At 43.6% G+C, this 72,089-nt stretch overlaps 2 long non-coding RNA genes across 3 annotated transcripts in view; one reads left to right on the top strand and one right to left on the bottom strand.

Annotated features, from left to right (window-relative positions):
• LOC147002858 (uncharacterized) overlaps positions 1-2,805 on the bottom strand; it is a 3,287-nt gene extending 482 nt beyond the window's left edge. Inside the window, exons 1-2 of the long non-coding RNA XR_015048061.1 lie at positions 2,762-2,805; positions 1,034-1,161 (exon numbers count right to left, since the gene is read on the bottom strand). This is a non-coding gene — a long non-coding RNA (uncharacterized LOC147002858). The remainder of the gene's footprint in view (positions 1-1,033; positions 1,162-2,761) is intronic.
• Positions 2,806-29,809: 27,004 nt separating this feature from the next.
• On the top strand, positions 29,810-58,888 carry LOC110299322 (uncharacterized). Of its 2 annotated transcripts, XR_002378445.2 has the most exons (4): positions 29,810-29,939; positions 32,742-32,944; positions 55,027-55,182; positions 58,753-58,888. It is a non-coding gene; the product is annotated as an uncharacterized LOC110299322 (long non-coding RNA). The 2 variants fall into 2 exon arrangements; XR_002378446.2 differs by lacking the exons at positions 55,027-55,182; positions 58,753-58,888 and adding an exon at positions 40,608-40,938.
• Positions 58,889-72,089: the final 13,201 nt, after the last annotated feature.

Below are 72,089 nucleotides of genomic sequence, written 5' to 3'. Positions count from 1 at the left end.
TAGACTATATCATCTCCTCCCTCCTTTACTCTCTCACATATAGAGTGCTCACTACTCAGCTGAGTCTGCCAGCTCGGTGTTCCGTGCTGCTCAGCTTGCAAGCTACAGACATCCTAGCTAGATAGAGCTAGAGAAAGTACCCAAGGAGCTGAAGGGGTCTGCAACCCTATAGGTGGAACAACAATATGAACTAACCAGTACCCCCAGAGCTCATGTCTCTAGCTGCATATGTAGCAGAGGATGGCCTAGTCGGCCATCAGTGGAAAGAGAGGTCCCTTGGTCTTGCAAACTTTACATGCCTCAGTACAGGGGAACGCCAGGGCTAAGATGTGGGAATGGGTGGGTAGGGGAGCAAGGCAGGGGAGGGTATAGGGAACTTTCAGGATAGCATTTGAAATGTAAATAAAGAAAATATCTAATAAAATAAAATAAATAACATTTTAAAAAAGAAAAAATTCTTCAGCCCGTTTGTATTTTGGGAACCTAGCAATGTGTTAATGTCAACTCAAAACTCCAAACCAGAAAGATTGAACCCAGAGAGAAGATGCTCTACTCTTAATTCAGCCTCCAGCAAAAAAGTATATATTTTTTTCAAATTGACACAACTGTGCTAAAACTAGAAATTGTTTCTTACAGAGCAAGAGAGTCAGTGCAGACTATGAGGGAACAAATCTTTTCTTGGTAATATAACTTTGATTCTTCTGTGAATAAGCAATGCCCCCTCCCAAGGACTATTCACCATTCTCTGACCTAGGTTTCTTTACTAGAGGCACCATGCCTGCTAGTTTCTAATATTTCAGGAAAAACAATTTAGGCTTCTTAGTTCACTGGCCGATGCTGAGCACCAACAGCACCGAACCTAACATGGGGATACCATTGCCACCATGAAAAAAACAAGCAAAAATAAATAATAAATACATAAATAAATAAATAGTTCTGATTAGATAGAATACCAGCAGAAAAGACTGGCATATGCAGAAATAAAGCTATCTCCAGATCCCCCAGATCATGAATTAATACCCTGGCATAGTACCTGCTTCTCTGAAGAAAATGGTAGGTATTTTGATTTTTGCTTTCAGCTGTCTCCTCTATTGCTCCCCTTTTTCTTGTCTCTAACACTTCGGGAATATTCGCAGAGAGTCAGAATTTGATAAATGTTTCCTGGATAAAGAAGAATAAAGCTGAGGCATCTCTAACGTTGTGCCACTGTTGCATTTCACAGAAATGCTGAGAGGCCGTTGTGATGTTGAATAGACCGCTAAGCTGTGATGTTAAAGTCCTTCTTAGCTGGGGGCTCACCTGCTCATCCTTTGAGTCTCAGAGACACAAGCATGGAGGCCTACAACCATCAAATCAAAGCTTTGAGATTCTCTTGCAGAAAGGCAGTTGCTGGTATAGATTACCAAATGGAGACTTGGGATTTGGTATATCCCCAATCAACTGCCAAATGCTTTCATAGATATAGAATAAAAATAAAGATTTATCAGATGTTTTTTTTAATTCTTTAGGATCAGTAAGGGAAAAAAATCCTATATCTGTTAGGAATGTGTGTGTGTGTGTGTGTGTGAGAGAGAGAGAGAGAGAGAGAGAGAGAGAGAGAGAGAGAGAGAGAGAGAGAGAAATTTATCATGATTTCCCCTCTGTCTTCTCTCAGGTCCTTCCGCACCTCCTTGCCCATCCCCTCACATTCTTTCTATCTCTCATTAGAAAACAAAAAGGCCAAAAAAAAAAAAACCAAAAAACCAATTCAACAACAAAAAAGGCTATTGTTTTCCTGTTTTGTTCCTACTCTAGCTCTTTGAAATTTATTTTTAAATAAAAAAAATTCAAATATTCTTAATCTTCAAACTCTTATAGTCTAGAAATTGGATATAGAAAATAAAAATAGATGGTTATATACTAGATTAAAGGTGATGTTTAATTCAGAAAAAAAATATGATGAAATCGATGCAGACTTAGGGGGCCAGTATTTGAACACATACTTGAGGAAGCTAGGAAAACAAGCCAGGAAGGCATGTGAGAGAAGAGCATCAAATCAGAAGAAACAAGAGTGCACAGGTCCTGAGGCAGAATCATGGCTGGAGTGAAGTACAACAGGGAGACATAAGAGTTTCAGAATAAGTAAAACACAAGTGAAGGTTCATGGTCACTCTTTTTGTGTACTAACTTGGCTGAGCTAAGGGCTGCCAACGTGTGCCATGAGCACTCTTTCTGGTATGTCTACAACAGTCTTTGATGCAAAGGTTAGCATTTAGGATACATAAACAAAAGAAATGTCCTCGCAGATGGCATCATCTAATCTGTGAAGGATCCCAGAGGAACAGAAGTTGAAGGATGGTAACTTCCTACTTTACTCAAGATGGGACAGCCCTCTCCAGCCCTGAGATACCTGGTTTAGACTGAAGCCTAGTTTTTCTAGTTCCCCCAGCTGCAGATAGCATATTGTGGGACTTTTTGTCTCCACCATTAGCTAAGCCAGTGCCTCACATAAATCTCCCGATCTGCCGAGGCTCTCTGTGTGTATGTCTGTATGCCTGTACATAGATGTATATCTACATGAACTAGTATAGATACATATAATAAAGAGATAGGGGTACATACCAGCTATATCTCCCATGGCTGTATCTCAGGAGAACATTGACTAATATGGAGTCCAACAACTGCCAAGAGCAAAGTCATTCTAGAGTTTAGAGGCTCATTATGAGGATTGCATTTTTTTACTCTGAAGGGACAGGGTTTAGAGCATGGTGATGATTGTTACCTGATATGCCAGTGACTCCGTGGCACACCCGTGACAACTCCTCATGCCCCAGACATGACTGTCCCTGAGATGATGAGGTGGGAGCAGAGGGGTGAATGCAATCAGTTCGCCAGTTACTCTTAGAGTTGGTACATAGGTCTGTGAGGTCAAGGACTCTTTGTGTTTTTCTCCATGATGCTAGAAACAAATTCCTACTGAGATAAGATTTTTCATCCAGAAATTTGATGGAAACGTTGCCCAGCAAGTTTTGGCATGGGATGTAGGCTTGAAGACCCAAGTTTCATTACCAGTATCCATGTGAAAAATCTCGGTGTGGCAACAGTTCATGCTTATAATCCCAGCTCTGGGACATACTCAGAAGGATCCTGAAGACTTTGTGGTCAGCCAGTCTAACTGAATTAGTGAGTTCTAGTTCTGGTGAGTTATTCTGACTCATACAAATAAGGTGAAGATGCACATGGCCAAAAAGAGATGCATACATATGAAGACACATACACAGGTACCACTTGGATATGCTGAGTTTAAGATTGCTACTAGTCAGACTTTGTTGCAGTGACAAACAGTGGGAGATGCCTTTCCAAAGGAAGAGAGGTTCCTTCTGCTTATATAGCCTCAGTAATTTCAGTTCATCATCATCTTGCTTCCTGGCTTCTTGGCCTCTGTTGAGTCAGAGATCACAGTGGAGGAGAACTTCTAACTTCATGAGATCTGAAAGCAGCAAGAGGTTACAGAAAGTGCCAGAAACAATATAGACCCTTCAAAGGCTCAACACCAGAAACCCACTTTCTCCAACCAAATGGCACGTTCCCCAGATCCACTACCTCCTCACAGCAGTCTATTCAATTTTTAAATCTATTGTTGATTAGGTTTGAGCTCTCATAATCTAGTTGACCTTGGAAATATCCTCAAAGACATACTCAGAGATATGCTTTACCAACCTGCACAATGTCTGTCACATCGAGTTCACAATGAAGACTAATTAGGATAATAAACCAAACACCTACATCAACAGTAAACTGAGTTGAGTATACCTGAGCTCAGCAGTCATTTTGAACACACTAGACATCCATGCCTTCCTTTTCAGTTTACCTTGCCCTTTGTTATGGTAATAAACCTTGCTTTCGGTGCTAATGAAGACAAGATCTATATCTCTCCCCCAGACTCTTGCCACTCTACTTTCATGTATGCAATGGTGACATTGCTCAATGATAACAAATTATTTGGACATATACTCTGGCTCTTTCTGCTCAGTCTTGCAAGATGTTCCCCATGGTAGGTGTAAAATCTCTGTTGAGGATGTATTGGTGGGGCCTAGGTGCTCCTCCCCAGTCAGTTACTCTCTGTGTTTCGACCATCTGTAGTTTTCTGTGACAGTCTCTGTCTGCTACACAGAAAAGCTTTGATGAGGAACAAGAGCTATTATCTGTACATATAAGGATAAGTATTTAGAATGCAATTAGAAATTATGCTGGTATGGTAAGTGCTGGTAGTAGGTTCTCCTCTAAGACTCAGTTGATTAGGTTTCCAGCACCATTGATGACTTTTTTCCTGCTAAGTGGGCCTTAGTTTAATTAGAGAGCTGTTGGTTACCATCAAGAAAAGAAGGCCACTATTCCACCTTTAGGAATATCTTGCCATGCTGGTCGTTGTGATTCAAGGGCCCCAGAGTGTGAACACAGGAGAGCTGGCCCCACCCCTTGCCTGTGCAAAGCAGGAGAACTCACCCTGGTGGTTCTGGTGAACAGGTGGGCTGACCAACTCAGCTTCCACCCAGGCCCCGATCCAGGGTTCTGAGTGACCCACCACAACACCCATACCATCTTTGAACTACTGGAGCGTGTGAAAGAGCTGGTCCCATAGATCCAAAGCTTCAGGGTCTCCATGACACAGAGCAACAACAGGCTCTGAGGGGTGATGATCCAGTATTGGTAGTGTAGCAGAAGCCAGAGACTTCAATGACTCGATGCAACGAACATTTGTAGATAAAGCTGCTTGGGCAAAAAGGTATACTGTGGGACACACTGAGACACACCATAGCTTCCATGATGAGATTTTTTTTATTTCTATTTTTGTTTCCTTTGGGGGAGGGAGTTGCAAGGGCAGAGGGCAGATATGAAGGGACAGGGAGGTGAATAGAACTGGGGTGCATGATGTGAAATTCACAAAGAATTAATTTAAAAATAACATTCAGAGACCCTTTTGCCCATTATTTACCTACCCTCCCCCCAGAGTAAGTACACACACAAGCATAAAAGAAATTATTATGGAAAAATGCAATTAAACACATGACACACACATCAATGACCACTAAGAGAAATTCGGAGCAAAACAATAACAAGACAGTGTTTGCATCAGAGTAGCAAAATGAAGACCTACAATACTCAGGGTTGGTATCTATGTAGGGAAACAGACACTTTTGCAGTCCCCATTGTACAAGACCTGACAGCAGCCAATGTCATAAAAGCACCCATATACTTTAATGTAATAGTCTCAACTTAGGGTTTCCATAGGAATAAAAGAAACATTGCCAAAACATGAATGCACTATTGCAATGTTATTTTGTTTAAAGTGCCAAGTGTCTGCTCACAAATATCTTGACACACCTTGAATATCAGTCAACAGGACAGAGGTTAAATTCTTCCTGTAATGCCAAAATGTGAAATGCTATGCAGCTGTTTTAAAGAGGTTAAGTGGATCTCACGTACCTGTACAGGTATGGGGTGCTGTATCGGAAAGCAAGTTGCACAGTAAAATACAGAATCTGAACTATGTTTATCAATAAAAAATTCCACAAACATGTGCATGATTTGTGTATATTAAGGAGTAGGAAAAAAGTTGGAGCATTATACAAAACCCATAAGTAGTATGATTTTTCTCTGGATTTCAAGTGTGATAAAGAAAAATTATAACTCTCTTCAATGATTTTGAATTGTTTTTCTGGGTGCAGGAAAGGCAGTATAATAAGTAACAAGGAAGAAGATGATAAGCCAAAGATGGTGTTTAAGCCCTAAGAAATTAGGTGGTGATAGTGGAAATTGCTCGTGGGATCCGGCTGTGTATCTGAATAAAGGATATTCAGCAGGAAGCAGGAGAAGGAAATGCCACCCTTTGGTCTGGGGTTTGGGAACTTCCTACCCCTTCCTTGATCCTATGGCTGCAAGCCCAGCCATGTCAGGAGGAATCAAGGTGGCCTACCAACACTGGAGGAGGCAAGCAGCTCATTAAAAGGCGGCCTCTGGTAATTGATTTCCAAGAGAGGCAGATGCCTTTCTGCAGGCATCCACACAGCACCCAGACTGCCTCTGCAGCCCAGGATTGCCACAGAGCTGTTCGTTGATGCCTTTCTCTCCCTTTCGCCAGGATGAAGATGGCAGGATTCAAGGCTTGCATTTATTGTACCCATGAGATGCTGAGATGTTCAGAGACATCTGAGTGTGCACCACCAAGCTGGGAGCACTGATCTGAGGTCAAGTGACTTTGGAGAACTTACAGCAAGACTTTCCCTCGTGACAGAAAACTCTAGAACCCACTTCAGTACTGTACATGAGGAATCCATAGTAGAATGGCTTTAAAAACTCTTATGACAATATGAATGCATAGAAAAACATCATTTTCAAAACAGACCCATTCAAGAAACTGAGCCAGGTCAGAAATACCAACCTATATAAGCAATTACATCAGATGTCTTTATTTTTGTCTTTATGTTGTTCCCTTTTGTTTTGTTTTTTTAGAAGAAGTTTCATTACATAGCCCAGGCTAGCCTGGAACTCAGGTTTGCCTCATAGATACACACAATTATCTGTGTGTCTACTACCGCCTGGGTGCTGGGATTATATAGTGTGAACCATGATGCCCAAGTTTTTTTTTTTTTTTTTTTTTTGTTTTTTGTTTTTTGTTTTTTGTTTTTTCGAGACAGGGTTTCTCTGTATAGTCCTGGCTGTCCTGGAACTCACTTTGTAGACCAGGCTGGCCACGAACTCAGAAATCCGCCTGCCTCTGCCTCCCGAGTGCTGGGATTAAAGGCGTGCGCCACCACGCCCGGCGATGCCCAAGTTTTAATTGAACTTAGTTCACACTGGGATTCTGACCCCCTCAAGAACTATGCTTCTACCCAGTCCTTGCTAAGCCTAATGTCATTTTCCTTTGGAATTTCATTTGCCACCTCTTTGACTTCCATGAAGAAATTATCTACAGAGAAAGGGCCACTATATGCTTCAGTTTCCTTGTATGTTTAATGGAAATTTAATAGTCTCCACCTCTTGAGATTTAAATTCAAAGAAAATGTATCTCATCTTATATACAGTGCACCAGCTCAAGTCCTTAATGGAGTGATACAATCGTCAAGGTAGAATTGGTTTGCTCTGTCAGAGCAGTGGGACACCTGCACCATACAGAATGGATGGGCCATTGTCAGGCATCAATGGGAGGAAAGGGCCTTGGTCCTATGAAGACTGGATAGATGCCCCATTGTAGAGATGGGAGTTAGTGGGTGGGTAGAGGAACACCCTTATAGAAGCAGGGGGAGGGAGGATAGGAAAGGGGGTTTCTGGGAGGGGGAAAAACAGGGAAAGGGGATAACATTTGAAATGCAAATAAAGAAAATATCCAAAAAAAAGAAAGAATGGGTGAGCCAGGACCTTTGCTGCTGTCTTCATTCTCACACAGCCGTGGGAGCTAAAAGCTAGGGTTGTCTTCATTTTATCTGTGTGTCCTTAGAGCTGAAAATAGAACAAAGCAGAGAAATTGGGACTGCTCTTACCTACCATGTGACCCCTTGGAACAAACAGGTTACTTGCAAATGTTCTCACACTGACATTCCAGAAATGCCCTCTTAAAACACTCCAGATATTCCCCATAGACATATGAAATCGGAATCCTAAGAGGGACTGAGGAGAGAGAGAGAGAGAGAGAGAGAGAGAGAGAGAGAGAGAGAGAGAGATAAAGAGGCTGTCACCCATTCCATAAGTACGCCTCACCCATATTTCAGTGACTGCAATAAAACACATTGGTTCCCAGAGTTAGGCTTTGCTGGTGTCTGTACTTTGGCCAGTTGTGGACATCCTTTCCTAAGTGAGTAGACATGTTTGTGGCATCTCCCTGGGAAAAGTCTATCACAGCACATAGCAAGCACTTTACTACTGAGACAGCTCCCTAGCCCCCAAAATATGGGAGGGCTTTTTTTTTGCCAATTTTTCTGAGTAATTTCTATATGGTTCTCCCAGTTTGTGAACTCAGGAGTTATTCTAAACCAGGGCTGGGTTATTCACTGACTTCCCGGAGTCCCTCTCTAAGGAGACAGATCCCCCTTACCTAACTGTTCCTTTCATCTGACACTGGCTCCCATAAGCTGAGCTCAAATCTCTGTAACAAAAATGTTTGTGAAGTCCATTCCTTATTTTTAATTAACCTTATTTAGCCTCCAAACTTTCCAGATGCTTGGAAAACCTCCTTTATCTTCCAGCTTCAAAATTCTGTCTCCACAGAAGCCTCAGCCTGCCTCATCTATTAAATGACCTACAGTTATGAACAATGGAGAGATAAATCTGTTTCATTCAACGAAACAGTTACCCGATGAGCCTGAGTCATCAAAGCCTCAGAAAATTTGACACATTCATTAATTTTGTTCAAATTTATTTGTTAACCACAGAAATTGGGAACTATACAGGCTCAGAAGCCTGTGCCTTTTACATGAAGATAGATTTGCTCAAATGAGCGTTCTCTTCCACACGGGGATTTTCAAAGTAATTTTACTAGGGGACGTGAGAGAAGAGCTTGGATGTACACTATTCCAACGACGCCTTATTTACAGAGCACCTGCGATGGGAAAGGTATCCCCAGGGTCACAGGTTCTGATGAAACAGATTCAGGGTGTGTTGTTGCAGTGGCTTTTGTCTGAGAAAGGAAATAAACAGGAAAAGCTGTGCCACAGAGCACAAAAAATTTATTTGGGGTTCAAGGTTTTAGAGGGTTCAGTCCATCAATTGTGGTGAGGGTTTGACAACACAGCAGCTAACATCATGGTGTCCAGAAGGAAGAGAAGGGAAACGCCTATGTGAACTGTCTTTCTCTCTCTTTTTTTTTTTCTTCCAAGCTTCCTACCTTTTGGATGTTAAACTCACATTCAGGACATGTCTTATCTCCCTCAATTAACCCTTTCTGGAAACATCCTCACAGTCAACCAGGGTATGCATACAAATACCTTAGGTGCCTTTTAGTCCAATCAAGTTGAAAGTCAAGATGAGCCATCATAGGTAAGCAGGTTGTTTTATTACTCTGGTGACATGATTTGCTCAGGACTGGTCACATGGCGCTAGTTGATCCAATGAAATTCAATCCCAGGGCCATACTGAAATGTTAAAATGGAACCTTCCTTTCTAACATTGCTGAGCTGTGGAGATGCCATCCTGAAACCCCCAAAGCCACCTATAGAGTTGACTATTCTGCAAATAAAAGCAATAACATACAAAAGAAAGCCCAGAGGAAGAGTCTGGGCCTCTGGATATCTGTGCCTTAAAAATCACAATCGTGTATGTAAAGAATTTGTGTTTCAAGTGCACAGAATTTGCTTTCTCTATAACTGGTGTTCAGTGGTTGTATCCAGGTGGAAGCTACCAAAAGGGGTTCCTGGCATGCAGGCACAGAAGCAGGTACAGACTTGGACTAGAACTGTGTCTGTGAATATAATAGGCAGGGCAAGAACTGCCACTCTGCAGCCCGGTCAGCAGGTAGCCTCTGACCGCAACTCTCTTACCTGCCATACACCAGAAAAAGAATAGCTCAGAAACTGTAGTCTGGTTGTCTTCCAGAGGCATTGCTCTCAGCGAGAATTGTGTCTTTTTCTTTTACTACCTTCAGACTCTATGTACTAAGTAGATATCTAATGTGTACTTCCTGGGTCATATGCTATCATGTTCTTGAGCAACAAGCTAAATTGAGTCGCAAAAGATAGCCACCCGGTGGTTATGAAAACCTCACTTTGATGTGAGGGAAATGTCAAGTATACCTCCAATTTGATCCATAAAAGCTGAGAATCAACTGTGCTCCCAAAAGCACCTTTCTCCAGGGCCTCAAATGATGGCAGCAGTAATCCTCCAAGATGCAGTTTCCATGCGTGACTTTCCCCCATAAGTGCAAGTCTCTTACACTTTCATCAGAATCACCACTGCTACTGAAAGGCAGGTTCCAAGACTCCCCCATCCTCAGCATGTGGTACACATGTGCATATATCGGATCCTATGCTGATCAGCCTGATACATGCATTTCATTGCCTGCTAAGCCTAGGATCTGGTTTTGATAAATCTCAATGACATGTGTGTTTTATTGCTTGGTAATCCCAGGATTGGAAATTTATGAGCCTCACTGTCTAATTTCCATTCATTGTCCTACAGCCTCTGTTTGACTCATGCACATGACAGGAAGGAAGCTTATATTAAGAGAGAAGGCTGCTTCTCTAGCTCAAATGTCTGAGCCTCATATTCTGCTTTCTTAATTCAGATGTTCTGCAGCCAGCGTGGTTCCATTCATATAAGTGAGCAGGATGCCATATTCTTCCCTTTGATATTTACATATGAAAAAATTTTTTAAAAACTTATTTTCTATCCTGTCCTCTGCACACTGTTAATCTGCGAGCTTCATTTGGGTTTGGGGTTCATAGCATAAATTTGGCATGGCGTGACAGAGCATCTGTGTTTTACAGTGAGCACTACAAAACACAGCAATATATAGTAATTAAGTACTTACTAAACATATATAAACGTATGTTTACATGCATAATTAATGGATGGATAAATGAATCAATAAATAAGTGTAGATGAATACTTAGCAGTAGAATTTGCAAGGAGAACCCAACTGTACAGTCCAGAATCTCATGGGAGAAGCCTCTCTGCTTGCCCTGGCCTCTGTCATGCTTGCTTCTGAATAGCTGTGTGAATGAATGGTCCTGTTATAAAAAACATAATCTAAAACCTCTGTTCCCTGCATTGGCAGGTCATGAGGCAGTGAGATAGTTTTCTTGGTCCTGCACTGACCTGGTGCTCTCTGTCAGGGACATGATTCACCATGCTAGAGCTACATTCTCTCTACCATCAGCTTTCTACTTTGAGTTTCATCAATGGATGTTGGAGCTGAACCCAAGAATAGAGATTACTCTGAATACCAATAGTGTCAATGTGGATCCAGCTGACATGTTGCTCCAAGAGCAAGAAGACAACACTTAGTGACACTGTGCAGCCTGTGTCCTGATGTTAGTCTTCACCAAAGAAACTTTCAGGGTAAGATAGGTCCAAGCTAGAATGAAGCGCCAGCATTGAACCCACCATGAGTTACAGAATAAATTGCTCATGGTATAGCAGAAAATGTCTTAAATCCAAAATTGGCCCTGGCTGCTTTGTGACTGGGTTGAAGACAAAATACCACTGAGGCTCTAATGTGATCCTGACTCCCTAGAAGTTATGAAACAGCTTCAGCTCAGACCTAGTAGAACGCACACACTCAGAGTTAAGGTGGTCCCATCCTATGGGGGATCACTACTAACTTCCTAACCATGAATATCAGGATGCTACCTTTACTGGTCTCAGTATCAGACAAGCAGCCATTGGTGTGGTAAGAGTGATTCCACCTTCTTAGAGTGCAGTATGTAGAGTGGGTCACAATTAAGTCTTCATTTGCTGAAGTTGAATAAGACCTGAACATGGATGACTTCAAGGTGCAACCTATATAACTAGTCTCTGCCCAGATTGTTTGCTGGCTAGTTGTACCCAGGATACCATTAAGGCCATAACATGGTCCTGATTCCCTTGAAGTGGTCAGGGTTGAATGGGAAAGGGTCCAACCCATATACACCTGAACCTGCGGTGTGCCTAAGGCACTTGATGGCTAAGAATCACCCAGTGAGTGTTGGTATAGTAAAGCCTTTTCTCTGGCCTGCCGTCAGCACTGGGATCTTTGTGAGTGAAGATTGCTCATATATAGGATTTGCCTGGTGAGACACATGTATAGTTCAGGATATATTTAATGTACTGAACGGCAAACAAACCCTTGATGTTAGGTTGTATCAAGATTGTTTGATGGTTAGGTGTGTCCTGTACTCCTGAGGCTTCAGTTTGGGATCTTGGCTCATATAGATGAAGTTATCTGGGCTGAGATGAAGACCTACTCACCAAAAGAGCCTGTGGTGATCTGAATAGGTATGGTCCCCATAGATTCATGTGTTTGAATACTTGGGCTTTTAGGAGGTGTGGCCTTGTTAGAGAAAGTGTGCCACTGTGGAGGTAGGGCTTTGAGGTCATGTAGCGGGTTGGTCTGATGTTGTTTGTATTCTAATGTTAATTTTGGTTCCTCAAGAAGGGTTGCCTCGAGGAGCAGATCCTCACATTCTCAGGTGATATCACGTGAACTTTCTTCCCATTTTAATTGGTCAATAAAGGCTAGAGCCTGTGATTGGGCAATGGAGAGGGAAGGTGAGACTGGAGGCTGGAGAGTGGGAGACAGGTAGGGGAGAGAAAGAACATGCAGGGGGAGAGAGAAGACAGAAGAAGGGGAGGAGAAGCCTCAATGGACCAGCACCTCATGGCTTGGAGAAACTGCAAGTAGCAAGGGGTCTCATAACTGGGGGATACATTAGTATAATGCCAGATCTGCCCAATCTAGGCACATAGTTTATAATTATAATAACTGAATTGTGTTTTTTATACAGGCTTATTAGGTTTGGAAATTCCAACAACAGGTCATCTATGCTCAAACTATGCCCAGTGTGACACACAGTCTCCTACTGAAAATGTAGAAATGCCAGTTACTTCAGCACATGTCTGCCTGCAGGCTGACATACTTCTTGCCATGATGATAATGGGCTAAACCTCAGAAAATGTAAGCCAGCCCCAATTAAATGTTTTTCTTTATAAAAGTTGCCTTGGTCGTGGTGTCTCTACATAGAAATAGAAACTCAAACTAAAATAGAACTCTTGGAGTAAGGTCATCCCAGGTTACTTTATGGTCATAGAGTAGTCCTAATGTAATTCAGTGTCTCCCACATACCCTTTGAGTCAAAAGAGCCCAGTTTCTTTGCTCTTCTGTAATGGGGATTTTCTTGGCTCCTTTGTGATTATAATTCAAACAAAAACTAACTTAGTCCCCTGCTAAAGGACTCCCTTAAGTAAGTCCACTCATGAACTAGGGAGAAAACCTCAGAAATCTCCAGGGTGTTGATGTTGGATTTTCAGCCCTCAGAATTGTGATAAGAAGCTACTGGTCTAGGGTTGTTTGTTGTTCAAATCTGGGTGGGCTCATTGTTACAACCCAAAAGTGAAAATCATTGGAAAGACTTCTTGAGTTCTAATCTAAGAGCACTGAAAGAAAGGTCCACACTGGAGCAGCTGTCCAAGCAAAGACAACAGGACTCTTTGTCCCCCACTGAAGGGACTCTGACCAGCTAGGGCATGGTGAGCATGGCTCTGGTAGACCCTGCCCTTCTCCTCCATTTCCTAAATAAAACCATTAGATTCCATTCCAATAGACCAAAGTCTATTCCTTTATTTGGCCACTTCCTCTTCCTGAGGCTCACTTCCAAGGTCCAACTATCAAAGTATTAAAGTCCAGCAAGTCAAAGCCCCCTTCAGCTCACCTAATTAACCTAATTAACATGCCCAATTAAAATTAAACGCCTCATCCTGACACAGAGTTTCCTTTTGTACTGTAGAGCAAGTGGGTCATGCCACCAGACAGACATAAGAACTGGCAAGGTTGAGTGAGCTCAGACCCCAAAACTCTTAGAGATTTGGGACCAGCATGAGTAGAGCTGCTCCCTGCCTCTTTCTGTACCTGCTCTGGAACACAGAGCCATGACACCCCACTGACAGGACCAAGGGCACTTAAAATCACATCTGGGGTCCTTCCCTATGCAAATAGAGCATCACTAACATCTCAAACTCAATCAATGAGAAACATCTACCCCCCCCCCCGCCAAATCCCACCCCAGTCCTCAAGGTTTATATATAGTCCCTGTCCACATGGAATAAGGCGCACAAGTTACTTCACCTAGGATCTTCTGAGGTTGTTTGACTTTACCTGAGGTGTAATACTAGGGGAAAAGTTCTCTCTCCTGAAGAATTCACCACTGGATCTTTGACTGACCTGGCTGGCTAGGATTATGCCACTACCATCTCCTCTACCACTGGCACTGTGTCTACCATTGTAGCTGACAAGAGGCCTGGATCCCAGGTGCCTGCCCTGCACAGGCTGCCCAAACCTCCTCGATTCTCTTCTAAGAGCTGTAATGCTCCAGGAAGGACCCACGGAATCTATTCATCCCTGGCCCTCCTCAGGATGGTTTGGCGCAGAGGCATTTGTGCACCCAGAGGGAAGCAGTGAACAGCAGATGACTCTTATACCTTTATAAACTGTCACTTTCCTATGTGTTACATATGTCTCCTATCCAGAGGCAGTCCTTTGTTCTGTTCCCCTCCAGGACAAATATCCCTGCCCCATCTCCCTTCTTCCCTTCCCTTTCTTCCTCATCGTCTATCGCCTTGTCTTCATCTTTTATTCACTGTCTGCTGTCCCTCTGGGGCAAATAAATCTTTGTGCTGAAAACTTGGTCTTGGAGGCCTTGACTCAACCCATTTCCTAACACCCACTGCCACCATGGGGCTGAATGACTATCAATATGCTTCAGTATTTCTTTCAGGAATGGAAGATCCTATAGATTCAGGATGTAAGAGGCCAGAGAGAAACCACTGTCTTTTGAAAGTATCTCATGGTTTCATGTGTGTGTTTCAGTGTGTGATCTCTAGCATAGATATACCCACAATACGCATGTGTTGGGAGAATGATCCCAGGGGCATTTGGGGAGAAGCCCAGCTTCTCATCCTCATTAAGGACTGCTGTCATTACTGCAAGGGCTTCTTGGAGTGAATTTGTCCCTGCTGCCATGTAAAAACACAGTGCTTATCTCTCACTGCTGATCTGTGTTTTACCACATGAGAAGGCAGTACCAAGATATTGAAGAAACCAGACGCTAGCATCTTTTACGTTATAATCCTATCTACAGAACTGAGAAATAACTTTTGTTGTTACTTATACTGATATGTGTTTCTATTGAAACACACAGCCTTCTATAATTTCAAAAGTTTAATCTAAAAATTTAATGTAGGGTAGAGAGCAAAATAGTTACCATCTTTGTTTCCTACTTTTTTCTAAGTGGAAGTTCCTTCGTTTTCCTAGCTGAGCTGATATTAAGTTGATATACTATCATCTTATAATTTTAGTACTGTAGGTATTGACTTTAAGAAGCTAGTTGTATAGACTATTGCCATTGCTTTTAGTTGGTCACCAGAACTTAATGGTAAGACCCTATTGCTGAAAACACTAAGCGTTTTGACCACAGAAAATGGAGAAATGAATTTGGTACTGAGAAGGTGGTTTTTCCTTACCGGCTAGCTTTTAGAATAGAGATATACATGACGAAGGTTCATGGGGGAAGACAACAGACAAAGAGTCCTGTTGTCTTTGCTTGGACAGCTGCTCCAGTGTGGACCTTTCCTTCAGTGCTCTTTGACTAGAACTCAAGAAGTCTTTCCAATGATTTTCACTTTTGGGTTGTAACAATGAGCCCACCCGGGTTTGAACAACAAACAACCCTAGACCAGTAGCTTCTTATCACAATTCTGAGGGCTGAAAATCCAACATCAACACCCTGGAGATTTCTGAGGTTTTCTCCCTAGTTCATGAGTTGAGAACATGGGGGTTCATCTCTTCCCTAGCTGTTGTATACCAGGGAGCTATAAATGGTCAGTGTGCCGAGATATACCTATGGGTACAATAGTGACATGAATGTTTATGGGAGTGGCTTAGTTAATATGCTATTGGTGTGAAGAGATACCATGATCAAGGAAACAGATTGAAGAAAGAGCTTAAGGGAAGTATACAGTTTCACAGGGTAAGGTCATGATCATCATGGCCAGAATTTTGGCCATGGACTGGCGGGCATGCTGCTGGAGCAGTGTATGGGGGCACACATCATGAAGTAATAAGCATGAGGCAGAGAGAAACCTCAATATCCACTTCTACTGACACACCTCCTAATGCTTCACAAACAGGTTCCCCAGCTGGGGCCCAGGTATTCAAACAAATGAGCCTATGGGTGCCATTCTCATTGAAACCACCAAAGTGATCAACTATTTCTGATCGGAAGGAAATAAGGCCAAATCCACATGAGGAAAAAACATGTTTCATACTACAGATCTGGAAAAGAACCTGTGGCTAACAAACTCACAGTCCACTCCCTTCCTCCTCTGCCTCTCATACCTTCATCAACAACTCTCTAAACAGGGTGCTAATCTGGTTTTGCACTTGAAGTAGATCATTCAAAAGTCCTTCGATTTATAAACTCCTCTATCCCTGTGATTTCCAACGAGGTGACATCTCCTGCATACTTGGCACAATCCTTTCTATTTTTCAGAAGACACCAACTAAAGGCAAATATCTGAACCATGAATAGAAGTCTGTGAAGAAAGATCTGTGCAGGACACTTGGAGACAGCAGATGGAAAAAGATGTGTGCTACTCAGCACCCTTGCTCTTGTGAGAAACCATATAATGCTAGGCTGCAAAAAGTTCAAGCTGAAGATTTAACACCCTCTCTGATAAATATAGGAAAGGGTCCAAATTAAGCATTTCAGCATAAACCATGGTAACAAGTGATCATTATTTAAAAAAGTTAAAAATGAAATACACATTGCCAGAACATGTGATGTAGAACAAAGTATAATGTAAGACTACAAGGCTTCAGAACTGTATTATGAATGTCATGTAAAGGTAGATAGATGTCCATAGAGATCAGAGTACAATTCCAGCTTCTTCCAGCTAAGGTCTGGTGAGAGCTTAAGGAACACAGCAATTTTGACTGGAGAGTGTACATGCTAACAAACACCACTAGAGTAGGGAGTCAGTGTTTTCCTTATACATTTGTATAAAAATTATTACCGTTCACTTTGCTATGTCAACTTGTTAACCCAGTGGGTTCGTTGATGTTTCTAATAATGTCAATTTGAGGGCAAAGGCCAAGAGGAAGAGGTTCTGGAACCTGTAATGTCAGGATTCAAGTCACACAACTTCTGTGATCCAAGGATCCTGTATATGTGAACAGCAAATGACTCTTGTGGTCATGGTGGTGTTTGGTCCCATTCTGGTAGGCATCACTGTGAGTTCATGGGGTTTCAAACGAGTCTGTGTGCATGCTAGCCTATTGTCTTGCAGGATGTGTAAGGTCAGGTTAAGGCATAACAAGTGGTATGGTACAGATATGGATCATATCAGGCAGGCCCTTCTTCAGTTAGGAGCAGTCTCTACCTCTTATGAGACCTTGATGAGTAGAAGACAAATTCTGGGCACATTTCTTTTTTAAGTCTCTGTGTGGCTCAAACTCCAAGAATGCCCTGATTCAGATCTGACTCACCCAGTATAAGACTGTACCATGGATTCAATAAAGATTATGTAGATCAGTCTTGAAATTCATGTAGGCAATTTCAATTACAGACCAATACTGCTGGTAGATGTGGTTGTTCCAAACTTCTTTGAGGTCTTGGTAATGATTAACACACACTTTGAGGTCAGCCTGTTCTTGATTTCTTGAAGACTAGCTATAGCACCTTGCCATATTATGGCCCATCATGTCAAAAAAAAAAAAAAAGTTTACCCAGATTGTTTTTGTGTGTGTGGCCCAGATACCATGAAGATTATTCTGTTATTTTATGAAGAGCTGTGTGGCCAACACACCATTGAACCTAAATTTGAGCCAAGTTTAACTGTTGTGGAAGAACCCTCAGCTTGCTTTGCTATCTGTTTGCTGTCTGTCATCAGCATAGGAAGCCTCATTTTTGAGTTCAAGCTTTTGGGTGAATGGGGTCAAGCCTAGGGGTTTGACTGAATTCAAGATATGGCCAGGTGCAGTTTAATCAACTTAATATTAAGGCCTGACAATGTTGTTTGGTTATTAAAATGAGACCTTGTCCTGTTTAAGGCCATGGTATGGTCTATGATCCTGGCTCCCTTGTAGTTAAGATTTTCCTGGGTCATATGAAGAGAGGCTATTGCCAAAACACCCACAACTTTAAGCTTAGCCCAAGCTATTTGGTCATCATGGAGCTTTCAGGATACCACTGATGTCACTTTACTGACTTTGCCCATCGGTCATCTATCAGGGTACTACTAGATCCAACCTTCCTGGAATACTGTGTGTGGCCTAGGTCACACATGAGGCCAATTTGATGTCTAGATCTGTGGTAATCAAGAAAAGACCAGGGCGCAAAATATTCCTGGGTGCAGCCCCCACACCCTTGATTCCAAAGTATGTCCATGTTATTTGATAGTAAAGTGTAACCCAGGTTATATGATGAAGTCTTAAATTCCCTGGTTTGAGAATGATTCTGGGTTGCTGAAAGAAGGTGTAGCCCCAAATCTTGAAGATAAGTAGGATTTCATATATCAGATCACTAACTCTTATCAGTACAGTGGGTTCATGCTTGTTCGAGAATTTGGTGTTGACAAACTCACACTTGAGGTCAATTTGTCCTGTATCACTTCAAATACAGATATAAGTGGAGGATATGACCCACACATCCTTTGTGGTGGTTTGAATAGGTATGGCCTAAACTCATGTGTTTGAATCTTTGGCCCATAGGGAGTGACACTAATAAGAGGTGTGGCCTTGTTGAAGTAGGTATGGCCTTGTTAGAGGAAGTGTGTTACTGAGGGGGCAGGCTTTGAGGTCTCCTATGCTCAAGCTATGTCTAGTGTAGCACACAGTCTCCTTCTGATGCCTACAGATCAAGATGTGTAGAACACTTAGCTTTGTCTTCAGCACCATGATGGGCTGTGTGCTGCCATACTTTCCACCATGGCAATAATGGACTAAACATCTGAAACTGTAAACCAGCCCCAATTAAATGTTGTCCTTTATAAGAGTTGCCATGATTAGATTGTCAGTTCACAGCAATAAAACCCTAGCTAAGACACTGTTCATGCCAAACTTCACTCAGATTGTGTGATTTTTATTTGTGACCCAGACACCATGAAGGCCAGGGTTTGGGCCTTACTGCTCTGAGAATGTGGTCTATATTGAGTGATGAGAGAGGCTGTAGCTTAAACACACATGAAGTTTGTACCCAGCTTCTTGGAGGTCAAAGAGCCACCAGCTTACAAATAACTTGGCAGTCAGTCATCAGATAGGAAGCTTTTCATGTGGTTGCATGATTTTTGCTGAATAGAGTATAGCTTGGGGAAAATATCTATTGAAGTCAAGATAAGCTCTGTTGCAAACCACTCTTTATATTTAAATATGTCTTTTTCAATTGTTCATAAGTGAGTAATGATTGTTCATGTGAGCTCTTGGCTCTATTAGGACCATGGTGTAGTCCCATCTCTCTTGTAGTGAGTAGTGTTCTGGGACATGACATACTAAAAGAGGGTTCAATCTACAGACTCTTTGAATTAATCTGGCCACAGACTACTTGCTAGTCAGGGCCAGATTAATTAACCAGTCAGCCATTGATATCCCACTACAGCCTTTACTCTGATGTGACTCATCAGACCGCCACCCCTGGGAATTAAAGGTGTCTAAACTTCCTGGAGTAGTGGATTAGGCCTATGTCACCTTTGATATCTTGTGCTCCATGATCTTAGGAAGTCCAGATAAGACATAGAGGATTTCTGGGTGTGGCCCACAAAACCCTAATTCCAAGTTGTACTCATGTTATTTGATGTTCATATGTGTCCTAGACTATCTAAAAGCTACAATGTTTCTTGACAAACCTGATGTGAGAATGTTGCCCATGTTGTAAGAATAGAGGGTGTAGACCAGAAACCTTTGTGATTATGAAGGGGGATGTATCATATTGCCAACTTTTTGTTATTATAGCTTGTTAGAAGGTTTGGTGATAGTATACTCATGTTTGAGGTAAACTTGTCCTGTATCTCCTCAAGTTGACCTGTACAGCCCCACACATCCCTCATTTTTAACTTTCCAGATTATTTGATGGTCAGGTATGGTCTAGATAATATAAAGGCTTAGGTGCAGTATGGTTCCCCTTGGTTAGGATATATCCTTGGTAGGATGAAAAGAGAAAAGAACCCATGCTTCTTTAAGTGTAAATAGGTTCAGGTTACTTGGTGGTCAAGAGATGCCAGATTATTATGGTCTATGATCTGATGTCAAACATCAGTGCATAAATGGTTGTGGGTGAATCCAAGTTTCATATTGAAAAGACGGTGGCCTGAGTCACAAAGGTTTTGTCTAAGAAAATAAATTGAAGATAATGCCTGGCATCAAACCAGGCCATGGTCATGAATATGTCCATTTTTGGGTGGGTCATTAAGGTGAGTTTGGTCCCTTTAAGGCCTGGCTCATTTGTAGTGGAATTATTTTCTGGTTTGGATGGAGAAAGGATGTGGACCACAAAGCCTTGAAGAAAATATGGTCCCTGGCTACTTGGAGGTCAAGGAATTTTCAGATTTCCTTTGAGATCAGTTTGTAGCCTTGCGCATCTATTAAATAATCAGAGTGCTGTCAGTGTCATCTGCTTATAGAATGGAGTGTGCCAATGTCAGGTTAAAAACAAGACCAACTTGGGGTTAGTCCAAGATCCTTGGTAAACAGTGTAGCCTGAGATACATTTAAAACTTCTTTGACCTAAAGAAATCAATCAAGGTCAAGATAAAGACTTGTCTCAGACTATTAAAGGTGAAGCAAAGCACTCTTCTTATCATGGTGTGTCTCTTTCCCTTGGTTACTTAGGTGAGAGCTTGGTCCATCATGGTGATGGGGTCATCCTGGCTCACATGCCTTGAGGATGTTCCCTGGGATAAATGGCGTGTGTGAGCCACACATTTGGTACTCAGGATGTCCACATATATCACTCATCAATCCAGGAATCCATATGAGTCTAAGACTTTCAATGAATGTACTATCATGGGTCACCATTGAGGGCTTGACGGACTGTAAAATATTAAGCAGTATCAAGGCCTAGGGTCAGAACATCTCTAGGTACACTTCCCTGATATGTTAAGGAATGTCTATGTGACTACATAAGTAAAGGAGCCCTTGATTCCATTAAGACCATGGTGTTTGTGGCCCCCTTGTGGTATGAAGATGCCTGGGTTGGATGAAGAGATAGGGTCCTGCCCCTGAGTGCTTAATGTTAAAGGCTTCCGAGTTTAATTCTTTCTCTAGGGGCTTCAGGTCACCACTAGTACCAGTTTATTGTCAGGTAAATTTCTTGTTTAGGTTCATCAGCACTCATACATTGCTTGGTCCATGGCTACTTGTAGGTCAAAATTCTCTTATCTGGTTGGACCAAATTCCATTTAATTTTACTGCTTAAGACATTCTTAGGGTCAGCATTTAGTTTGGCCCCATATCTCTCCTTGGTTTGTCAGGGGCTTCTTTGGTTTTTGGTTTTGGGCCAAGCTTCAGAAAGGTCGGTGGTAGCTCCATTAAACAATTCCACTTTTGGTTTTGCCTGGTGTCTTCTATGATGAGTACTTGCGGGGCCATGGGTGTGTGGGAAGAGGAGGTGTAGGAGAGTGCCTGTGTCCCAACAGAGTTCCTGTGCTCTAGGCAGAAGGATGCAGGAGGACTGCCAGACACTCTCAATGTGGCCCTGGGTAGGCATCTGGCTGTGTTAGTGTTAGGCCACTGACCCCACACGGCAGGTAGTGGACAAGGGGCATGTACCCCAGGTACCAGATTCTCAGTCTCCGGCATCCCATGCTGGATACGGTGGAGAAGCTGAGAACAGAATAGGGGCTCCAGGGTGGCACTGAGCCCCAGAGATAAGGGAAGAGAGCAGAGGGAGAGGGGGCACTACGTGGTTCTCACGCAGGCAAGTCTCCTTAGTCCAGTCCGTGGCTGTAAAGTAGGAAGTCCTCCTGGCAGGAGGTTAGACATGGCTCATTAAGAGAAAGCCTATCTCATCATTCAAGCATGGCAGGCCTTGATGAACAGAGACAGTCTATGGTTTTAGAGCTTTGTTGTAGAAAGGCAGGGGGAAGACAGAAGGTAGAAAGAGAGAGGGAAGAGAGCGAGAGGCCAGCCATGGCCCTGAGGAGAGAAAGGGGGAGGGAGGGGGCAGGAAAGGCTAGAGAGCAAGAGAGGTAAAAGCTTAGAGAGGTGGGAAGGGAAAGAGAGAGAGGAGAGCTAGAGAGTAAGAAAGCTTAAAAGAGTGAGGAGGGGCCAAGCAGCCCCTCTTATAGTGAGCTGCTATCTTGCTGTTGCTAGGTAACTGTGAGGAGTAGTCTAGAATGCCAGGAGCTTGGACATTGTCTACATGACTGCTAGCCTAGCCACATGCCTCTCTCGTGGGGGCTGTGGGGGTGGTGACACGAGCCAGGGGTCCAGGAGACATGATTGAACGCCTTCCATCCCATGTAGGTGGAAATTACCATCCATCGAGTACCACTGGGGTTCAAGACCTCAGCTCGACTGGAGACCTGGCTGTCTGTGGTCTCCATAGCCCATTGCCCCACAAGTACTGGCTCTGATTCTTCAAAATCAGTGTATGGCCTGAATCTGCTTTTCTTCTTGGTTGTAGCCAGGTTCTTCAGAATAAGGATTAAGCCCAGGCCTATAGGTTTTCCTGCTTTTTCCTGGGCCTTTTTGCTTTTAGGGATTGCTTCCAGGCACTTCTCTTCTTGTTGTTAGCCAGGGTAACTTCAGGCTAAGGGCAAGCCTGGTCATTCTCCTTTTCTTGCTTGAGCCTGGGCCTCACTCCTTTGAAAAATTGGTCAAGTCCCAATGATCTTCTTGGTTTGGCCCCAGGCTTTGCAGGTTAAGGGTTAGGTCCAGGCATTCTTTCTTTAGCCTGGGCTCCTTTCATTGGAGGGATTGTCCTGGGCCTACTTCCCTTATTTGTTTAGACCTTAGCTTCTACAATTTGAGGGTTGGGCCCAGCTCCACTTCTATTCTTGGATTGGACCTCGGCTTCATCATGGGGAGTGTTAGGCTCCCACATTCTCCTTCTCTTTCTTCTCCTTGGAGTTTTTTCATTTGAGGGATTGACCTTGGCCCTCTTATCTTCTTTTTTTTTGATTTTTAATATTTTTATTACATATTTTCCTCAATTACATTTCCAATGCTATCCCAAAAGTCCCCCATAGCGCCCCCCACTTCCCTACCCACCCATTCCCATTCTTTTGGCCCTGGCATTCCCCTATATTGGGGCATATAAAGTTTGCAAGTCCAATGGGCCTCTCTTTCCATTGATGGCCGACTAGGCCATCTTTCAATACATATGCAGCTAGAGACAAGAGCTCCGGGGTTCTGGTTAGTACATCATGTTGTTCCAACAATAGGGTTGCAGATCCCTTTAGCTCCTTGGGTACTTTCTCTAGCTTCTCCATTGGGAGCCCTGTGATACATCCAATAGCTGACTGTGAACATCCACTCCTGTGTTTGCTAGGCCCCGGCATCGTCTCACAAGAGACAGCTATATTTGGGTCCTTTCAGCAAAATCTTGCTAGTTTATGCAATGGTGTCAGCGTTTAGAAGCTGATTATGGGATGGATCCCTGGATACGGCAGTCTCTAAATGGTCCATCCTTTCATCACAGCTACGAACTTTGTCTCTGTAACTCCTTCCCTGGGTGTTTTGTTCCCAATTCTAAGAAGGTGCACAGTGTCCACACTTTGGTCTTCATTCTTCTTGAGTTTCATGCGTTTAGCAAATTGTATCTTATATCTTGGGTATCCTAAGTTTTGGGCTAATATCCACTTATCAGTGAATATATATTGTGTGAGTTCTTTCGTGATTGTGTTATTTCACTCAAGATGATGCCCTCCAGGTCCATCCATTTGGCTAGGAATTTCATAAATTCATTCTTTTTAATAGCTGAGTAGTACTCCATTGTGTAAATGTACCATAATTTCTGTATCCATTCCTCTGTTGAGGGACATCTGGGTTCTTTCCAGCTTCTGGCTATTATAAATAGGGCTGCTATGAACATAGTGGAGCATGTGTCCTTTTTACCGGTTGGGACATCTTCTGGATATATGCCCAGGAGAGGTATTGCTGGATCCTCCGGTAGTACTATGTCCAATTTTCTGAGGAACCGCCAGACTGATTTCCAGAGTGGTTGTACAAGCTTGCAATCCCACCAACAATGGAGGAGTGTTCCTCTTTCTCCACATCCTCGCCAGCATCTGCTGTCACCTGAATTTTTGATCTTAGCCATTCGGACTGGTGTGAGGTGGAATCTCAGGGTTGTTTTGATTTGCATTTCCCTGATGATTAAGGATGTTGAACATTTTTTCAGGTGTTTCTCTGCCATTCGGTATTCCTCAGGTGAGAATTCTTTGTTCAGTTCTGAGCCCCATTTTTTAATGGGGTTATTTGACTTTCTGGAGTCCACCTTCTTGAGTTCTTTATATATATTGGATATTAGTCCCTTATCTGATTTAGGATAGGTGAAGATCCTTTCCCAATCTGTTGGTGGTTTTTTTGTCTTATTGATGGTGTCTTTAGCCTTGCAGAAGCTTTGTAGTTTCATGAGGTCCCACTTGTCAATTCTCGATCTTACAGCACAAGCCATTACTGTTCTATTCAGGAATTTTTCCCCTGTGCCCATATCTTCAAGGCTTTTCCCCACTTTCTCCTCTATAAGTTTCAGTGTCTCTGGTTTTATGTGAAGTTCCTTGATCCACTTAGACTTGACCTTAGTACAAGGAGATAGGAATGGATCGATTCGCATTCTTCTACATGTTAACAACCAGTTGTGCCAGCACCATTTGTTGAAAATGCTGTCTTTCTTCCACTGGATGTTTTTAGCTCCCTTGTCGAAGATCAAGTGACCATAGGTGTGTGGGTTCATTTCTGGGTCTTCAATTCTATTCCATTGGTCTATTTGTCTGTCACTATACCAGTACCATGCAGTTTTTATCACAATTGCTCTGTAGTAGAGCTTTAGGTCCGGCATGGTGATTCCACCAGAGGTTCTTTTATCCTTGAGAAGAGTTTTTGCTATCCTAGGTTTTTTGTTATTCCAGATGAATTTGCAGATTGCACTTTCTAATTCGTTGAAGAATTGATTTGGAATTTTGATGGGGATTGCATTGAATCTGTAGATTGCTTTTGGCAAGATAGCCATTTTTACAATGTTGATCCTGCCAATCCATGAGCATGGGAGATCTTTCCATCTTCTGAGATCTTCTAGAATTTCTTTCTTCAGAGACTTGAAGTTTTTATTATACAGATCTTTCACTTCCTTAGTTAGAGTCACGCCAAGATATTTTATATTATTTGTGACTAATGAGAAGGGTGTTGTTTCCCTAATTTCTTTCTCAGCCTGTTTATTCTTTGTGTAGAGAAAGGCCATTGATTTGTTTGAGTTAATTTTATATCCAGCTACTTCACCGAAGCTGTTTATCAGGCTTAGGAGTTCTCTGGTGGAATTTTTAGGGTCACTTATATATACTATCATATCATCTGCAAAAAGTGATATTTTGACTTCATCTTTTCCAATTTGTATCCCTTTGATCTCCTTTTGTTGTCGAATTGCTCTGGCTAGGACTTCAAGTACAATGTTGAATAGGTATGGAGAAAGTGGACAGCCTTGTCTAGTCCCTGATTTTAGAGGGATTGCTTCAAGCTTCTCACCATTTACTTTGATGTTGGCTACTGGTTTGCTGTAGATTGCTTTTATCATGTTTAGGTATGGGCCTTGAATTCCTGATCTTTCCAAGACTTTTATCATGAATGGGTGTTGGATCTTGTCAAAGGCTTTTTCCGCATCTAACGAGATGACCATGTGGTTTTTGTCTTTGAGTTTGTTTATATACTGGATTACGTTGATGGATTTCCGTATATTGAACCATCCCTGCATCCCTGGGATGAAACCTACTTGGTCAGGATGGATGATTGTTTTGATGTGTTCTTGGATTCGGTTAGCAAGAACTTTATTGAGGATTTTTGCATCAATATTCATAAGGGATATTGGTCTGAAGTTTTCTATCTTTGTTGGGTCTTTTTGTGGTTTAGGTATCAGAGTAATTGTGGCTTCATAGAATGAGTTGGGTAGAGTACCTTCTGTTTCTATTTTGTGGAATAGTTTGTGAAGAACTGGGATTAGATCTTCTTTGAAGGTCTGATAGAACTCTGCACTAAACCCATCTGGTCCTGGGCTTTTTTTAGTTGGGAGACTATTAATGACTGCTTCTATTTCTTTGGGGGATATAGGGCTGTTTAGATCATTAACCTGATCTTGATTCAACTTTGGTACCTGGTATCTGTCTAGGAACTTCTCCATTTCATCCAGGTTCTCCAGTTTTGTTGAGTATAGCCTTTGGTAGAAGGATCTGATGGTGTTTTGGATGTCTTCAGGATCTGTTGTTATGTCTCCTTTTTCATTTCTGATTTTGTTAATTAGGATGCTTTCCCTGTGCCCTCTAGTGAGTCTGGCTAAGGGTTTATCTATCTTGTTGATTTTCTCAAAGAACCAGCTCCTTGATTGGTTGATTCTTTGAATAGTTTTTCTTGTTTCCACTTGGTTGATTTCACCCCTGAGTTTGATTATTTCCTGCCATCTACTCCTCTTGGGTGAATTTGCTTCCTTTTGTTCTAGTGCTTTTAGGTGTGTTGTCAAGCTGCTAATGTGTGCTCTCTCTAGTTTCCTTTTGGAGGCACTCAGAGCTATGAGTTTTCCTCTTAGAAATGCTTTCATTGCGTCCCATAAGTTTGGGTATGTTGTGGCTTCATTTTCATTGAACTCTAAAAAGTCCTTAATTTCTTTCTTTATTCCTTCCTTGACCAAGGTATCATTGAGAAGAGTGTTGTTCAGTTTCCACGTGAAGGTTGGCTTTCTATTATTTATTTTGTTATTGAAGATCAGCCTTAGTCCATGGTGATCTGATAGGATGCATGGGACAATTTCAATATTTTTGTATCTGTTGAGGCCTGTTTTGTGACCAATTATGTGGTCAATTTTGGAGAAGGTACCATGAGGTGCTGAGAAGAAGGTATATCCTTTTGTTTTAGGATAGAATGTTCTGTAGATATCTGCCAGATCCATTTGATTCATAATTTCTCTTAGTTTCTCTGTGTCCCTGTTTAGTTTCTGTTTCCATGATCTGTCCATTGGTGAAAGTGGTGTGTTGAAGTCTCCCACTATTATTGTATGAGGTGCAATGTGTGCTTTGAGATTTACTAAAGTTTCTTTAATGAATGTGGCTGCCTTTGTATTTGGAGCATAGATATTCAGGATTGATAGTTCCTCTTGGAGGATTTTACCTTTGATGAGTATGAAGTGTCCCTCCCTGTCTTTTTTAATGACTTTGGGTTGGAAGTCAATCTTATCAGATATTAGAATGGCTACTCCAGCTTGTTTCTTCATGCCATTTGCTTGGTTCGGGCCTGCTTTATTTAGCATCAGTATTGACACAGGCCAGTTTCTATTCAGGGTTGGCTAGGACACACTTCTAGTCTTAGTTTGGGCCCAGGCTTCCTTGGGTGTGGGTTAAAGCTAATTTATCTTTAGAGATTTTTCCGAGGTTCATCAAGTTTAGTCTTAAACCTGAGCACATTCCTCTTTTGGCGTCTTTGGGTTCATGGGTAAACCTAGTGTAGTTTCGCTTCAGGTTGTGGGCACAGCTAGGTTTGGTCTGGGCTACATTTTAGAGGGTAGAGGTCAATACTTATTGTCCTTCGCTTAAATCTTAAACATACTCAGACTATTGCTCTGTCCAGGATACAGTGCATAAACACAGACAGTTAAGCACACAGCACAAATGACATAAATTATACCTGACACAAATAGAAAGAATAAATAGGTATGGGAGAAGAGAAAAGGGTAGTTGGAAAAGTCTGTCTGTTGTATAGCTGAGTGTAGCTGTGTTAAAGAGGACCCATGAGCTAATGGGCAAAGATGGCTGCTTCTAAGTCAAGACACAAAAAAAGTTCCAAGCAAGGGACCACAGAGCATTTCCTTCCTTTTGTAGTCTAATTCTATGAAGAAATAGCACAGGTGATTACTGGAAGCACAGCATCCGATGCTCCATGTGTCTAGGGCACTGGTTCTAAACTGCCCTAAGGCTGTGACCCACCCTTTAGTGCATTTTCTCATGTTGTGGTGACCCCCCAGCCATAAAATTATTTTCATTGCTAACTCATAACTGTAATTTTGCTACTGTTAGGAATCATAATGTAAATATTTGAAATGCAGGATGTCTGATATACAACCTCTGAGAATGGGTCATTCAATTTCCCAAGGGGTCATGACCCACAGGTTGAGAACCATTTGTCTAGAGGATGTCTTGATAAGGCAGAGGCAGGTTGTGTACATCCTTTCATGTCATTTTTTTCCAATGGAAGAATATAGGCATCTTCCTCTACAAAATGCATGGCCTTGAACTGTGAGGATGTGCCTCTGGTCCATGTTGCTTCATCTTTCCTCAAGTTGTCACCATTTTGTAGTTTAAAACAAAACAAAACAAAACAAAAACCTGCAGCAACCTCAGACACTGAGTTGTGCCTTAGTGATACTTGTAGGAAAGAGCCCTGCCTAGTGCATTCACTCATGTGAGACTGGGTCTTCACACAGAGAATTTCTGCACTGACTCACCTGAAGTGGATTCCTGCTCACCTTATTCTGGTTTTGAATCACAGTCCACTAAAATGCACTGTGACACCAGCAGGTCAGTGCCACACCCCTAAACACAACATAACGCTTTATGGGAACAGAGGGCAGGCCTTGCTCTATTCAGGGACTCTCAAAACACTGTACAGACATTCAGATGTCTTTTAAACTGGTCCTTAGAACAAGTATCTGAAGGTTTCTCTTACGGTCCTTTTATTTTAGGATCAACCTCCCATCCAGTCATCCTTCTCCTGCCAGAGAACATCATCCCTAGGAAGACGAAGATCTGTAGGGATAGGACATACTCAGCCTAAATGTACAAAATCCATACCCTGGTCTATCATTTCTGTTGCTTGTTTTATCAGTAAGATGCTCTTGTCATGAGACTTGCAGTGCACCATTTATAGCACTGGGGTTTGAATGAGAGAGTTGATTGAAATTTTTGGCCTCCAACCTGTACCTTTCTCATCATTAAACCAGTGAGATTGCCCAGAGACCAAAAATCTATGAAGCTTTTCCTACCTGGCCCTGCAATGCAGGAAATGGTTTCTGCGACTGTCACTCACTGTAGAGTAGCATAAAAGAGGAAATTCATCTTGTCCCATTTTGGAAACTGAAGTCCTGGGACAGGGGCTGAACAGGGACTTTGTTGTCACCTTTTCTAATAAAAAGAGGTGATTAGTAGAAGACAGCTGTTGTATATACCACACACTTTTACATGCAGACATGAAATCATCCACAGGTATAAGAACACACATTCATTAAATAAAAGTATCCACATGAAAGTAAATGAAAGAGTATAGTAACACTGGTTTCTGAGACACACATAGCACTGGCCATGCAAAGAAGGCCTTAGCTGCCTAAAACTGGTTGTTGCCAGGAAGAGAAGCCCAAGAATGTCTTAATGAAGCACTACCTGCTTACCTTGTATAACATGTGATCCCTGAATGAATGTCACTGAAGGGTAGTATAGAGAGATGATCTTCAACCTTCGGGAGTTCCACACCTTGATCTTATAGCAGGTAGTAACTGATCAGGTTCCATTATGGCCTCTCTTCTGGGTATGGATGAAGAGTCCTCTCCCTCAAACTTGATTTAGCATGTCATTCTGCGGACATCTATGCATTCCCTGGGATCTTGACATATTACCATAATCATGTCTGATTTGGTCACAGATCTATCAAGAACCTCTGTAAGCAGCAGTCACCCCCATTTAGGTCACCTTACCAATAGGGGCCTAGATGTGGTCTTTTAGCCACATCTCCAACCCACAAAACAGCCCTCTTGCCAACACCTTATGCTCCCAGCCTACCCCATTAGATACTGTGCTGCCCACACACCAAGGCTTTACCATGGCAATGACTCCTAATATTAGGTCACAGTGGGCTGACCTCACTTCATTCTGACATTATAGTTTCCAGAGGTTCCATCTTCTCTCGGCAGGGTGTCTTTTCCCTCAAGCTACCTGCCTTGGACACTATGGATTGCCAGAGCTGACACTTGTTTCTCCACTGGGACACAACAGAGCTTCATCCTCCACCAGTCCAGAGCCTGGAGTCTTTTCAGGTTATACAGGTTGGGTGTGGTCAACCTGTAGCCCCTTTCTCTGCTGAAGTGTGGGTATCATCTCCCTGTGTCCTTGAATGCCTGTTTTCTCTGTACACATCCTTCTGATACCTGCTACAATCATCTCTGCTTACCATAGGCACTCTCCTTTTTGATAAAAGGAACTTCAGGGGCATCACTGTGACTTACAGACTCTAAGACTCTGTATATCACACTGGGTTTAAATTAGACCATCATCCCAGGATGGTGGGATCCTGACAAACCACCACACATCCCCAGCCTACACACCGACTCAATTGCTCCTACTCTGTATTTCTGATAACACCTGTAGACCCTGTGCTCCCTCAAGCCTAGGCCACCACCTTCACCATGGTGATGACCCATCCTGTGATGTCACAGAATCCTGACCTCACCTCACTCAGTATTTTTAAAGGTGTCCCATCACTTCCTTTCCCTCCCTACATTGTCCTTTTCATTTCCAATGTCCTTGGAGAACCTTTTGGGTATGGCCTGAGTCCTGTTCAGATATACTTAACTGAAAACTACCTCACACTCCTCTTCTTCTCACTGTAGCCCCTTGAGATCTTAGAGCAAAAAGACAGAAAGTGATGCTCCTTCCTCAGCTCCAGTGTAAGTCTACACACTGCCCAGTTACTTCAGGGGCTGACCTGGCCAGCAAGGATGCCTTACTGCCATTTAGCCTTGAGGATGCCATCCACTGCGTCTGGAATTGGAGTACAGAAGACACTGCAGAGATATAAAAATTCCTAGCTTAGCCCAACAGACACCTAAAGTTCAAGCCCCAGCCCCTCAAAAACATATATTAGTACACACATAATATATGGATGAAGTGTGGATAAAACTTAAATAACCATTGAGCTCTATGCATTGGGAGACCAGCATAGAATCATGGGCAACTTCTATCTTCCAAAGTCTTTTCTCAGCTTTCCAAGTGCGTATATGTAGAACATGAGAAAGAACTATTTCCCTCACTGTTCTGAGGCCAATGTCCCTGCAATGTGGGAGGTTATATATTGGTGTTTTAGTTTCATTAGGAATAGTGTGATAACTCACTTAGTCTGTCTCAGAAAATATTGAGGTCATGGAAAGGAAAACATAGGACATCAATGAATAACATGTTCATATATCTTTACACATATGGACGTGAACCAGAAGACAATAGCACATACATGAATACCCATACAAATTATACCAAAATGAAAATGTTTATGAAGTAATTATAGAATTAGAGGACAATGCTGTGATGGCATTTGCTGTGACAGTGACAATGATAGTTGTAACTGTATAATGGGAGATGTCTGAGTTAAAATGGAAAGATTGTTATTGCTAGGGACTGAGGTCCTTGGGAAAGCCCAGGAATCAGGACCCAGAATGCACTGCCCAGCTGCCTTGGCCACATTATAAGTGATGGTCAGATGTGGGCAGATAGGCAGCCTTGCTGCTTCCTTCCCTGCCTGGAGTTTGTATTCCTGGTCCAGGTATACCCGGTGTATACCAAGCTCATATTCTCTCTCTCTCTCTCTCTCTCTCTCTCTCTCTCTCTCTCTCTCTCTCTCTCTCTCTCTCTCTCTCTCTCTCTCTCTCTCTCTCTCTCCTCTCAAGCAGAGTTTCCTCTAACTTTGTTCTTAAGTGGCAGGTCACCCAGCTATCAGCCTTCTTATCCATGCTACTTGCAGCTCTTCTTAGGATGAGCTGCCCTAGATCAGGGACACTTTGTGTGCCTCATGATGTCTCAGTTTTCCCATGTAAAGTCTGACCAAGAAGTGCTGAATGTCAGTCATTCAGGTCATGACTTTCAGGCAGTGTCCAATCCACAATAAAGCTTAAAGCTACTGGGAAATGCTGTCTTGTTTTGAATCCCAGCCCTCCGCAGCAGGGTCTGAGTTGCTCTCACACAAAAGCACCACAGTTACTATGTCAGGAATCCACCACATAGGATCACAGAGTCCTCACCTAACTTTATCCTGAGACTCTCAATGAGTGTCCAGACCCTCAGTTGTCTCCAGTCAGGTCCATCCTTCTCTGCCTACCGCTTGGCAAGCATCCCCCTAAGCATTCTGTTTTTAGCACATAACCGGAGGTTTTTCTCAGAGACACTTTCCTGGGAACCAGCTCACATCCAGTTGCTACCAGCCCACCATCTTCCCATAAGTACCTCAGCCTTGAAAGGAGAAAGGCATGTGACAGTGCTGTTCTTAGAGCACAAATGTCTGAGCTTCACACTCTGCCTTATCATGACAGATGCTTTATAGCCAGTGTGGTTCTATTGGTGTCAGCAGGGTGCTACCTTCTTCCCTCTGAGGTCCAGATATGGATGTGATGAAAACCTTACTTTCCATCCTTTCCCCTCTGTACCATTAATCTCATAGCCTTGAGTTGGGTTGTGGGTTCATAGTAGAGAACTTCTTGGCATGACAGATGTCCTAGGTTTTAAAGTGACCAACACAAAAATATGGAGATTACTAGTAAAACAGTCCTTAATAAAAATTAATCAATAAACATATAAATAAATGAATAATAACATAAGGTATGGATGCAACCTAAGAGAATCCAGCTGTGCTATGCAGATGCATGCGGGAGGAGCTGCCCTTCCCTGCCCTGTCCTCTGCTGTGCTTGGCCCTTAAAGAACAGGGAGTGAATGAAGGACTCTGCTGTGCTAAAATACACCCTCTGACCCCATGGGTTAGCAAGTCATGAAGTGCTTTTCTTATCCCTGTGCTGACCTGGGACTCTGTCAAGGACATGTTTCACCTGTGCTGAAGCTGCATTCTCTCTACCAGCAGTTTCCTACTTTGTTTGTCATGAAGGGATGGTGGAGCTGCAACATAGCTGATTGAAGCCACAGAGAATGGAGATTGCTGTGCACACCATTAATGTTACTATGGCCCCAAGTGACTTGCTACTCAAGGAGCTAGAAGGCAACACTTGGTGGTACTGTGCAGCCTGCAGACTGATGTCAGTCTTCACCAAAGCAACTTCCAAGGTAAGATGAATCCAAGCTTTTTAGTGAGACAGAACATCATTGAACCCACCATGCCTTCCAGTATCAATGGCTCAGGTTACAGCACACAATGTCCTGAATTCAATATTGACTTTAGCTGCTCTATGATAAGGTTCAAGTCAAGGTATCACTAAGGCTCTGATGTTTCTGGCTCCTTTGAGTTGAGAATATGGTTTCAGCTCAGACCCAGTAGAGTGCACACACTCTTCTGAATGTTAAGGTGATCTCAGAATGTTGGTGGGTCACTCACTTCTTCATGAAATGTCAGGATGTAACCTGATATCAGTGTCAGACATCTAGTCATTGTTGGGTTCCATCTTCTTGGAGTATACATGTCCAGTAGATCACAGTTAAAAACAATTTGTGGTCTTCATTTATTGAAGTCAAGATATGACCTGGGCATGGATGAGTTCAAGGTGCAGCCTATACACCCAGGATATCAGGTTGTGCCCAGGTTATTTAATGGTTAGCCAGGATATCAGTAAGACCATAGTAGGGTCCTAACTCCCTTAATGTAGTAATGTGGTCTTGGATGGATGGGAAAAGTTGCTGTTCCACACATTGAAACTGAGGTTTGCCTAAGATTCTTACTTGATAGTCAAGGAATAGACCAGTTTGTATTTATTTCAGGATGTGGATTTTGCCCTGAAGTCTGTCATCAGCACTGGAATACTTGACTTGTTGTAAGTCAAGATTGTACATGTATAGGGTTTAACCTACATATGATCCAGGGTTTATTCAAGTTAGACAGGAGTTGGACTCAGAAAAGTATCTTGTATGACCAACAAACCCTGCATAGGTTATGTGGTGGCTATGTGTGTTTGAACCCTCTTTCAGCTACAGTATGAGATTCATATTCCATTTAGATGAAGATATTGTCTGGGTTCATATGAGGCCCTAGTCACCATAGAACCGTTGAAGCTAAGGTCATCCAAGGCTACTTGATGGTCATGGAGTGGTTTGAATATTACTTACTGTCTGTCACACACCCTTCAAGTCAGGATGAGCCCAGCCTCTTTGTTAATTCCAGGATGGTGATTTCTCTGGTTTCTTTGTGATCAGAATTCAGGCAAGGCCCCCTAGAAATTTAGGGAATGGCCCAGGCTTTTTAGCATTCCTGGTATGGTCCCAGATCAGCCCCAGTCTCTTTTCTTCAGTGGAGATGTATGTGATACAATGGTTACTTTTCAGTTGCTTTGGCAAAATACCATGACCAAGATAACCAATAAAAGTGTTTGAGGTTTCAGTTTCAGAGGGATAGAATCCGGGATGATGGAGCAAAAGAATGGGTAAGAACACTGTGGCCCACAATCATGAGGCACAGAGAGAGCACACTGACACTGGAACGGTGTGGATCCTCTGAAACCCCAAAGCTCATCCCCAGTGACACACCTCCTCCAGCACAGTCACACCTCTTATCCCTTTCTGAACAGCTCCACCAACTGGAGGCCAAGAATTCAAATGTAAGAACCTATGGAGGCCATGCTTGTTCAATGCCCTGGTCTCAAGAGGCTCATGGTCATATCGTGATGCAAAATGCATCTAGTTTCCCTTCAAATTTACCATAGTCTTTCAGTCTCAACATATTTTAAAGCCTCAAGTTCAAAGTCTCTTAATTATATACTTCCAACATATAGTAGCAAAGAATATATATAACTACTTCAAATGGGGGAGATCAGAGTAAGGAAATGCTGGTCCAAAGAAAGACAAGCTGCAAACCCTGTAGCCTCACATCAACTGTCAGAGAGCTTAGCTGGCTCCAATCCTCACCCTGCACTCCCATCCCCATACCTTGTGTAGGGCACATGGACCTACCTCACTAGGAGAGTCAGAACTCAGAACCACAGCTCCACTTTGATATCTGCAGCATACATTTCTATCATGAGCTAGTTCCACCCCATCATGTGCATCTTTTCTTGGCAGATATCCCATAACTCTGACATGTTCAGCATCTTGGGGTCTCCAAACAATCCAGGATTCACCTTCACAGCTTTACCCAATGGCCTCTCTCTGGGCCTTTATGCAAGGCCAGAAACACATTGCCTGGCCTTCAGTGGCTCTCCTTAACCATGGAGGAAAATTCCACAGCTCCTTCACTAATGTATCCTTCATGACTGTGAAGTCAGAACTACATGAACAACACTCTCATGCTTGGCTGCCCCCTTGGGATGAAGCCTGACCTCTTGAATTACATCTCATCATCTTTCATTGCTGCCTCGTTTTAGGAGCAGAACTAACCTGCCTCGAGCCTTTTCCTTTCACAGCACAGAAGCTTAGCAGGGTTGGTCTTGCCCTGAGGACATCCCTTCCCTTATTTCTTTTTTTAGATCAGGCCTCTCCCTACTCTCCTTCTCTCTTTCAGAACAAGCCTTGGCTCCATCCAACATTTCCTGTCCTTTTCTCTTCAAACCCTATATTTTTTACATTTCCCTTTTGCCCCACTTGCTCTTGTTCATTGGAGACATGCCTAAGAGGGATCACTAATAACCATGTGACAGCGTCGATATTAGGCTGTCTTGAAATCTCCACCAAAAAAATTAGTCCATTACTTTTTAATTGAGCCTCAGGCAGATTCATAGAGCAATGGCAAAATACCACAAGAGCAATCTCTAGCCCTGTTGCTAATTTTTCTCCCCTATGAAACCTCTACAGTCTGTATAGCTCTCAGCACTACTGTCTTCCAAAGTCCTACTAGGAAAGGGGTATGGTAGGAATAAAAATTCAACAGGACAGTAGGTCCTGACCCTGTAACCATTAGACATGTGTCTGAGTTACTTTCCTGTTGCTATAATAAAACACTTGACAGGAGCAACTTAGAGGGAAAAATGTTTATTTTAGCTTACAGTTTCTGAAGAATATAGTCCATCATGGGGGAAAGCTGTGGCAGCAGAAACATCAGACCAGCCTGTCACACTGCATCAGTAGTCCAAGAACAGAGGTGGGCCCAGGCCATAAAACCCCAAAGCCCACCACTAGGGTCTTACTTCCTTTAGCAAAGCCCCAGCACCTGAAAGCTGGGGAACAAATGTTTAAACACACAAGTCAATGGGACATTTCACCTTCAAACCACAGCAGCATAGCTTGAGGCTGACTTTTAACCAGTGAAATTCCAGGTCTGCCAGGTCCAACTCATAAAACTCACGTATATATAGTTAGTAAGCCACAGCTAGAAGGAAATCACAGACCTGAATCACCATGTGGAGAAGCACTCATGAACAGTGCCGATTTTGAACTCCACACAAGGAGAAATAAACATATATGATATTTAAGGCATTGTGAGTGTTTGCTCTATTTGTTAGAACTTCACCTTGACTGTAGCAATAGGTGTCAGACACTGGACACTGGTCTAGAAGTTTGAGTGTGGGTGTATTTAGCTAGTTTAGTATCCTGAGCAAAAGAGATGTCTCTCACTCCTTTTACGACTCAGGAGCTAAGCCCCACTTAGGATGTCGTCACCTCTTTCTGGGCTCTGCTAATCCACCTGGGTGCCTGCTCATTTCCAAAGTTCTCAGCTCTGTGCTCCACTGCCCCGTGGAGTGGACTTCCCTGCCCCGTGGAGATCAGCTGTTTGGTCCCAGTTGCCTGTGCAGCTCAATCTCTTGCATGACAATTTTCCATACTCTCTTTTATTTCTTGGGTTCTCAATCCTTTCATAAAAAATTCATGCTGGATGGAGGGTTTTACATACCAAACAGGCCAGAGATTTAGGGGGTCAGCTTAGTGATTCAAGATGTTCCACTGCTTTTATTTTTTTTTCACTACAATCACTCTGAAAGAAATCCCTATTGCTTGATATTAACAAATGTAGCTATTGAAGCAGACACACATATCCAAAAACACCAGGAGAATTAATTACCTACAGTTTAGATCCGTCTCATTCTTTCTCTTCCTGGGCAATGCTGTGAAGTTGAATGATCTCCACTCGGCTTCTGTGCCTCAAGACTTATATTGTGCAGCAGGACCAACCATGCAGTAAGATAACAAGAAAATGCCATGCTGGCATCCTCTAGGCACAGCCCCTCTGGCTGGATAAATCAGGGAGTAAAAATTGTCCTCTAATTTTACTACATCAAGTCTAAGGAGACTCCTGCAGGCATGGGCCCTAATAGTCAGAAAAACATCATCTCAACATGGGCAGAACCCCTGCCTTACAGAAGAACTTCCTGGCTTCCGCCAGGAAAGTAGTCTGAAATTATGATAACACTCACTATAATTTTGTGTGCTTGCTACATGGCAATCACTGCTATTAGCACTGTGTGGCACTGTCAGTATGTCAATTCTATTGATGCCCGATGGTCTCGTCATCTTTATATGATGGAGGAAAAGGCTGAAGAGTAGGGTGCTGAAGTGACTTTCTCTAGGAAGGGCTGGGATAAAGAATGAAACCTTTATTCAGAGTAATAGACATTGTTAAAGGGGCAAAGAGCAAAGGGTTAAGAGAGAAAATGTCCCAAATGTAACTCAAAGCCTGTGGTGAGTAAATTGGGTTTGTTTGTTTGTTTGTTTGTTTGACTTCAGGGGTACTATGGATCAAACTCATCACTCTACTGACACTCGGTAAGCAAGTGGTCAAGGATGTATTACTGGGATACAAGCCCAGCGCATGGGATTTTGAAATGGCTTTATCATGTGACCCAGGCTGTCCTCAAGTCTATGAAACCTCTTGAGTACTAGAATCCCACCTATACACCATCAGCTCTGTAGGCAAGTTGGTCTAACACAGAGAAAAGTGTCATGTTTCTCCTTAAAATAGCATTTTCCTTTTCTCAGTGTGGTGAACCATTAGTCTACAATGTTGTATATGGGTCCTTCCTTCACAATGACACTGAGCTTGGTCAAATGACATCTTATGACCAATAAGATAAGCTTGCACAGTGTGGATTGTCTTATCCTGCTGCTCTCAAGTAACCCATGACTGTCACATTCATAAGTCAAGACAAGCTTGTTAGAAAATGAGATATGGGAAATCATAACCCAGATCAGTTTGAGCCAGCCCCAGACCGTGTGACTAGAGTGTCAAGCCAGCCCAGGCCTAAAGAACCATCACACCAATCCATAAGTCAAGAAAAAATACATACTGTTGAAATCCACCTAACCTTTAGAGTCTTTTATTAAGCAGAAAAAATCTAGTATAGAATCAAGTCAACTCCAGCCATGTCTTCTGTATCCCAGTGTCTGAAAATAAGGCAAAAAGAGTATATGTTAATGATGTTCCCTGGAAATAATATTTGCTTAATAATAACAATTCTTTGACTAGTTTTCTGTTGGTTAAAACATAATCATAGAGTTGTCAAGGTGTTAGTAACTGCCCTTGCTCTAAGAAGGCATGCATACGGAAGAGCAGAATGGGTGCTCTGACATTTGTAATTATGGGTGCTGGGAGATGCCCAATGCCAACTGTATATGTGCCATGCCCATGGATGGGGGAATTGTTCACCACTAATAACCAAAGGTGAATGATAGCCACATGCAAGGGAAGAATCAAGGTGCAGAAGCCAGAGGCCTAAGAGAGTCTGTGGATGGATGGTCTGACTCAAAAGCTGTATGTCCAAAACTGAAGAAGATGGACAAACAGACAGACAGGATTGGGGTAACAGCAGGCAGGTAAACAAATGACAGTGGCTTATAATCAGTCCATAGCAGCCACAGGATTTGTCAGCTTTCCCTCTAGCCAAAACACCCTGGACTTCCACCAGACCTGCCAGGCACCACAAGGATGGCTGTCCAGTTCACACCAGAGCTGTCCACCAGCACACTTGCTTAGGTTTGCAAATGTGTGAGAAATGAACACCTTTCCAGGTCTTCTGGAAACTCTTATCCTTTGGATACTTCATATATTTCTTTTTCAACATGGAAAAGCTACTGATATCTGAACTCTGAAGTCCAGATCTGTGGAGACTGAAGGATAAATGCTGGATCCATAGACTCTAAAGGCTGGATCTATGGAATCTGAAGGCTGAAGTCTCTGTTCCTTTGCTTCTGATGTTTTAGGGTTCCTACTCTTCTTGCCCATGTCTTAAACACTTGCTCATCCTTCCAGACTCAATTCATGCCCCACCCCTCTGAGTTTTTAACTCCCTTCTCTTTCAACTCCAGGCACTTAGAGAATCTTTAATCTCATTGGGCAGAGGGTAAGTGCTAGAGACAGGGCAGTTGGATGTTAAAAGGAGGTGAAGTTCTGTTTTATAGCCTTGTAACCTGACCCTGAACAAATGACTTAACATTTCAAAGATGCCATCTCCATATTCCTAAAATAGAATAATGACAGCACCATCCAAAATTAAATAAATGCTCTTGGTGCAGTGTTTTGTTAAATGACCATCACACATTTTATTGATGATGACTTTGAAAAAACTAGTTTTTCTTTCTGCAGAAGCTGGAGTCAATACTTTTTGGAAAGATGGAATTATGAGATATTTAAATCCATGTTCTAGAAAAAATGTCAATCATGTGCTTTCTATAAATACTGGTAGAAGACTAGTGGGTGGGTGGGTAAATAGGTCAGTGAATGTATGGGCTGGGTAGATGGCTAGGTGAGTAAGTGGGCAGGTAGATGATTTATAGATGTATTGATGGTTGTGTGGATGGATGGGCAGATGGGAGGATGAATCAATGGAAATATAGAAGGATGGGTATGCTATGAGTAAATGAATGGATGGATGAACATGTGGATGGGTGGGTAAGTGGATAAATGAGTAGATAGATAGGTGAATTTATGGACAAATGGCTTGAACCATCAAGCCCAGCTATCATAGGTTACTTGGGTTTTCTTCTTTTTTTCCCCCTCAATATATAGTTTCCAATGCTTGACTTTTAACATCTTGACTAAATTTATTCTATTTTTAATTTTTAATCAATTTTCTTTCTTAAATTGTTTTCTAGGTAGCTCATTATATGGGTATAGAATGATATTAATACTTGTATATTGAAGTAAACAAATAAAAATGGCAGAAGACACAGATGCATCAAGCAAAAAGAGCAATGATGAGGCTATCACAGTAGCTGTGCTGGTGGGAAGACACTGAGAAGGATCAACAGTTGACTCTTGAGAACTGTCTGAATAGGGAGGGCCTAAGCATCAGAAATGATTCTGAAATTTCCAGCTTAGGTTGGGTGTGGTGGGGTGAAGTGGTAACTTAAGGGTTCTTTGGAAAGTCAGTTGGATGGTGTTTAGCTGAAGTGGACACAGGTGAAAGACTAAGGCAGACTCATGAAGGAACATTTGACAGAAGCAGACACAGGAGAGAGGATGTTCTGCTAAAGCAAGCACATGAAAGGACATGTGATGAAGGATTCTTCACTGATGCATATTTTGGTCTGCCTCACATTGTGTAGTTGAACTGCATTTGTTGAGATTCCATAGAGAGAAATGCACCAAAAAACCTTCTGGTTGTGTGCTGCAGTTTTTTTGCCACTTCCACAAACTCGGGCTGATTGACAGAGTGATATCATCTGAGACTGATGCACGGGCTGAGGCAAGACCCGTGGAGGGCATGTGATGTGTCAGTTTGGCTAGAGTATAAAAGTTTGGAGAGAGTATAAAAAGGACTCAACGGACAGTGACAAGAGCTGAGCTTGGCCTGCTGGTACCGCTAGCCATGCAATGCTTGTTGGTCTTGCATCTTTCCTGATCTTCATTTCACAGATCTGAGAACTTTCCCTGGAGTTCCTGTTGGTTCCTCCTGCTGACTCCAGCCAAGGCTGTGGCCTGGCTGTCTCTGCTAGGTAGTGCCACCACTGCTGACTTGTATTTGCTATCTGAAATATACCAAATTGGACTGCTGGTGTGTCTATGAAGTGTTTGCAAGTACATCGAACTGCCTGCCCATGCTAAGCTGTGAACTAAACTGCTGATTTCCAGACAACACAGATGGGAGTTGCTCCAAAGAACCTTTCTAAAGAGGTCTATTTCCCCCATATCCTTTCTTTTCTACTACCTCTGGTGGGTGGTGTGTTACAAGGAAGGTTTTAACCATTTAAGAACCGTCATTGAAAATAAATGTTGAAAAAATTAAAGTTACAGCGGGGTCATTCACTGAGGAAGACTGAAAAATGAAAGTGTCCTACTGAACCCATGATTACCATCCATTCAGAACGTATCATTGAACACAGACACAGGAATTCCACTTTGGAAGAAGGGCCACCTGCACTTCAGAGCTCTTGCCTGCTTTTATCCCTCCAGGTTCTCTATAGCACCCAACACAGGAATCAAAGGAGTTCTAAGGTAGTCTCATCAGCTGTACCTTATCACACAAAAAGAGAGAGGAGATTCTTGGATGAGTTATGAGAAAGTCCTTCCCATCACCTCTCAATAGCAGGTGTGTCAGGTACATGCCCAGCCACCTACAGCCAAGGCCACCATGGTTCAGGCTTCTCCTTCCTTTTGTTCACCTCAAACAACATGGGCCATGGTCATCAGTCTCAGGTCAGTCTCTTCGCAGAGAGGAAACCCTGTTCAGTAGCTTAGGGAGAAAGAAAACCAAATTACAGAGCACTGTGAAATTGTTCCATTAGTTTCTGACAAGTGTTTTTTAATGAAAACAATACAGACAATTTTTCATTAAGTTAGTTTTATTAAAATCTTAGAAGAACGACCTTTACTCTGATACTCTGTCTCCTCTCCATTTTTATGTAAGGATGTCCTTTCTGTGTGAATTGAAGATAATAAGTCGTAGTTCTTATATATTTTTAATGATCTATTCGGCAAAATTAAAAATCAGTAACCTTCTAGGTATGCTCTCTCTCTCTTTCTCTTTGGTTTAATTTAAATAGTCATGGTAGAACAATAGCCAGTGGGCACTGGATGCTAACCAGACACTGCCCTGTCACTAAGTGCCCTGTCACTTGTGAGATATCATGCTAGCTAGTTCACACTTTCTGGTAGGCACATTGATATCAGAGGTGATGCTCAAAGTCAGGGAGGGCAACTTGGTTAGCTGCTACCAGTTTATTTGCTCATTTCCATTGTATATCCATTCAGCTTCTGGGATGGAGACAACACAGCAAGCCAGGTAGACAAGGTTTCTAAAACTTAGAGAATAGCAGCAAAGACACCACCTGATCTTCTGGGCTCAGAGCTTGAATAGGACCAGTGCTTCTCTGTGACATGCTGTGGTGAGCCCCTTACTGAAAGGATCAGATGAGTGTTGATGGGTGGGTGTGTCAGTCAGTGGTCAGTGAGAAGAAAAACTGGTGTTTTTTTTCCCTTTCAGTTCTCTTTTAAAATATCCTGTTTCCTTCTGAAGATTCTCCCCATCTTCTCCTTATGTAACTGGCTTGCTTCACAAAGATCTCAAATCTGTAGCAGAGTGTCTCTCAGCTATCCACATAACAACTTGGCCAGATAGCAGAAAAGCCAGACAAAGTTGCTAAGTCTTCTGATTTAGAGAAAAGGGGGTCCTTAAATCACATACCTGAAGGAGGTGGAAGAGAACATAATTTCCCCCCAGTCTTTTATCGCATAGCAATTTTCTAGATGATTTGATTAGCTCCAGTCCCACTATTGAATAGGACTTTGTAGACTTGACACAAGAGAGCCAACTCATGAACAGAACTCTTATGCTTTGATTGAACTGCATGCATTACAATAATTTAAAGGGGTGGATTTTAAAATGCAGACCACAGCTCAGTAACCGCATGGCATCTATATATTTTTAACCTTCCCCAAACAATTCCCATGCACACCAGAGTCCACAAGCTGATCTGAGCCTCCATTGTCCCCAGCCTCCTGTTCCAGTGCTTCTGTCTCTCACGTCCCTTTCCTCAGTACACGTTATCCTCCACTACTTTCAGGCATGGGGCTAACTGGTGATGATGCGGGCTCTTTAGAATGTGTTGCATTCTCTGAGTCTAAGTCTTCTGAAATCTGCCTATCAGGTTGTTTGCTGTTGTTATTTTTGTGTGATGCTCTCAGGATGCCATATGCAGAGGCCAGACTGTGGGCATAAGAGCCAGGCAGCCCTGGCCTCTATCTGAACTCTCTTAGAGCCCTGAAGCTTCTATGCACAGCGCTTAGCTCTCTCTGCTCAGAAGGCCAGCATAGAAGCTCTGTGAAGCACAGACCACGTTAGCAGACTGTCATAATCCACAGATGACAGCAGGTTTGAACTGGCAGGTTTAGTCCCTGCCAAGATCTTTCTTCATCTCTATCATGCTACATCTAGTATAATTTCAGCATATGTGGGATTAGTGTTGCACTAACAGCTGTTCCTAGACAAAACTGATTAAAGAGAAAGTCTAGAGCATGAAGATGTAACTCAGTGGTAGAGCACTTGCCTTGCATATATGCATGTACAGGGCCCTGGATTCTGTCCCCAGAGCCACAAAAATGGAAAGAGGGCAAAGGAGAATCCAGAGAGACAAAGAAAAGGAGAGAGGACTGGTAGAGAGAACAGAATCCTATCTTGTGATAAGTGATTCCTGTCTAATCAAGTTTGCTTGAATTCAACCATTTGGATTACAGACTGGAGTCAGAGGTCTGTGTGTAGGACTCCCTACATCAAGGTCTCTCTCTTCCCTGTTATGGTTTGAATATAAAGAGTCTACCAGAGATTCATGGCTTAAAGAATTAGTTTACAGTACAGCATTCAGAGCTGGAGATTTCTGATCATTACTAAGTCCTCAGGGCACTGGTTTCCCAAAAGAATCAACCTCTTGACAGATTCATAACATGGTAGATGGTAGAAAGAAGCAGCAAAGCAAATACCTTACTAGGGTTGAGCTCTGGGAAATCTACCTTGTCCCTGGTGCCTTCACGCTCCATTCCTTTCTGTGTCACCTTCCAGTCCCTCATGATGTCCAACACCACCATAGCCTCACAGCAACAGAGCCAGTGGACCATGGACTAAAGCCTCCGAAGCCACAGCCAAAATAAATCTTTTCTCTCTTCAACTGTTTATCTCCTGCATGTGTTGCAGCCTTGAATGTCTAAGGGACACATTTCCTTAATTCTCTTGTTTTTATTTGCAACTGAGGGGCTCACATGAGAGCCCTGTTTGAAGCAGCGAGTTTGTGTGCTCCCACCTCAAAGGGTAGATTCACACACTTAGTGATTTTATCAATAAAAGATAGAGAGGAATGGGTGGTGTTGTCATGGAGAGATGCACAGTGTTCTGTGGAATGGAACCTCAGTGTCCACGTTGGTAAAGTAGGGCCAGAACTGCCTGCTACAGAGTGCTTGGCTTGTGACAAGGAACAGATGGCGTTCCGATATTGTGTTTTCGATTGTTGTTGAAGTTTCAGCTGAGTTATCACACAGCCAAAGAAATAAAACAGAAACAAAAAGGCAAGTTCTTGGACTACTCTGGCTCTAGAGGACAGACTTGCCCAAGGACCTGGAGAACACTTGTTAGGGAAAAAAGCATCCGTGCTCACAGAGAGTCAGAAAGCTGTGGCTGGGACTTTGAAAGAAGAACTTCTAATGCATTGGGATAGATTTTTTTTTGAAACACCAAGATTTTAACTTGTTGTTGGAATAGAAACAGTAGGAAAGAGACATAAAAGGGAAAAAACAGATGAGGTTGCACCTAATGGGCTCCTGTAAACAGCCTCAGCCCTGCATGTGGGAGAGCATAGGCAGAGCCAATTTGAGAGGCAGCTTTTAGGTTCGGAGTCCTGGCAGGATGCACATGAAAGAAGCTGGGATGCCAGAGGGATATGGAAATGGCATGCAGAGAGGAAACTGAGAGAGACCCACTGCAGCGGGCAGGACAGCAATGGCCACAAGAGGCAGCTACTCTCTCACATCTGAGAAAGGAAGGTTGCCCAGAGCCTGAGAAATAAATTCAAAAGCCAAGAGATGAAAAGTTGCATGGGAACCATGGTCCAGAAAAGATTGACTTTCAGGAAACCTGGGGTTGTTTATGTATAGGGATGTTACACTCAACCAGTAAGCACTTTTAAAATCTGGAGTCCAAGATTTTATACAGAGCCCCTGCGTGCCTTGGTCTTGGCACTGGCATAGAGTGCCAGTGGGGCAGAAGAATAATAGGCTTTAAAACATCAAACTTCACAGTGCAGAGAGCAAGATCCAAAAGGAAAGACATGAAACTGGAAACCTCCTCACTGCTGAAGTTCACCGCATACCTACTGGGTGTTAGTAGACTCTTCCTGTGGCTGCTCTCTCATCTGTGAGACCACATTTCAGTAAAGAGGTAGCAAGGTGCTGAAACTTTCCAGTGGAATTTGAGACTGCTCCTGCATGTGTGTGGTGCACACGCATATGTAAATGAGAGCACTTGCCTAAGCATGCACATGTGGAGTGCAGAGACTGACTTCAGGGGTTTTCTCTATCTTTCTCCACATTATATTTATTTTATTCTGAGATAGGTGTTTCACTGAACTTCTCTTTTGGCTAAACTTGCCTTGAACTCTCAGGGATCCCACCTCCCTCATCCAGCTCTGGATTTACAGACAGGGTACCTTATCCAACCTGGGCCTCCACACTCAAGTCTGCACACTTGTGTTTCAAGCACTTTATTGACTGGCCCATCTCCTCAGCCCCACATTCAACCTTTGGATTGATAATATCTGTTTGGACTTAAGCCTGGAGAACTGTAGATAACTCTGGCCAATGAAGCTAAATGTGAAGCACAAAAAAAAAAAAAAAAAAAAGAAAGAAAGAAAAAGAAAAAGAAAGAAAGAAAAAGAAAAGAAAAAGAAAAAGAAAGAAAAAACCATTCTCTTCTTTTCACTCAGCCATCACCATGCCCTTCCTGCTTCTAAGCAAAGCTGAGACTGTCTATAGTCTGTGGCTAGAACAGAGATGGGAGTCTGTCTGGAAGCTGTATGGAAATCTCTGGGGGAAATGCTATCATCTAGGGAAGTTTGTATTTCCCTATGGCCTGATACTGTCAAACCTTGGAATGATGGGATACAGGAGTATGCTTATTAGGTTTTATCCACTAGAGTCACTGTAGAAGAAGGAATCTCAACTGAGAAATTGCCTCCATCGCATTTGCCTGTGGGTTTATCTGTGGGATATTTTCTTGATTAATCATTGATGGTTGCGGGAGAAGCCAGTCCTCTGTGTGCAGGACTATCCCTGGGAAGGTGGTCCTGGGAAGTATAGGGGTGATGCATGCCTTTAATCCTAACACTCAAGAGTCAGAAAGGAGGCTGTGAGATTGAGGTCAGCCTGATCTACAAAGCAAGTTTCAAGGCAGTCAAGGCTTCACATAAAATCCCTGTCTTGAAAACAAACAAAGAAACCAAAACAAAAAAAAAAATGAAAAACAAAAAATAGAGAAAAGATGGGACAAGACAAGACACGACAGCAAATTGAGCAAGCCATGGAGAGCAAGCCAGAAAACAGCATTTCTCCGTGGTCTCTGCTTCAGGTCCTGCCTTGAGCTTCTGCCTTGGCTTCCTTCAAATGATGAACTGTAACCTGTAGGCTAAATCAACCCTTTCTCCTCAGGCTACTTTTGGTCATGATGTTTACCACAGCAATGGACAGCAAGCTAAGACAGCAAGAGAGATGGGCTTAGAGCACAAAACTTCAAGAGGCTGAAGGATGAATCACCAGTTCAATGGAGGTACCTTACAAAACAATGAAAATATAACAAGTATGCCCAGAGAGTGGGAACTGTGACTGAGCAAAATAAGGTTGTGTAGTTAGAAAAAAAAGGGGGGGGGAATCATGTAGTTGTTTTGTTTTGTTTTGTTTTTTCAAAGTTTCTGAAAAACAAGACTGATTTGGGGGAAAGAGGGAATGAACAGTGTTAGTTTAAATAAAGTAGGCCTTAAAAGCATTTTACATTATGACAGTCCTGGTATAATTGGACCACTCTGTTGTTTCAGCCATTGGAATCCCTCTTGTGAGTGGCTATAGAGCCAAGCATAATTTGGGCAAATATATGGCATCATTAGTTTTACTCTAAGCTGTGGACTAGAACCCATACTGAGGAAAGATTTCCCCCAAACTTCAAAGAAAGTAGAACCTTGATGGTAGAGCCCTGGTCTCCACGTGGCTTATAGTCCTGTCTGGCATGACATCCCTTGTAGGTGAGAGAACAGTCACATGTTCCTGAAAGCAGCACACTGAGGTCATACACAAATGAACATACATGTTCTTTACAACACGTAGGATGGGCACAGTCCTCACACCTGGCCCAGGTCATCGGCCAGATCCTGCGTGCATTTTTCTTGTCTCCCAACAAGGCTCCTTGATCTTGTGTATGAATGGCCCTCCAAAGTTGCAAGCTCAGTTTGAAACCTAGGTCCTTGTGGGGTTAGTGGGGTCCCACAGGGCTCGGGTCACTCGGGGAGGCAGGACACAGGAATTTTGACTGTGCTTACCTGACACAGTCGCCTTGCCAGGTGGGTGTCGGGCTATGGGAAGCCAAGGGACACCACTCTGGGGATGGGAAAGCACAATTTAAGGTCCCAGGGACAGCCAGAGCTGTCTCAGGAGTCCCCAGGCCTGCAAGGAGGTTGGGGCCATCTGGTTCTCAGGTTCTTGGGCACCTAGGCGCTGTTGAATGCCATGGAAGAGCTGAGAACTTAGTGGGAGCCCTGGGGCTGGATCTAGCCCTGGGCCAAGGGGAAAAAGAGGGGAGCTCCAGCTGGATCCCTTGGGGATAAAATCCTTGACTTGTCTGCTGTGGCAGCAGGTTTGGGCGTGGCTTGGTGGCTGCCTTGGCTGGGGACACTGAGAGGCCTTCTACAGGAAGATTTGACAGCAGCAGTTCCTTAAGGGAAGGCCTTCTCCATTGCTCCCCATGGCAGATCCTGATGAAAAGAGGCAGTCCACGGTTTTAAGGCATTTATTGTCATGGTGGAAAGTGGACGAGTAAAAGCATACCCCACTTTCCAGGGCGGGCCTGAGGTTAAGTACCTTTTGTAGGGAGGAGTGTCTGGGAAGGAAAGCTTATTGGCTAAGCCCTTTGGGCCTTTAGGTATCTCACTAAAATGGAGATCTGGCTTGAGGCTACATGGCCTGCGGTCATGTCCTCTATCTGTGAAGGGGACTGGGGTGCTGTCCTTACATGACTGATGGTCATAAATATATAGAGGGCTGCAGCCTCATGCCTGGAGCCTAGTGTCCAGGAACCAGGCAAAATGCCTGCTGTCCCTTTAGAGTCACCAGGTTTTCTAACCTTAGCTCAACCAGGAACCAGGCTGCCTTTCATGGTCCTACAGGTCATTCCCTGCTTTCTCTCTGCTTAAACCCCACCAAAGACTCTTGATTTATTTAGCTTAGGCCCAAATCTCTTATCTTGCTTACAAACCTGTGTACGATCTACCTCCGTTAGCTGTCTGAACACACTGTCCTTTTTCCCTGGCATGTTATTCTTTCTGAAATTTATTCTTTAAATTATTTTTATAATCCTTAATGCAGACTTTTTGACTCCACTGGAGCCATACTGGCCTCTACCTTGTGCCAATGTCTCTTGCCAATATTGGTTGATTGGTTGGTTGGTTGGTCGGTTGGTTGGTTGATAGCTCATTTTCCCCCCTTGCTACTGTAGATCAAACACAGGCCTTGTCTGTACTAGGGCATCTGCATGACCCCAGCCCCTGCCACTCTCCTTAAACTTGGATGCACCCACACTGCCTCTCATCTCCCTCCATCTGCTCGTTTCCCACACATCCCAACCATCACACACTTCATCCACTACACCTTGTATTCACTGCCATTCTCCCCTATAAGGATGCAGTTCTCATGGGAATCAGGGTTTGGGGTTGCTTCATTCACTGCTGGGTCCCAGCCACTTGAGATGGTGCTGGGCTCCTAGCAGCACTCAGTGATCATTACTCGAAAGAATAAATTAACTCACGCTTAAAGACAAGAAACCCCTGGAACAATGGCATAGAGTGATTAAGGAAGCAGGAAGCAGCCTAAAAATCTAAGCCCAGACAGTCTAGCCGGTACATTTTTCTCCTCAAAGTGGCACAAAAGATTAATCAAAATAGAGCTAAAGGTGGTTTCTATTAAAATTCCTTGCCCTCCATAACTACCTTCCATACATACCTGCTTTCTCATCTTCTCACATGGATAGGAATCTGTGCTGGCAGAAAGTGCAAGAGAGAATAGATGGAGAGAGGCAAGAGGGGGGTGGGGGGGTAAGAAGAGAAATCAATCCTTGGCTCTTTTAAAATTACACTGATTTGCACAAAAAGTCCCAGAACCTCCTGGAAGAGCACTAGAGACTGAATAAGGGGCAATCAAAAGCAGAACAGCCTGGATCCACTTTAAAAGTGAGCTCCTTTTGCATACATCCGGGTCCCGTGATAGTTCCATACCGCTGAGACGAACCAGGCATTTTTAGGCCCTCAGCACACTGGATAAGAAATCCTGGAGATCATGTGTCCCCTCATTCTACTCTGCAATAGTAGGGTGAGTTCTGGAGACCGCACAAGAGGGCCCGAATCCCTCCAATGTGTATTTAATCACCTGTCAAGGCCTGAGAGGAACTAGCAAGAGCAAAGACTTCTCTGAAGCCCCATATGTCTCCTCTACAGGGCTGCAGCACATTTGGTTAACCACATCCCTGGCAAAGGCCATGAAGCCCATGGGAGAAAGAATTAATGGCAGACATCTTGTCTTTTCCATCTCTCAGCCTCATTTCAGGAAGGTCAGCCGCTACATGCTCATGCTCATGGCCTGGGGAAAGGTATTAATTATTAAAGCACACTTTTCCTAGTCAGTGTGTTCTGTCACACCCTATGTTCCCACCTCTCCTCCCTTTTCCATTCAGTTGGCATGGCCATTGGCTACTGCTTCTGAAAGGGAAAAGTTTATCTTTCTTCTCAGTTTAGTATGTATTTGTGTGTATATACGTTTATATGTATATGTGTGTATATCTGTGTGTCTATGTATATGTGTATAAATGCATGTAAAGTGTGTATGTGTATATATGTATGTGAATTTGTGTATTGTTATGCATATATGTATGCATATGTATACATTTAAGTATCCATAGCATATGTTATAACTATGTATATATTTGCATGTATGTACTGTGCATTTATGTGTGCATATGTATTTATTCATATGTATATATACATGTATATATGTATATAAACAAGTGTATATGTGCATGTAAATGTATGTATATATGTATATGTGTGTGTGTGTGTTTGTATAGGGTATGCCTATATTTATATATGTACATAGGTATGTATGTATTAATTTATAACTATGTATATGCATGTATGTGTATATGTACATTTATGTGTTATAAGTATACCAGCATATGTATATATGCATGTTTGTCTAAGTATGTATATATTTATGTACATATTTTTCCAAGGATGGAATTGAGAGTCTTGCTCATGTTGGTCTGCTGCTCTGACACTGAGCTGCATCCCTAGACTGCCCTCCAGCTTTTTAAAGTCAAGCAGGAAGCACTCTTGACATTAGAGAGAATCTGGGACTAGCCGAGAATCTCCTCACAGGTTCTCAGGCTTCCAGAGATGCTTCACCCTATGCTGAGCTCTCTCAAGCCTACATGACCAGAATAACAGCGTTGTTCATAAACCCTAACCCATCTGAATGACCTAGTTCACATTCCAGCCACAGCCAGTGATGGAGCTTAGAACTCCCTACCAAGGAGCTGTGTCAATACCAACCAGGAAGGGGAACAAACTGGGAACTAGACTCCGTTTTGTAGTCATAGCTCTTTTTTTATTTGTTTGTTTGTTCGTTTTTTTGAGACAGGGTTTCTCTGTGTCGAGCTGTCCTGGAACTCACTTTGTAGACCAGGATGGCCTCGAACTCAGAAATCCGCCTGCCTCTGCCTCCCAAGTGCTAGGATTAAAGGCATGAGCCACCACTGCCCGGCTATGGTCATAGCTCTTATGTTAGTGTGTCTACACAAATTCTTTAGTGCCATGATAACTGCAAACTATAACCTCTGATCTTTGAGACTGGAAAAGGCTCAATGGATAAAGTGTTTGTCGTCCAACTGTGAGAACCAGAGTTGAGAGTTCTAGTGCCCATGTGAATGCCAGGTAGGCATGGTAGCCTGCCTGGAATTCCAGTGCTCAGAAGCCTGGAAGGCAACAATAGGCAGCAATAGTAGTAATAGCCATATTACTACTGATCACGGGGTTCAGTTAAAAGACTCCCTCAATGAAAAGATGGAAATCAATCAGAAAAGACACCAGACATCAGCCTTAGGCTTCCACAATTCTTGAACATCCACATGTGCCCACACCCCCACACAAGAACATATATACACATATGCACACACACCACACACCAACATACACACAGCAACACATACGCACACACTCATCTTTGACCTCACTTTCCTTCCTGCACCACTCCAAAGCACACTGGCCTCTGTTTTGCCTTTCAAACATAGTCATAAAGATTGTTCCCCTTACTCCCCCATTGCTTTTGTTGGTTTTCTCCTTCTCATGAGAACATCAGTCCCATACGACTAGGCATCCCTGATCACCGGAAAACCTAATCCTAGACAGCACCCAGGGTTGTGCTTTCCCTACCCTGACAGTCTCACAGCACCTAGCACTCTGAGCATTAGCGCCTGCACACTCGAGCCTGGAACTCTCTACACTCTCCCACATAACCTACCTCTCCCACATCCCAGCAGTTAGAACATCGACCACTCAAGCAATGATACCCTATCCTAGGTTATGTTGTAATGGCATAGCACAGTACTGAAGACTGGGCAATTTATAAAGACAAGAAAATGATTTTTTGTCATTGTTTTGGAGACTAGGATGTTCAAGGTTGAGGTGCCAGGACCTGGAGAGAGCCTTGCTGTTATAACAATCCCTGGAGAGCAAGCAGAAGGATGGATGAACAAGAAGAGGGATTCATACCCCTAAGTCCCACCTTGGAGTTGGTCCTCTTCTAAGGGCAGAAGCCCCCACGGCTTAGTCACCTCTCTAATGTCATCCCCTGGTACTTGCACTGAGGAGTCAGTTTCCAACACAGGCTTTGTGCTGGGAGACAGCACACCCACCTCGTTTCACAGAGAATGGTTTCCCCTAGGAAGCTGAAATGCCTTTCTGTGGGATGCTTCCAACCCCCTACCCATGGTCCTCTTCATCCCAGGATCTGGAAGCATGAAAGTACCCAGATGGACGAGTCTCCGAGAGACGGTCGTGCCTGGTGCAGCTTCACACAGGGAAGCTGACACCACGTCTTCAAACATTTTTAATTGCCCTGTCAAGCTGACAATTATAGAACTAATTATTGAGGAGACAATACCAGATACACTGACTGAATCAAGCGTCAACTGAGTTTTTATGTAATTATGCAATTTAATGAATTGAAGGCTACAGTAATGGACTATTGCTGGTTAATTAGGGACTCCCTTTCTGCTAATAATGCCATTTATTTTCGACTCTCGGTATTTATTTTCAGCATCTAAAGCATTGGACACGTCTTCCTCTGACACTGACATGTTGAGTGGTTTTCTGAGGACTTGGCTAACAATTGTGTTATTTATAGGCAGCCATCTTCTTCCATTCTCTGGCTGAAGAACTCCAACTGGTTTCTGTTTTATTACAAGCATCTCATTTAGTCCCTGTGCCTAATTATCCTGCTACTGGGTGAAGTACTCCTGTTTTCCTTTCTGTGTTGAGGCAAAAAGAAAAGTAAGGGGTTGTGGCAGAGGATGATTGGCCTGCATCGTATCAAGGTCAACCCCCATTCCTTGCAGCTGTGGGTTTCTCTGTGTGGTGCTGGGGATAGAACCCAGGGCTTCTTGCGTACTAGGCGACTGCTTTACCACTGAGCCACATCCCTAGCACTGGAGTCTGTTTTCATTTCTTACCATCTTCTTGATTTCTTGCCTAGCATGTTGTGTTCTCAAACTGTAGAGAAACAGCTTTTAGTCAGTCTGGGCCCAGGGGTGGGGTGAGGATAGGGAGTTTTCATGTGAAGATGCTTTGGGCTGTCCCAGTGAGGACATTGCTAGTCATGGCTGATGAGTAGAAACCTGGATATGGCAAAACATAAAGTCACACCCAGGATGCCAGGCACAGGCTCAACTTGCCCAGGGACTTGTCAATTATCTCGTCAACGTGTCTGAGGATGAGAAACTCTGGCACAGAGTATCAATAACCATGAAGTAAGTTGATTTTCACCAGCCCAGCTTTAAGGAGGAAAACAAATATTTCACAACATCTAAAACATGATGGAACTGTCAAAAGTATGTGAAGCCAACGACATAAATTGTGAAACATGAGTCACAGGGATGTTTGCTCTTCAGCAGTTAAAATATTTGGAAAGAATTGAAAAAAAAAAACTTATAATGACTGTTCCCTGTGCAAAGCCAGTCTCTAGTGTCCAAACCTGGTTACTCCAAGTGGGACAAAGCTGATCATTGGTGGAGGACATGGGAGAACAATGGTCAAGGTTCTGTTATGCCAAGTTTCCCCGCTGTGGTTGTGAGCCTAGCCTTTAAAGGCTGAGTCATCTCTCCAGCCCAAATTCCCCCTTTGTAAGATTCAATCATGCCAGCTTTCCAGGAGGACAGTTTTGTGGGCCCAGTACCCCATTTCTCACTTGTTTTCTGTCAGTTGATAGGACTGGGCATGGAACCCATGGTTTCTTATAGAAACCATGAGATCTCGATCTGGCTGATCTTTGAGGCTGTTCCCTGGCACCACTGAGTAGTCATGTGGGTCTGAGGGATCTCGTAGCTAACCCATGACTGCTGATAAGCATCTGTGTAGACTAAACCTGGAGCTTGGAACAGTAACATCATGACACTGATAAATCTATCTTGGCTGTCTCAAAGAAGTTACTCCAAGATGGGCAATCACCAAAGGGAAGGGAGAAGGAAGAACAGGGTGGAGAAGGAGGCTCAGCATCCCTACCCAGGTCCCACATCATGCTCCTAAGGACCCTCTTTTCTCTGCTCTTTTTCCTTGGAAGACTGTCCTCTATTCCCCTGCTACCATGTTCAAGCAAAGGACTCTCAACTTCATATCCTCAGGCCAGCGAGACACCTCCAATTACATACCCCGATAACTCCACAAAATGTACCTGCTCACAGCTGCGTCTCCTGCTACCCAGCACTCCCTTTCAGTCCTTGAACTATTATTACTGCTGATGCTTTGCCTGTCTCCCTCCCATCTACATCCCTGCCCTCTTTCCTCACTCCTCCACATACTCTGTCCCTCAGACCGTACCTGTACCTTCTGCCATGCTTCCACAATTGCTCAAATGTTGCATCCATCCCCTTTTCCCAGATCTATCCCTCCAGAGACCTCCAGAGATCTGAGGGGCCTCTTCCCTCATGCTCCCAGCACCCCATTCTCCATTAAAATAGTTTACTTTGGTTGCTGCTATAGTGACTCAACTTTTTTCAAAGACTTATTTATTTATAAATATGGGTGCTCTGTCTTCCTGAGGACATCAGATCCTGCTATATAGATGGTTCTGAGCCACTGTGTGATGCTGGGAATTGAACCCAGGACCTCTGGAAGAACAGCTAGTGTTTTTAACCTCTGAACCATCTCTCTGATCCCAAGACTAATCTTCTCATGTGTCACCTTTACCGATTATCCTCTATGCTCATGGTATGTCCTTAAAGTGAGATATTATTAACTCCTTCCTGCAAATGAGAGGATTAAGGTTAGACAGCCTGGGTCTGTGGTTCAAATGAGAGTAGACAAAACAAAAAACAAAAAAATAACAAGAAACATACAAACAAAACAAAAACAAAACAAAACAAAACAACAAAAAAAAAAAAAAACAGTCCCATCAGAATGAGAATCTGATTCTGCCGTGCTGGCCACAAAGCCTTATTACTGAGTGAGTTGCTGGCACACCATCTGCCCTGCCTCCCACACCAGAAAAACAGTTCCTTGAAGATGGAATATATATCTTTATGTTGGTGTCCCCAGTAGCCAGAAATGCCATATGAGCATCAAGGAATGTTTGACTGGCTTAATTAGTAAGAGGGCACTTGGAATCTCACTCCTCTTTTAGGGCATTAAGAACTTTATTTTTTTCCGTAAAGGATGGGGCTGAGACTCCATCAACACTCAGATGCTATTATGCTGAAACTCTAACGAGCTCCCTCCAGCTCATAAACTCCAAAAAATAAGTGACTCATCTGTTTCTGTCCTTGCACCAGTCGTTTCCCATCTAGAAAGAGCTCGATCATGCACCGCTTGCATTGTCCAAGGAGAGATGCCAAGTGAAGCAAGCTTAAGGAAATCGTTTTCTCCGCCTTCATTGCTTTCCGTGTCAGACATCTCAGTCAATGAATAAATGACACAAAGAGTTGCAGGTAACCCAGCCCTCCTTCTCCTCACACCAGCTCCTGCTTAAAGTGTGTGTGTGTGTGTGTGTGTGTGTGTGTGTGTGTGTGTGTGTGTGTGTGTGTAAGTAAAGAAAAAAGGGGAAAACTTTATGACAAAGGCAGGAGAGAAGCAAAGTTGGAAAGTTGGCAAATCTGACTAGATTGGCAGCTTCTTCTCCAACATTGGACTCAAAGTTGGTCTAATTAGCTGAGCTGAGACTAGAAGAGAGATTCCTGCAGGGCTTGCTCCCTCTCGGAACTCTGTGGTAGCAAACCATCTGGAAGACTATGGCAGTCGAAGGATGTTTAATGAACTAAGTGGATCTAGGTACAAGGCATCCCAGGGTGCAGCAGTGCTGGCCACTGAGAAGTGGGAAACTGAGGTGGGTGTAGTATGGACACTAGAGCACTCTATATGACAGAAACAACTCAGGGGAGGAAAAAGCCCTTCAGCTCACATCTCCAGAGGCTTTCATGATGGCAGAGGAGGCCTGGCAAGTAAAATGTGTGACAGCAGCAGCTCCCACTGCAGCAGGCCAGGAAGCAGAGAGGGTGATGAGAATTAGAATCCTCACAACACCTTCAGAGGTCAGAGTGTTCCCATCGTCCTGCGGAAAGCTTCCTTTAATGCCATGGACAAAGACCACGACAAGTGACTTACTTATATGCCAGTTAGATCTGACCTCCTGAATGTCCCACAGCCTCCCAACAGAGTGTCATCTGCTGGAGAACACCCGTTTCAACCATGAGCCAGAGGGAGACATTTCAGATTCAAACTATAACTAATAAATCCTTTCCTAGGGTTTCTTCCCCTAGGACACACACAGTGGTGGTCAGTACACACAACCCATGGTGTCCTGTCATGGTCAGCTCTGCCTACAGTGGCCCAGGTTCACACTACCTGCAGTAAGACGGGGTAGAAGCAGCAGAGGACCACGTGGCAGGTACCAATCAAAGTGTGATATGTGGGAAGATGACAATTTCTAGTTGAGCAAATGGCTAAAAAAAGCAATAAACAAAATTCTCTGTCCTAGAGAGAAGGAAGCTGTGAGAACCCAGAGGGAATTTAAGACCCAAAAGCGCCTGGGTGGAAGAGCACACCCACAGTGCAGGTCCAATGGACAAGTGAGGCGGTAGGGGAGAAAAGGAGATGTGCACAACTCCAGAGTGCAAAGGAAAACCGGGCACAATGTAAGGTCCAGCACCTGTAGAGGACCCAGATTCAATCGGAGTCAGGTGGCCCAGGGGACTCTGGAGATCCCAGCACAGGTCTCAGCTAAAGGAGCAGCTGCCAGCCAGCCACAGCCCACCATTGCCACATATTGCTCCAGTCTCAACACTGCAAGGTCTTCCACTGTTCCAAGAGAAGCCAGAAACCCAGAGCGTACATTAAATCCCACACAACTGAAGTGTTGGCACTACTTCCACATATTTTAAGATACTTTACAGACGAAACAAGGCTGTCTGACGGCTAAATGTAAATGTGCAGCCTCCTTGCTTGAAACGGCTGCAACACAGAGCTCCTCTGATGGGACAGCATGACGGCTCCATGGTGACAGTGCGACAACAGTTATTTCAAACATGATCTCCTCTGGCTACCAAGAATTGCACTGTATAGGAAACTGGAGAGTGTCTTAGATATAAATACAAATACATAGATAGAAAGATAGATGACAGGTAGGTGACAGAGAATGAAAGCAAACAAGCAAGCAAGCAAGAAAGAAACAAAGAAATAAAAAAGGAAGATGAGTGGATAGACAAATGACAGGTAGATGATAGAAAGACAGATAGGTTGATGGATAGATAGATAGATAGATAGATAGATAGATAGATAGATTAATAACAAATGCAAATATCAGGGGATTCCAAAAGGCTCTGTTCATCCCCTCCTTCATCACAATCCTAGGCACCTACCAGTCTCCATGGAGCAACCTGTAAGCGATGGCCACTGGAAGAGGGCAGGTGGTTGCTCTCACCCCTGGCCTTTGTGTTGAGGTCACTAAGATGATCTCCACAGTCTCCCAGAGTCCCTTGATATGCAGGCCTCTGCTCACCCCCTCTTGATTATTGGTACATCCTTCACTAGCTTCCCCACTTCTCTACCTCATAATGCCAGTTCTCCATCAAGCTCTCTAGATCACCTCCCAGATGAACGCTATGACACCTGTCCTGCACCATGCTCTACCTCTTGGAAAACCAAACCCAGGCAGTAGATGTCCCAGCACAAGAACTGAATTTCTGAGGCAATGATGGTGGATGTGGAGGGTCTTCTGAAAACAAGGAATGGGCACCACACAAGTTGTTCTGGAGAACCTGAAAACAAACTCTGGGCTTTAACAAATCTTCCAGAATCAACCAATCTGTCTCTGTCTCTCTCTGTGTCTCTGTCTCTCTCTCTGTGTCTCTGCCTCTGTGTGTGTGTATCTCTTTATCTATATCTCTCTATGCCCTCTATGTGTCTCTTCATGTATCTCTCTTATCTTCCTGTATCGCCATCTCCTTCAATATCTCTCTTCTCCTCTTCCTTCTCCTCCTTTTCCTCCTCTTCCTCTTCCTCCTTCTTCTCCTCTCACTCCCTCCCAACCTCCTTTCCTCCCCCTTCAACACTCTTCTGAGTCATTGGCCTGTACTATAAATAAATAAGTTTTTCTATTCTCTAGCAAGAAGTTAATGATATGTAAATGAAGCTTTGGGTATATACAGGAAGACCATGCACAGAAGGACCTGAAGCAGTTCCCTTCATAGAGGTTCAAACACTAGTTGTGCAGACAGCCTTTCTTCAGTGTGGTGAACTCTAAGGAGCCTCTTCTATGCTGAGGTTCATCTCTCTTGAGTCACCTTTGTCACTTCACCACTTACCTGAATAAAACTGATCCACAAAGAATTTTGTAAAAATCCTCAGCAAGCCAGAATTTCTGCCATGAATCCACACTCTCCTCTACAAGTATGAAAACAGCCATGCGTATATACACTGCTATGGAAATGTATGTCAGTGTAACACTACAGCAGGTTCAAGGGTGTACAACATCTGCTTTCATACAACTGCTATACAGAAGAGGCAAGGACATGCTACTACAGCACTGCTCATGAACATAATAGTATAGCAACCAACACCCACTACATGTCCAAGTGTAGTATATCCACATGTATCCTCTATGGTAATTCTGTGAGTACAGATGTGGTACATCCTTAAATCCCACTTTAGTGTTACATTGCTGTGTGTTTCTGTAACAGTGTATGTAAATATGGACATTTACCTACAATGTGTTTGGACATGCTTTTAAGTGTGTGTGCGTGTGTGCGTGTGTGTGTGTGTGTGTGTGTGTGTGTGTGTGTGTTTGTATCACCTATTATCTATCATCTATCTATCTCCCTATCTCTCTCTCTATATATATATATATAATCTGTATATTTGTCATCTATCTCTCTCCCTTCTCTCCCTGATCCCTCCTCTGAGTCACTGGTACTTCATTCTCTCTTCCAAGATTTCTTCCTCTGCTCTATGTCAATGAATGAACGATACAGCATGCCACCTCATTCACCATGTACCCATTCCAGAGCAGAGCCTGACCCATGGACATTCTACCCAACCGATGCTTAGAGGTTCTGCACTTGCCACACCTTCTACGTCACACACAGCAGAGGGAAAGCTCCAGGATGGACCTCTTTCTAAGGACTGAGAGCAGGAGGGGCACCCAGCATCGGACAGAAGCGGTTCTGCAAACAGGCCTGGGGAAGGGATTGATGATAACTTTTCTGGGGGTCAGGAAAGAAGGTAAAGTTTCCCATTTCCAAATACTTGAGAAAGTATGCTCAGAAGGCTGGAGACCTTCCTCCTCCTCCCTCCTTTGTCCACCCTCCACCTCTGAAGACCCATCAAACCTTCCAACGTTCAGTAGGCCTACCTTGCACAAGAAAGTTAGTTTCCCGCAGCAGTGTCCAAGCCAGGCCCAAGTTGATCTTCTGGACAGTGGCACATTATCTCCCAAAATTGACTTCCTTATTCTTCAACTTCCCTCCTTCATGTGCATCAATGGAAAGCAAGTATCAGAGTTGATGTTGATATAGGAAAGAGCAACTAGAGGCTGTGGCATCTGCCTATTGTGGGAACAGCAGAGGCTGAGACAAGCCTGATGGTCCTTCAGGAATCATTCAGGAGGATGTGAGATAGAGTATGCAGTAGGTATCAATGCAACCCAGTAGGTGAATGTGAAGCAGGCTAATGGAAGTGGGATGATGTATGCCTAGCCATTCCATTAGTTATAATTCCATGAGTAGAGAAAGGATATGCTGAGCAGAGCTGCAGACTGTGACTTCCCTGGGTGGAGCATTGCCTGAGACCAGAGTCCCCAAACAAGACTAAGCGTAAAACCACTAAGGGAGATGTAAAACCTATATCCTTTCCAAGGCTTCCCACTGAACAGTCTGGGGAAAGGACAGAGTAATTCCAAAGTGGCTGGTTCATGGGCCAGTTTGGGAATCACTTTCTGTGACTTAGCCTTGATTTCCTGAGTTGAGTCATTGCATGATTTTATACTAGCACACACTGTGTAAAATTGTTTTGCGTGGGTAAAATTCACAGTGTAATGTGGAGAAGTATAGTAGAAAGTTCTGATCATGGAAGCTGAAATCTCACTTGTAAAGCCATCTTGTTGGACAAAGCCATTGTGTTCCAAGCCAGGGTACTTGTTCAGTTGTGAAAACTTTTCTTCAAACAAAATCAAAGGGCCATCAATTCCAGCAAAGTTAAGAAAACATAACTTGGAAATCCTCATAGAAAAAAAACCTGTAATGGGAAGTAAATATGACAGCTATTAGTTTCAATGTCTGGTGAATCTCTGTGGAGTAGACAAGAGATCCAGGGTGACATGAGGGTAAGGAGGCATGAGATGACAGAACAGCTGTGCATGGGATATGGGTCACTTACAATAATCAAGCAAGATGACATGATAAAAACACACAGAAGACTAGTGCAAAGCTCTGAATGTAGAAAGCAAAGAAATTAAACTATAGTCATATGACCAAAACTGGACAATCCAAAGGGCTGCACCCCAAAATTAGGAACTGGAATGGAGAACCCTAAGACTCACTCATGTCTTACTCCTCATGCTAGTTTGGAATGAGTTTACCTTGTATTCCCAAAGTGATCAATTAGCATAGAAACTATCCCTAGGTTGATAGGATCCCTAGATAACCTGAAGTAGAAAGTATTCGTGGGCAAGAAAGATGTCCTCTCACACCTGCCCACAAGGGAGTCCCACAGGTAAGTGTCACTAAAGAGGTTCTCAATCCAACAATTTCAAAATGGGCAACAGTGCACCATGGGAAAAGTGTCTACCCTGAGGGGACACTAGACCCAGTAAGATTATAAGCCTGGGAATGTTAAGCCAGGAATCGAAGTAGCAGAAACCATATCATGTGAGAGTTCAGGAAGCATCTTAATGTGTGTTCACCACACAAAACTAGAGCTATCTAGGTAAGTTGGAGACATCCCAGGATGTCCCTAGAACACAGATAGGCTACTGCTGCAACAAGACCTGGGGATTGTGCCAGTTCCCAGAGCTGGCTTTCCCCAGCCTTTTGCTCTCCCCCTTTCAAACAAATGTACTGAACCACAAGGATCAGTAATCCCTCAAAAGAAATGCAGCAATGCTTTAACGGTCTCATAGTTGAGACAATTTCTGAGGGACAGCAGGGTGGGTAACATATACCACTGGGACACACTGAACAAAGAATTGACTCACACAAGAGGTAGGGCAGAAAGGGATGTCATGGAAGTTAGTTTTGCTCTTTGAAGCAGCATGCACTTTAAAACTTACAAATTCCTGATTTCTGGAATTTTCCATTTAATATTGACAGTAACAGCAGATAACTATGACCACAGAAAGCTGGACTTTTAAGTACTACTCTACCCATGATTGCTCTGGAGCCCAGGACCTGGGGAAGCTTTCCTCAGCTGTTCAGCGGCTACATTGGTTGGGAGAAATCCTATGACCTCTGGCTGCTATTTCCTCATCTGCCAAGTGGGGCTGTACTGCTCCTCAATGGGTCATTGGAAGTACCTCAGGCTGCTTCTGCCACAGGACACCTTTGAACTCTGTCTTCTAGCTGCATTCCAGCTATGGAGTTGCAGGCCAGAATCTTGAGAGATGCTGAGAGCAAAGAGTCCTTTTCCTCTCCCCAAGGTGTGACCCTTACCTGCAGCTCCCACTGTGTGGCCCAATCCTCACTCCCAGCTCCCTTGCCACAATAATCCCCACTAGTGCCTTCTACTGAGGATACTGATAGCTTCCCGAAAACACCCCTCCCTGTCCCTTTAAACCATGTGTACAGTCTTCATCTTTTGGGTCCTGCACTTACTCCCCACAGGCAACTGTGCTCCTGATCAGCCTAACTGATTAGACCCTTTGGAATAGGACTAGACTCCATGCCAAAGGAAACAAACATCAAGAAACTCCATGATGAGAGAAAAGTGGTTTTGCTCATGTTTTTAAGCCTCATTTTGCCTCAGTTTTTGTATCTGGAAAATGAGCATAAATATCTCATATCTTCTAATCCCAAAGGAAAATCTGGAGGGTTTTAAGGTCCCTGAAACTCACCCCAATTAATACAAAACACTCCCTGCTAGAAAGCAATCCCAGTAGGCATGCCATGGCCCAAAGGACCCTGCCCCCTGTGAACTGGCATTCTCCCAGAACTCGAGGTCACAGAAAGAGAAAAAGAAATTGAAGCTTTTTTTAAAAAGGAGGAAATTTGACAAATTGAAGATTCTTAATTCTTCATTGTGGAGAGAAAATTGGGACATAAATTATTTATCGTATTTTAAATTTACTGACCAAAGCATTTTGGAAACTTCTGGTACTTTCTGGAAATAATTAACTTTCTTAATGTTATAAATTTTCTAAAGTGTCTCCTAAACAATAGGACACAAGAAGAATCATGCTAAGAGCTGAAAGGGTTGCAATCCACACCCCTTATTCTGACATTTGGATTTGGGTTGGGAATAGAAGTTAATCCCTGCCTTAGTCTATTTACGGGATCTATTTTACTTGGAGAAATGGGTATACGGCCAAGACACATGCCTACCTCGAAGCCAGGAGGACTCCAAGCTGATTGTCTATGTCTGGTGGAAAACATTGCTTGAAAGGAAATGTCAGAGTGAAGGTCATTGCTCAGACTTTCACTAGAAGCCCTTGACCTTTCACTACATTGGGGGTTGGGAGGAGATGCTCTCTAAGTTGTGCTAAATTTGTGCTAAGTTTGTTTTTTTCCAAGTTCTGGTTCATCAGAGAAGAGAGAGCAGGACAATGCAGAGCCTACTACACTACCTACATATTTTTCCCCTAAGTGAATCCTGGTTGTTTCTGTTGGAATGGGGAATGTTTGCAAACACCTCTGCTCTGCCTTGAAGATAAGGGTGACCAAAGGGTCCAGCCGCGATCAGTCAGTATGAATGGACAGTGAGTGAGGTTTCTGGGCCTTTGGAAAAAAAAAACAGACTCCGAGGGCTTTAAATCCTACTTTCCTCTTGAGGCTGTGCCAGGAACTACAGAAGCCTTTTGGGGCCTGGCCATGAGGTATAGTAAACAGTGCTAAGAGCACCAAAGACACAGCTGAGCTGTCATTGTTAGTTGATGAAAACAAGTCCCTTTGTGTTTCCTTCTGTTGTGTTTTTGTTTGTTGCTTGGTTGGTTGGTTGGTTGGTTTTCCCTGAATATCAGCATTGGTTCCTCACTGCCTGATTTAGGGAGGAGTTTCTATTTGCCACAGACATGGACCTCACAGGACTTCAGGTGACCGCGTCAAGGGAGTTGGAAAATAGTCAGCAGTGAGTCTGGAGAAATACAGACAGATCCACCCAGAAACCCACCCTCACCACAAAGCCACCTGAAGCCAGGGAAGCTCCAAGAAGCTGTAACTGTTCGGTTTAGTATCCCTGGACAGGAAGCCAGGAGCATATTTTACATGTCAAAGCAGACCTGGCCTCCATGCCCCTACCCAATCCCTGAGTCTCTGCCTGGCACTCCCTGCGCCCATCCCCTGAACTTTCTAGGCCCCTGGTTGAGCTGCCCTTCCCCCCCCAGAGGTTCTTCTCCATAAAATTCAGACATTTTGGTCTCTCTTCTCCTCTTTACTCTGTGCCAGGTCTTTTTCTCTATTTCTTCCCACCCCTTTCCCCATGGTGACTTCCCTGGCCTTCTTCCTTGGGGCCAGTGAACTTACCCACTAGAGAACAGCTTCCCAACAAACCTGCCTTTAATATATTCTAATCTGACTTGAATTGGCTCATTTCACAGCAGAGAAATAACCTATCAGTAACATTTAATAGGGAAATATTTTGGCCCATATACCCATCCCTGTCTCCCTCCCTCTCTTCCCCTCCCCTCCCTGTCCCTCTCCCCCATCAAGCAGCACAGGTCAGGAGCCCAATGGCAGTCAGGGAAGGGAGTATTGCTGGAGGGCCCCAGAGCTGTGCTTTCCTGACTAAGAGCACAGGATTGGGAATCTCCCGTGCATGTGCCTCCCGCCCCCACCCCCACCCCCACCCCACCCCGCTCTGATGTGTGTGAGGTGTGTGACCTGTACCATTTCGCCATCCACTCCAGACTTTCTCCTATTCATGGAGCTGGCAGCGCATCTCCTCTCAGCACTGCCCTGAGAAGAATTTTAAGAAATGCAGATAAAGTCACTCACTAGCTGAGAAACAACTTAAATGACCTTCAGCTCAAAAAATGGACAATAGAGGTGTGGCCACAGACACTGTGGAATACTACAGGACTGTAAAGAAAAAAATGAAATCACGAAGTTTGTAAGCCAATGGATGCAGCTAGAAAACCTCATATGGAGTAACCCAGACCCAGAAAGACAAACACTCCATGTCCTTGTTCATCTGAGGCTCCTAGCTCCAAATCTGCAGATGTGAGTACCTAGCCGGTAACAGCAAAAACCCAGGAAAGCTATGAGAGGCAGAGCAGGGGTGGGGAGAGCTGAAGAGGAAGGAGTAGCAGGATACAGATGCTGGGGGCAGAGGAGGGCTTTAATTAGGAAGTGTAGGAGGATGACACAGAATGGGGGGAGGAAGGATGGCACCGTAACACTGAGGACATTTAGGAAAGCCTTGAGGAGTCACATTGCTTTTATTCAAGAAATAACAGCAAGAGTGATGAAGCTACCACCAGGCCTGGTCTGTAGAAACCACCATGCTTGCCCATCCGTCCCTCACTTCCACCTACTGCTGGATGCTCAAATGTGTCTCAAGGCCCCACAGAAGGAAAGAGCTTCAAGATGGGATGTTGCTGCCTGGGCTTGGCTCTGGAAATTGGACCACACACACACAGAAAGAGAGAAGCTGGGGTAGGGAGGGCTGTGCTCACTGATGGACAGTAGCAGGAGGAGAAGGTGGGAGAGGAGGAGGGGGAGGAGCTAGTCTCAGTAGGTGGTCTCTGTAGGCCTGCCAAGTCAGGTTGCAGTCATCTCGTAGAAAGCCGGAATAGCTAGTTCTTGCACACACCGGTCATAAACATTTGTACATGGACCTGAGGAAGGCTCTGTGTCTCTCTAAGCCTCACTTAGGGAAGGCTTTGCCTCTCCTGCAGGTCTGAGGCATTGGGGTCCTTGACAAGGCCAATGCCTATGTCAAAAATACACATTCACTTAGGACTTTATCCTTAGTGATTCCTCAAAAATGAACTACTCTGCTCTTTGGAGTATTCCAATAGAGCTACTGTGGAAACAGAGCACACACATTGGATGTGTCTATCTCTTAGGGTTCCGGGTGTCTTCTTTTGCAACGCAGGCAGGTCTACTCCAACAGCTGTCTCAAAGCCCTGGCAAAAACATGGAAGCATTATCCACCCCAGGAATATTTGAATTTGGAACATTATTTTCAAACTTTCATAATTTTGTTGTTATATTTTATAATTAGTAACATTTGGAAATGGAAAGTCGGCTTGGTGGTTTAGAAAGTATACTGTTCTTGCAGAGAGCCTGGTTCTGTCCCCAGCAGACACAACAAGCAGCTCACAAGAGAATGTAACTCTAGCTCCAGGGATGCAAAGCCCTCTTCTGGCCTTCACTCGTACATGTACCCACACAAAGACATACGAATATTCACAAAATTAAAGATGATAAAGTAAACCTAGAAAATTAAATTTGGTAACATTTGCATAAAACTCTTTTAAAAACTAGCAGCATTGTGAAAACACATAACAAAAAAGGGAGTTTCCTTCTTATCCGTGGGAAACCATTCAGGACAGCTGTGCTTTGCCCCTCCTTCAAGTCAGGGACTGAAGACTCCGCCCACAGCGTTAGAACAATAGAAAGTCCACAGGACACAGACAACCGAGCATTAGACCAGACTCCTCCAACCCCTGGCAGAAACAGACTGCCAAAGCCCTCAAAACAAAGGACCCAGTGGGAGCCTCTGGCCAACAAAGAGGGTCTCAGGCAAGCTGTGTTCTCTCAGCTGTGGCTTCCAAGTAAAAACACAAAAAGCAGAAAAGTGACACCATCAAAGCACAACATCCCAAAAGAAACGGACTGGGGAAACTGAGGCAGTCAGCCATTCCCAAGTGAGTGGCTGAGTGTCCTCTCCACATATGAGTAGCTGAACTTCCAGCTCTCCGTTCCCACTGAGGCATTTTTATTTGATGGGATAAACAGCAGAATCCTTTGTGGTGTATGGCACACCTAGCTGTTCTCCAGGATACAGTTGGGCTGCTCTGTTGTTCTCTCTCTGTGTCAGGAAGATAATGGACCCCTGACATCTCCAGACAAGGGGACCTTCCCTAAGAAAACACTTGAGACAAACATGCTTGGTTCTGAAATGAAGGGGCCAACACCAATTCCAGAGCCAGCTTTTCAGTGAGTTTAACCTGCTATGTGACAATTGGCCAGTATCACATACACTGTAGCCTCCTAACTCCAGTTCCTCCTTTTCAGAAGGAACCTCAGAGCTCAGACCTAGGGTATTCTGTAAGACCATGTGGAGTACAGCACAGACCTTCCTGTGCACTCTTAGCCCCTGTACAGTCTTCCCACAACCATTCGTTCTCAGCCTCACACTGTGGACAGCACTCTGACTTAGCAGCCTCCACAACTCCAAATATATCCTGCCCTATTTCTAGGCTGGTCCCTTTTGGGTTCCACATGGGTCTTCTGGGTCCACCTCAGATCAGGCATGTATCTGGTGTCTAACTTTGTCCAATTTGGGGATATTTATATAGACCACTCAGGATGAACTATCCTGAGTGGGTCCTAAATATAAACTTAAAACTCACTCCTCCATCATGGCTACCTGAGCCTCAGCCTCAGGAGATGTGTGTGCTGTGTGTCTCATTAGCATGCATTATGACTCTGACAGCACAGCAGCCCAGTGCAGCACATGCCACCTGTGGCATCACACTGACACTCAGAGATCTTTAAGGCTTCTAGTTTTGCATTAGAAGTGGTCAGCCTACACATGCTCACACACATACACACACACACACACATACACACACACACACACACACACACACACACACACGCACGCACGCACGCATGCACACACACACACTATTTTAAGTGATTTGCTGTTGAAAGGCGTTTATATCATGGCACTAGGATATTTTCTAAATTTTTCTTTTAATCTCATACTTATATGCCGTGTATTGTAGTCATATCTCATATCCCCATCCCCCAGGGAGAGGCAATAGACCTGGAGGTGGGGTACATAGTAGTCTCTTTATTGAAGAGTGTGCCCTTATGAATGTATCTTTATGTACCAAAGCTTCTGTCTATAGATTGTTTTATATATTGTTCAGTATCTTGCTGGTGTATGCTTGACTTAGCCAGTTCCTGCACAGAGTGCAAGATTACTCTAGTAACAAGACTTTTTCTTCCTTAACTGAGTTTTGGAACTTTGTGCCTTCCAAGGAAAAGTTCCCTTCTCTCTAAGTTGCCAAGTGGACTGACATAAATAGTTCCCCATCGCTGCTCCCAGTAGCCCCTTACTCTAATTTTCACATGTGTGTAGCAGATGTGCATGTTCGTACATGGAGACCAGAGGACACTCTTGGGTGTCAATCTTCAGGTACTTTCCACTGCTTGGTTGACACAGAGCCTCTCGGTGACTTGAAACTCAAATAGGCTAGGCAAACTGGCCAGTAAGTGCCTGGGATGCCCCTGTCTTGTATGTTCCTCCTCACACATGCATGGTGAGCATTTTACCAACCAAGCCATCTTCTTTGCCTACTTCCTGCACTCTCAGTGGCTGTAGAATCTTCAGTGGTTCTCTATTCCCATCATCCTTCATATTGATGGCACCCACCCTTTCTCATGTGCCTGTGGATGCATAGGCATGCTTGGGTCTGGGAAATTGCTAGCCATTATTTCTGCCAATGTTCTCCATCCTTAGGACATTCTAATTAAGCATATCCTAGGCTGCCTTCTCTCACTGAGTTTTCCCACTGCTTCCTTTCTGGTTTTCATTTTGCATAGTTTCTCTTGCTGCATCTTCACGTCTGTTTAGCTTTTCTTTTAATGTATCTCATCTTCTCTTAATTCTGTCCTGGTTGTACACATTTTCCAAATTAGTTAGTGGAGTTTCTCTCCTGAATAAAATTTGGGTCTTTTGTAAAGTTACCAGGTTTAACAAATATAGATACAGGACACCTAATTACATGCAAATTTCAGGTACAAGCTGAATAATTTATGAAGCCTGTCTATCTCCCCAACATTGGAGATGTACTTGGAAAATCCACTGTTTGGTATGAAATTCAAAACTAATGTAACACATTTAATTCTGCTTGGAAAACTTGGTCTTCCTGTGTCCCTCAAATCTCTGTCTGTTCAGAGCACTCAGTTTGTCTTCTCACCATATAGACTCCATGGTCACTATAACCCCACTGTCCTCCCCTGTCACTTCAACCATGGTTGTTCTGGTTGTTGATTTATCTTTCCCCTCATTTTGGCTTAGTCTCCTAGTTCTTCACATCCCAGATCACTTTTTGTCAAATGTGTGCTGTGAGTTTTATCTTCATTTGTATTTTATATTTCTCTAAGTAGTCTACCCTGCGATGCAACAAGCTGCCTGAGAATGGATGGCCCTTGCATCCCTCTTCTCATGCTTGGTCACTAAGCACGCTCTGCTGACTGCCATCCCTCACCCAGCACCCTAAGACCCAAAGAGGGTCTCTCTCTCTCCTCTCTCTCTCTCTCTCTCTCTCTCTCTCTCTCTCTCTCTCTCTCTCTCTCTCTCTCTCTCTCTCTCTCTCTACCATCTATCTGTCTCTAAAATTAATACCCTTTTAACTTCACCTCATCTCAGAGAGTCCACTAACTTCTGCTCAGGTCCTCTGTGATCCATAAAGGCAGAGGAAGGAGCCTCTGTCCTTCTGCCCAACCTTGATCATATTACCCAGACAGCTCACATGATGTCAGCACATGTGATCTTTATCTCTAAAGGGCCCACACAAGAGCCTCATTCTGCAAGCACTGGAGAGATTTGCTGTGTCATAGATAAGGCAGGAATCACCTGGACTCTAGAAGTTTGGATGGGTCAGAAGCAACCTTATTCAGAGATTCACTAGGGACTTCAGGAATTACAGGTTTGGAGATTAGCTAAAATGAACTCTAACTCAGTGTGCCCTGGTCAGCTAAGGGTCACTATACAGGGGGACAGCTCATTTCTCACACATAAGAGAACAGGAAAAAGCTGCTGGGGATGGGGTATGGGGATGGGGGGGGGGAAGCATAAAAGATGGGTGTTCCGGGAGGCTTCAATGTATTGTGTATAATGAAATTCATGTAATGAAATTCCAGTGTCAGAACTATGAGGGACTCTGACAGGCAGTCAATAAACCTGATAAGATAGAAACACCCATCTATCCTCCTCAAAGGCCACAGGGATGAATGGCAGGAGATGGGAAGGGGAGGGAGGTCGGGATTAGTCCCTTAAGAACTATAGATTTGTTGGTCAGAGTTCTGTCCTTTCCATAATCCCTGCACTCTGACAGCCCCTCCACCCCCCGCTTGCTGGTCATATGGTTCTGGAGAAGCTGGCCAAGGCATAGCTAGCTTCTAGCACATGGCTCAAACCAATCCCACAAGGGTCCAAGCAGAGACTTTTTCTGGAACTATGAAAAATCATACATTGTTCCCGAGGTCACCAAGTTGGTAGCCATAAGTTTGCCATCACTTGTCTTAGTCAGGGTTTCTATTCCTGCACAAACATCATGACCAAGAAGCAAGTTGGGGAGGAAAGAGTTTATTCAGCTTACACTTCCATGTTGCTGTTCATTATCCAAGGGAAGTCAGGACTGGAACTCAAGCAGGTCAGGAAGCAGGAGCTGATGCAGAGGCCATGGACAGATGTTCCTTACTGGCTTGCTTCCCTAGCTTGCTCAGCCTGCTCTCTTATAGAACCCAACACTCCCAGTCCAGGGATGGCACCACCCACAAGGGGCCCTTCCTCCTTGATCACTAATTGAGAAAATGCCCCACAGCAGGATCTCATGGAGGCATTTCCACAACTGAAGCTCCTTTCTCTGTGATAACTCCAGCTTGAGTCAAGTTGTCACAAAACCAGCCAGTACAATAGACCCCTTGTCAACTTGACACACAAACACATCACTAGTAAGCCTCAATCCTTACTTTCTTGTTCATCCCCAAGAACTAAATAACTTTAAAAGTCCCACAGTCTTTGTAAATTCTTAAAATTTCAATCTCTTTTTACAATTAAAAGTCTCTTAACTGTGGGCTCCACTAAAATACTTCCTTCCTTCAAGAGGGAAAAACATCAGGACACAGTCACAATCAAAAGCAAAATCAAACTCCAACTGTCCAATGTCTGGGATCCACTCACAATCTTCTGGATTCCTCCAAGGACTTGGGTCACTTCTCCAGCCCTGTAATTTGTAGCACACACCTTGTCCTTTAGGCTCCAGATGCCTATACTCCACTGCTGCTGCTGTTCTTGGTGGCCATTCATGGTACTAGCATCTCCAAACACTGCTGTCTTCCGCTGTAACTAGGCTTCACCAATAGCCTCTCACAGGCTCTCTTCATAGCTTATGCATCAGCTCCTGTTTCCTGACCTGCTTGAGTTCCAGTCCTGACTCCCCTTAGTGATGAACAGCGGTTTGGAAGTGAAAGTTGAATAAACACTTTCCCCCACAACATGGTTCTTGGTCATGACGTTTTGTCCAGGAATAGAAACCCTGACTAAGACAATATTCAACCAAGTAGATGCTCAGTGATGGTAATCTCCCCAACACCAAGGTCAGCACAGAGGAAAGCTAAACCAAAGGGCATCGCAGACTCCCACAGACTTTGAAAACCTAGATTCAGTTGCACCTGAATGCAGAACTTTCCATGTGTTTTGTTTTAGTGAAGCTATGAAAGCCCTTTGATTTCCCATTAACTACAGCTAAAGTCTATCAGCAGACACTGGCTTACATGTAATTCTAATATGTGTCTCCCATATTCAATTTTTAAAGAAGAAATTAGAACTTTGAAACTGGAAGTGCCCCATCTCTGGAGGGACTCACTCTTGAAGTTGCTGCTACAGTATTTTATTTTAGTGCTACAATAGCTAAGTGATAGACACAGCCTGGGTCCCCATCAACAGATGATAACCGAAATGGCACATAAATAGAGAAAGGGGTTTTATTCAGCAATGAAGACAAATGGGATTATGTTATTTACAGGAGAATGGATAGAACTGGAGACAGAAGCCCAACGTTGAGATGCACTCACCATCCTTCCTGGCCGGGCTTCTCCAGGTCTCTCCCCACTCAAGGCTAATAGAGAACAACAATTTTTGGAATTAGAGTTGGTGCCCCCTAGGAGTTTGTAGCCTCTCGAACACAGGCCTGGGTGGAGAGGGCACAGATGGTCAGTATGAACTGCTCTGAGCTGAGCAGAAGCAAGGGCCAGTCTGGGCACCTGTGTAAGACAGAGCCATGCATGCAGCGGCACACAGGTAAGAGTTGGTCTCCAGAGGTCCAGGAGCACAGTGAATGTCACAATATGTTATTAACCTAAAATCAAATTAAATCTGACTTTAATCCTCAGGTTCCTCCAGGCTGGAGGGAAATTCAATCTTGGTATTATTGTGTCTCTTCTCCCATGGTGTGTGTTCCTGAGGGGCTGACACAATAACAAGAAAATGTCCTTGAGAGGATGGCTTGTGCCCAGATCTGTGCCAAGCCATGCTGGGCAGGAGGGGGCGCTGCACAGAATGAAAAATCATGAGGAAGCAGAAGTATGAACTATAAACTCTTAAAAAGTCAGGGCTCTGACGCAGAGCTGGGGGGAGGGCAGTACAAGGAATCATTTTAGAACAATGATTTCATTTGCACAATTTAGCACTGAAACATATTTGGGGATTAGTGTTTTGTCAGTCACTCATGTAACCAGCCATCCAGTCACTCCACAGCCATGAATTGGCTTCCACTTAACATTAGAGTAAGGGCATTGTGTATCTGCGTGTCTGTGTGTGCATGTATACATGTTCATGTGTATATATGTACACATGAGCCTGCGTGTGTGCATGCATGTGTGTCTACATGTAGACGATGGCCAGAGGTTACTCAAATACTCTCTACCCTAATTTTTTGAGTCAGGGTCTCTCACTGAATCCAGAATGGTCAGTTTAGCTAGAATACCTGGCTAGAAAGCCCCAGGATCTGGCTAACTCTCGCCCCCCCCCCCAGCCCCAGTGCTGGCATTACAGGTATGCCACTGTGCCTGGGTGAGTACTGGGGACCTGAACTCAGGTTCCAGTGCTTTACCCACTGAACCATCTCCTTGACCCCTAGAAGCAGGGCATCTCTTGCTGAATACAGATTTAATCCCCGTTCAAATGGAACCTGCTTGTCAGCCAGAAAACCACAAGAAGAAAGTAACCAACT

Source organism: Mus caroli, unplaced genomic scaffold (assembly GCF_978045245.1).
Source record: "Mus caroli unplaced genomic scaffold, Mus_caroli_1 scaffold_8, whole genome shotgun sequence".
In the NCBI taxonomy this organism is placed as follows: Eukaryota; Metazoa; Chordata; class Mammalia; order Rodentia; family Muridae; genus Mus; species Mus caroli.
Note: the sequence above shows the minus strand (reverse complement) of the source record. Positions and strands in the feature narration are given on the sequence as shown.